This window comes from Arachis ipaensis, chromosome B6, assembly GCF_059453495.1.
Source record: "Arachis ipaensis isolate K30076 ecotype BB chromosome B6, ASM5945349v1, whole genome shotgun sequence".
Classification (NCBI taxonomy): domain Eukaryota; kingdom Viridiplantae; phylum Streptophyta; class Magnoliopsida; order Fabales; family Fabaceae; genus Arachis; species Arachis ipaensis.
The window spans coordinates 20,249,841-20,308,671 of NC_142441.1; the positions used below are offsets into that span (position 1 = coordinate 20,249,841).

Below are 58,831 nucleotides of genomic sequence, written 5' to 3' on the forward strand. Positions count from 1 at the left end.
AAAGAAGAGAATATACTATAAATTCCAAACTATCAATGAAACATAGCTTCAATCATATGAGCGGGACTTATAGCTTTTTGCCTCTTGAATAGTTTTGGCATCTCACTTTATCCATTGAGGTTCAGAATGATTGGCATCTATAGGAACTCAGAGTTCAGATAGTGTTATTGACTCTCCTAGTTCAGTATGATGATTCTTGAACACAGCTTCTTTATGAGTCTTGGCCGTGGCCCTAAGCACTTTGTTTTCCAGTATTACCACCGGATACATAAATGCCACAGACACATAATTGGGTGAACCTTTTCAGATTGTGACTCAGCTTTGCTAAAGTCCCCAATTAGAGGTGTCCAGGGTTCTTAAGCACACTCTTCTTTTACTTTGGACCTTGACTTTAACCGCTCAGTCTCAAGTTTTCACTTGACACCTACACGCCACAAGCACATGGTTAGGGACAGCTTGGTTTAGCCGCTTAGACCAGGATTTTATTCCTTTAGGCCCTCCTATCCACTGATGCTCAAAGCCTTGGGATCCTTTTTATTTGCCCTTGCCTTTTGGTTTTAAGGGTTATTGGCTTTTTCTGCTTGCTTTTTCTTTTTCTTTTTTTTTTTGCCTATTTTTTTCTTTTTTTTTTCTTTTTTTTTTTCTGCAAGCTTTGTTCTTTGCTGCTTTTTCTTGCTTCAAGAATCATTTTTATGATTTTTCAGATTATCAAATAACATGTCTCCTAGTCATCATTCTTTCAAGAGCCAACATATTTAACATTCTTAAACAACAACTTCAAAAGACATATGCACTGTTCAAGCATACATTCAGAAAACAAGAAGCATTGTCACCACATCAATATAATTAAGCTAAGTTCAAGGATAAATTCGAAACTCATGTACTTCTTGTTCTTTTGAATTAAAACATTTTTCATTTAAGAGAGGTGATGGATTCATAGGACATTCATATCTTTAAGACAAAGTTACTAACTACTAATGATCATGTAGTGAAGACACAAACATAGATAGGCACATAACATAGAAAACGAAAAACAGAAGAAAGAAGAACAAGGAATGAATCCACCTTAGTGATGGTGGCGTTTCCTTCTTGAGGAACCAATGATGTCCTTGAGCTCTTCTATGTCTCTTCCTTGTCTTTGTTGCTCCTCCCTCATTGCTTTTTGATCTTCTCTTATTTCATGAAGCATGATGGAGTGCTCTTGATGTTCCACCCTTAGTTGTCCCATATTGGAACTCAATTCTCCTAGGGAGGTGTTGATTTGCTCCCAATAATTTTGTGGAGGAAAGTGCATTTGAGGCATCTCAGGGATCTCATGGAAATGAGCTTCTTGCGCCTCTTGAGCTCCATGACTGGGCTCTCTTGCTTGCTCCATCTTTTTCTTAGTGATGGGCTTGTCCTCTTTGATGAGGATATCTTCCTCTATGTCAATCCCAGCCGAATTGCATAGGTGGCAAATGAGGTGAGGGAAGGCTAACCTTGCCATGGTGGAGGACTTGTCAGCCACCTTATAGAGTTCTTGACGTGTAATCTCATGAACTTCCACCTCTTCTCCAATCATGATGCTATGGATCATGATGGCTCGGTCTATAGTAACTTCAGACCGGTTGCTAGTGGGAATGATTGAGCATTGAATAAACTCCAACCATCCTCTAGCAATAGGCTTGAGGTCCAATCTTCTTAGTTGAACCGGCTTGCCTTTGGAGTCAATCTTCCATTTCCTTCTACACATATGTCCATAAGGACTTGGTCCAACCTTTGATCAAAGTTGACTCTCCTTGTGTAGGGGCGTGCGTTCTCTTCCATGTATGGCAAGTTAAATGCCAACCTCACATTCTCCGGACTAAAATCTAAGTATTTCCCCCGAACCATTGTAACATAGTTCTTTGGATCCGGGTTCTTACTTTGATCATGGTTCTTGGTGATCCATGCATTGGCATAGAACTCTTGAACCATTAGGATGCCGACTTGTTGGATGGGATTTGTTAGAACTTCCCAACCTCTTCTTTGAATTTCATGTCGGATCTCCGGATACTCATTTCTTTTGAGTTTAAAAGGGACCTCAGGGATCACCTTTTTCTTGGCCACAACATCATAGAAGTGGTCTTGATGGGCTTTGGAGATGAACCTTTCCATCTTCCATGACTCGGATGTGGAAGCTTTTGTCTTCCCTTTCCCTCTTCTAGAGGATTCTCCGGTCTTAGATGCCATCAATGGTAATGGAAAAACAAAAAAGCTATGCTTTTACCACACCAAACTTAGAATATTGCTCGCCCTCGAGCAATAAACAAAAGAATAGAAGAAGAAGAAGAAGAACTAAGGAGAGGGAGAGGGAGATGTGGTTTCGGCTAAGGAGAGTGTAGAGGGGTGTGTTGTGTGAATTTGGTGAAGAATGGAGGTCTTTATATAGGGAAGGGAGGGGGGGGTTAAGGTTCGGCCATATGGGTGGGTTTGGGTGGGAAATTGGTTTTGAATTTTGAAGGTAGGTGGAGTTTATGAGGTAGGTTTATGGGGAAGAGTGGATGGATGTGAGTGGTGAAGAGGTGATGGGGAAGAGAGTTTGAGGTGATTGGTGAGGGGTTTTTAGGGAAGAGTGTTTATGGGGTTGTGTGAAAGAGAGTGGTGAGAAGAAGTGAGTGGAGGTAGGTGGGGATCCTGTGGGGTCCACAGATCCTGAGTGGATCCTGTGGGGTCCACAGATCCTAAGATGATCCTGTGGGGTCCACAGATCCTGAGGTGTTCAAGGATTTACATCCCTGCACCCATTAGGCATGTAAAAATGCCTTTGTACCCAACTCTGGGCGTTCAGCGCCAGGTTGGTGGCCATTTTGGGCGTTCAACGCCCATTTGTGTGCCATTTCTGGCGTTGAACGCCAGAACCATGCCTGTTCTGGCGTTCAGCGCCCAGAAGCTGCCCATTTTGGGCGTTCAGCGCCAGAACCATGCTTTGTTCTGGCGCTGAACGCCAGACAGATGCTCCTCCAGGGTGTAATTTTTCTTCTGCTGTTTTTGATTCCGTTTTCAATTTTTATATTTATTTTGTGACTCCACATGATCATGAACCTAAGAAAACATGAAAAACAATAAAAATAAGAATTAGATAAACATTGGGTTGCCTCCCAACAAGCGCTTCTTTAATGTCAATAGCTTGACAGTGGGCTCTCATGGAGCCTCACAGATGTGCAGAGCTTTGTTGAGACTCTCCAACACCAAACTTAGAGTTTGGATATGGGAGTTCAACACCAAACTTAGAGTTTGGTTGTGGCCTCCCAACACCAAACTTAGAGTTTGACTGTGGGGGCTCTGGTTGACTCTGCTTTGAGAGAAGCTTTTCAAGCTTCCTCTCCATGGTTGCAGAGGGAGATCCTTGAGTTTTGAATACAAGGGAGTTCTCATTCCATTGAAGGACTATTTCACCTCTGTCAACATCAATCACAGCTCTTGCTGTGGCCAGGAAAGGTCTTCCTAGGATGATGGATTCATCCTCTTCCTTTCCAGTATCTAGGACTATGAAATCAGCAGGGATGTAAAGGCCCTCAACCTTTACTAAAACGTCCTCTACTTGTCCATATGCCTATTTTCTTGAGCTGTCTGCCATCTCTAATGAGATTTTAGCAGCTTGCACCCCATAGATTCCCAGTTTCTCTATTACAGAGAGGGGCATGAGGTTTATTCCTGAACCAAGGTCACACAGAGCCTTAAAGATCATGGTGCCTATGGTGCAGGGTATTATGAACTTTCCAGGATCCTGTCTCTTCTGAGGCAATGTCAGTTGATCCAGATCACTTAGTTCATTGATGAACAAGGGAGGTTCAACTTCCCAAGTATCAATGCCAAATAATTTGGCATTCAGCTTCATGATTGCACCAAGAAACTTGGCAGTTTGCTCTTCAGTGACATCCTCATTCCCTTCAGAAGAGGAATACTCATCAGAGCTCATGAAGGGCATAAGGAGGTTCAATGGAATCTCTATGGTCTCTAGATGAGCCTCAGAGTCCTTTGGTTCCTCAGAGGGAAGCTCCTTATTGGTCACTGGACGTCCCAGGAGGTCTTCCTCCTTGGGATTCACGTCCTCTCCTCTCCTCACAGGTTCGGCCATGGCACTTATGTCAATGGCCTTGCACTCTCCTTTTGGGTTCTCTTCTGTATTGCTTGGGAGAGTACTAGGAGGGATTTCAGTGATCCTTTTACTCAGCTGGCCCACTTGTGCTTCCAGATTTCTAATGGAAGACCTTGTTTCATTCATGAAACTTACAGTGGCCTTAGATAGATCAGAGACTAGATTTGCTAAATTAGAAGCATTTTGTACAGAGTTCTCTGTCTGTTGCTGAGTGGATGATGGAAAAGGTTTATTATTGTTAAACCTGTTTCTTCCACCATTATTAAAGCCTTGTTGGGGCTTTTGATCCTTCCATGAGAAATTTGGATGATTTCTCCATGTTGAGTTATAGGTGTTTCCATAAGGTTCACCTAAGTAATTTACCTCTGCTATTGCAGGGTTCTCAGGATCATAGGCTTCTTCTTCAGAAGAAGCTTCTTGAGTACTGTTGGATGCAGCTTGCATTCCATGCAGACTCTGAGAAATCATATTGACTTGCTGAGTCAATATTTTATTCTGAGCCAATATGGCATTCAGAGTATCAACTTCAAGAACTCCCTTCTTCATAGGCGTCCCATTACTCACAGGATTCCTTTCAGAAGTGTACATGAACTGGTTATTAGCAACCATGTCAATGAGTTCTTGAGCTTCTGCAGGCGTTTTCTTTAGGTGAATGGATCCACCTGCAGAAGTGTCCAGTGACATCTTTGATAGCTCAGATAAACCATCATAGAATATATCCAGGATGGTCCATTCTGAGAGCATGTCAGAAGGACACTTTTTGGTCAACTGTTTGTATCTTTCCCAAGCTTCATAGAGGGATTCACCTTCTTTCTGTCTGAAGGTTTGAACATCAGCTCTAAGCTTGCTCAGCTTTTGAGGAGGAAAGTACTTGGCTAAGAAAGCCGTGACCAGCTTATCCCAAGAGTTCAGGCTGTCTTTAGGTTGAGAATCCAACCATAATCTAGCTCTGTCTCTTACAGCAAAAGGGAAAAGCATGAGCCTGTAGACTTCAGGATCTACTCCATTAGTCTTAACAGTATCACATATCTACAAGAATTCAGTTAAGAACTGAAAAGGATCTTCAGATGGAAGTCCATGAAACTTGCAGTTCTGCTGCATCAGAGAAACTAATTGAGGTTTCAGCTCAAAGTTGTTTGCTCCAATGGCAGGAATGGAGATGCTTCTTCCATGTAAATTGGAATTAGGTGCAGTAAAGTCACCAAGCATCCTCCTTGCATTATTATTATTTTCGGCTGCCATCTCCTCTGCCTGTTCGAAAATTTCTGAAAGGTTATCTCTGGATTGTTGTATTTTAGCTTCTCTTAATTTTTTCTTCAGAGTCCTTTCAGGTTCTGGATCTGCTTCCACAAGAATGTTCTTATCCTTGCTCCTGCTCATATGACAAGGAAGAATGGCCAGAAAAATGATAATAATAATAATAGAGATCCTTTATACCACAGTATAGGGATCCCTTTGTGAGTGGAAGAGAAGTGGGAGACAAAGAATGTGAAGTAAAGGAAGAAATGCAACTGTACGAATGGAAGAGATGTGAGATGAGATGTTAGGATATGAATGAATAAATAGAATAGGATGGGGGAGGGATAATTTTCGAAAATTATTTTGAAAAAGAGTTAGTGATTTTTGAAAATAGTTTTTTTTTTTTCGAAAAATTTTTTGAAATCAAAAATAAAAATTAAAAATAATTAGTTAATTAAAAAGAAATTTTGAAAAAGGGGAAAGATATTTTCGAAAATAGAGAGAGAGAGAGTTAGTTAGGTAGTTTTGAAAAAGTTAAGAAACAAACAAAAAGTTAGTTAGTTAGTTGAAACAAATTTTGAAAAAGATAAGAAGTTAGGAAGTTAGAAAAGATATTTTGAAAAGATATTTTTGAAAAAAGATAAGATAAGAAGATATTTTTGAAAAGATATGATTGAAGTTAGTTTTGAAAAAGATTTGATTTTTAAAATCTCAATTAATGACTTGATTCATAAGAAATCACAAGATATGATTCTAGAACTTAAAGTTTGAATCTTTCTTAACAAGCAAGTAACAAACTTCAAATTTTTGAATCAAAACATTAATTGATTATGTTATTTTCGAAAATTTGTGATAAAAATAAGAAAAAGATTTTTGAAAAATATTTTTTTGGAATTTTCGAAAATAACTAATAATTTTGAAAAAGATTTGATTTTTGAAAAAGATTTTGAAAAAGATAAGATTTTCAAATTGAAAATTTGATTTGACTCATAAGAAACAACTTGATTTTAAAAATTTTTGAAAAAGTCAATCCAAATTTTCGAATTTGAGGAGAGAAAAAGGGAAAGATATTTTTTTTTATTTTTGAATTTTTATGAAAAACATGAAAATTATGCAATGCATGAAATTTTTTAGATCAAAACAATGAATGCATGCAAGAATGCTATGAATGTCAAGATGAACACCAAGAACACTTTAAATGTCATGATGAACATCAAGACACAATTTTGAAAAATCTTTAATGCAAAGAAAACATGCAAGACACCAAACTTAGAATTCTTTAATGCTTAGACACTAAGAATTCAAGAATGCATATGATAAACATGAAAAGACACAAAACAAAAAATCATTAAGATCAAACAAGAAGACTTACCAAGAACAACTTGAAGATCATGAAGAACACTATGAATGCATGCAATTTTCGAAAAATGCAAGATGCATATGCAATTGACACCAAACTTATAATATGACTCAAGACTCAAACAAGAAACAGAAAATATTTTTGATTTTTATGATTTTCTAATTTTTTTTGGATTTTTTCGAAAATTATTATGAAAAAGAAAAATAAGGATTCCAAAAATTTTAATATGAATTCCAGGAATCTTGCCATGTTAGTCTAAAGCTTCAGTCCAGGAATTAGACATGGCTCACTAGCCAGCCAAGCTTTCAATGAAAGCTCCAGTCCAAAACACTAGACATGGCCAATGGCCAGCCAAGCTTCAGCAGGTGATCAGAAACAGTAGCAGGTGGATTAACTCCAACTAGCTTGCTCTTGATAACAAATTGCTGCCTCAGTCCAAATGAATTTAGACATGGCTTTACAGCCAGCCAGGCTGCAACATATAATTACATGGGGTGGAGTGATTAGTTGAATACCAATCCCAAAGTAGTTTGGGTATGGCTTTACAGCCAGATATGATTCAACATATTTCATGAAACACTAGAATTCATTCTTAAAATTTTGAAGCCATAGAATAATTTATTTTTGAAAACATTTTTATTTTTTTTTTCGAAAACAGATGAGAAAATTTTAGAAATTTTTTTTGAAAAATTTTTGAAAATAAAATAAAAAGAAAATTACCTAATCTGAGCAACAAGATGAACCGTCAGTTGTCCAAACTCAAACAATCCCCGGCAACGGCGCCAAAAACTTGGTGCACGAAATTGTGATCTCCAGGCTCGAACAAATCCTGGTAATGGATCCAAAGCTTGATGCTCTGATCTTAATTCATAATTTGTCACAACTTCGATACAACTAACCAGCAAGTGCACTGGGTCGTCCAAGTAATACCTTACGTGAGTAAGGGTCGAATCCCACGGAGATTGTTGGTATGAAGCAAGCTATGGTCACCTTGCAAATCTCAGTCAGGTAGATATAAAGTGATAAGGGTGTTTTCGAATAATAAATAAAAGAAGGGATAGAAATACTTATGTAATTCATTGATAGGAATTTCAGATAAGCGAATGGAGATGCTTTTCGTTCCTCTGAACCTCTGCTTTCCTGCTATCTTCATCCAATCAGTCTCACTCCTTTCCATGGCTGGCTTTATGTGATACATCACCACTGTCAATGGCTACTTTCGGTCATCTCACGGGAAAATGATCCAATGCCCTGTCACGGCACGGCTAATCGTCTGGAGGCATCACCCTTGCCAATGGCTTCATCTTATCCTCTCAGTGAATAATATGCTCACGCACCCTGTCACGGCACGGCTATTCATCTGTCGGTTCTCGATCATGCTGGAATAGGATTTACTATCCTTTTGCGTCTGTCACTAACGCCCTACAATCGCGAGTTAGGAGCTCGTCACAGTCATTCAATCATTGAATCCTACTCGGAATACCACGGACAAGGTTTAGACTTTCCGGATTCTCTTGAATGCCGCCATCATTCTAGCTTACGCTACGAAGATTCTGGTTAGGAGATCTAAGAGATATTCATTCTAGCTTAATTCATGTAGAACAGAAGTGTTTGTCAGGCACGCGTTCATAGGGGAGAAGGATGATGAGCGTCACACATAATCATCACCTTCATCACGTTCTTGGGTGCGAATGGATATCTTAGAAGAGAAATAAGAAGAATTGAATAGAAAACAGTAGTACTTTGCATTAATCTTTGAGGAACAGCAGAGCTCCACACCTTAATCTATGGAGTGTAGAAACTCTACCGTTGAAAATACATAAGTAAAGGTCCAGGCATGGCCGTGTGGCCAGCCCCTATGGTCTAAGAACAATGCGTTCAAAGATGCCTAATACAATAGTAAGAGGTCCTATTTATAATAAACTAGTCACTAGGGTTTACATGAGTAAGTAATTGATGCATAAATCCACTTCCTGGGCCCACTTGGTGTGTGTTTGGGCTGAGCCTGAGTGTTGCACGTGCAGAGGCCATTTGTGGAGTTGAACGCCAGTTTCTGTGCCAGTTTGGGCGTTCAACTCTGGTTTTGGATCCTTTTCTGGCGCTGGACGCCAGATTTGGGCAGAAGGCTGGCGTTGAACGCCAGTTTACATCGTCAATTCTTGGCCAAAGTATGGACTATTATATATTGCTGGAAATCCCTGGATGTCTACTTTCTAACGCAATTGGAAGCGCGCCATTTCGAGTTCTGTAGCTCCAGAAAATCCACTTTGAGTGCAGGGAGGTCAGAATCCAACAGCATCAGCAGTCCTTTTTCAACCTCTGAATCTGATTTCTGCTCAAGTCCCTCAATTTCAGCCAGAAAATACCTGAAATCACAGAAAAACACACAAACTCATAGTAAAGTCCAAAAATGTGAATTTAACATAAAAACTAATGAAAACATCCCTAAAAGTAACTAGATTCTACTAAAAACATACTAAAAACAATGCCAAAAAGCGTATAAATTATCCGCTCATCAGCCACGTGGTGAGTAAGCAGGGAATAGCAGTAGATCCTGCTAAAGTTGAAGCAATGATGAATTGGGAGCGACCAACTTCAGTGACAGAGATCAGGAGTTTCGTAGGTTTGGCGGGTTATTATCGGAGGTTCATTAAAGGGTTTTCACAGCTCGCTTTGCCTTTAACCAAGCTGACTAGGAAGGACGTACCTTTTGTGTGGACTCCTGAGTGCGAGGAGAGTTTTCTTGCATTGAAGCAGAGATTGACTACCGCACCCATGTTGGTGTTGCCTGAGCCGAGTGAACCATTCGAAGTATACTGCAATGTATCACTGAAGGGTTTATAGTGCGTGCTGATGCAGCACCGTAAGGTCGTAGCATATACCTCACGTCAGTTAAAGCCACATGAAATGAATTATCCAACTCACGACTTGGAGCTTGCTGCCATTGTTTTTGCTTTGAAGATTTGGAGGCATTATCTCTATGGTGTCAGGTTTCAAGTTTTCTCATACCATAAGAGTTTGAAGTACCTCTTTGAGCAGAAAGAGTTGAATATGCGTCAGAGAAGATGGATAGAGCTTCTGAAAGACTATGACTTTGAGTTGAACTACCATCCTGGAAAGGCGAATGTTGTGGCGGATGCCTTGAGTCGGAAGTCTCTATGCGCTGCTTGGATGATGCTGCGAGAGGAAGAGTTACTAAAAGCACTCCAAGGGTTGAAACTGGGAATCAGAGAAGAGTTTGGGACTCTGTGCTTAAGTCAGCTACAGATTTCAAGTGATTTCAAAGCTGAACTTCTAAAGGTTCATCAGAATGACAAAGAATTGTATAAGATTTTACCGGCGATTGAGCAAGACAAACGGTGGAGAGTGTCAGAAGATAAGAATAGTTTATGGAGGTTCAAGGACCGGATTATTGTACCAGATGTTGGGGATTTGCGACAAAGCATATTGAAGGAAGCTCATAAGAGCGGAATCTCAATCCATCCGAGAAGCACCAAGATGTATCAAGATCTGAAGACGATGTTCTAGTGGCCAGGAATGAAAAATGATGTGGCGTCGCACGTTTCCAAGTGTCTAACTTGGCAGAAAGTTAAAATTGAATATCAGAGACCATCAAGAATCCTTCAACCTTTGGAGATTCCACAGTGGAAATGGGAGAGCATTGCAATGGACTTCATGTTGGGTTTACCTAGAACTCGAACAGGTTGTGATGCCATTTGGGTAGTTGTGGATCAACTGACTAAGCCGTCTCACTTTCTTCCCATTCGGATAAGTTGCACAATGGAGGAGTTAGCGCGGCTATACATTAAGGAAATTGTGAGGCTACAAGGTGTACCTTTCACCATTGTATCCGACAGAGATCCTCGATTCACCTCAAGGTTCTGGGAAGTCTTTCAGCGAGCATTTAGCACTCAATTGAGCCTAAGTACTGCATATAACCCTCAGACGGATGGCTAATCAGAAAGAACAATCCAGACTTTGGAAGACACGCTGAAAGCTTGTGTTTTGGACCAACTGGCGAGTTAGGATTGGTATATGCCCCTAGTGGAGTTTGCTTATAACAACAGTTACCATGCAAGCATTGGAATGGCTCCGTATGAAGCTTTGTACGGTAGAAAATGTCAATCTCCACTATGCTGGTATGAAGCGGGAGAAAGAAGTTTGCTAGGGTCTGAAATGATAGCTGAAACCACTGAGTAGATAAAGAAGATCCGTGGCCGAATGCTTATAACTCAAAGCCGTCAGAAGAGCTCTGCTGATCAAAGGTGGAAGCCTTTGGAGTTTGAAGAAGGAGAACACGTCTTCCAGAAAGTTACTCCAACCACCAGAATAGGAAGATCCATTAAGACTAAAAAGCTAAATCCCCGTTACATTGGACCGTTTGAGATCCTGAAGAGAATTGGACCAGTGGCGTATAGGATCGCTTTACAACCACATCTTTCGAACTTGCATGACGTATTTCATGTATCGCAGCTTCGTAAATACACTTTTGATCCAAGTCATGTCCTGGAACCAGAATCAGTTCAAGTAAGGGAAGATCTGACGCTTCTAGTAACTCCAGTCAGGATTGATGACACCAGCATCAAACGTTTATGCGGAAAAGAAGTTTTTTTGGTGAAAGTAGCTTGGAGTCGGGCTGGTATCGAAGAGCATACCTGGGAGCTTGAATCAGATATGCAGAAGGACTACCCACACCTCTTTTTAGGTAACTAACTCTGAATTTTGAGGACAAAATTCTTAATTGAGTGGGTAGGATGTAAACCCCGCTAAAATTAGTAAATAATTCATTAATAAATTGAATTTTAATTAGAAAAATTAAAAATGTAAATCTAATATTAAAATAGGATAGAGCTCTTCAAAACGAGAATTTTGACACTAATTTCGAAGAATTTGGCCTAAGATTGGGCTGACCGGTTGAACCGGGCCCAAATTAGGCCCGTGGGCCCAACCAGACCCAACACTTAAATGAGTTCAGCTCATCACTTCCCTTCCATTCCTCATTTCATTCCAGCAGCCATGGGAGGAGGAAGGTGAAGGCCAAAAACCTAACTTCCACTTTCATCCACCATAACTTCTTTTTCCGAGCTCCAATCGCCGCATCGTTTGCGGCTACGCGTCCAGCGCGTCGAGCTCTACAATTCTATTAGAACAATTTTTTTGGTAAGTCACTCTAACACTCCAGCCTCTCCTTTCCCCCAATTTTTGAAAAATTATGTAGTGGTGTTGAATTTCTTTACTTTTTGATGTATTAGGATCCAATTAGCTTAAGAAAAATGTTCACTCTTTCTTATACAAAGCTTGGGTAAGGTGAGAAAACCATAACTCTATCTAATTTTTGAATTTGTGCAATAGATATTGAGTTTGGGTATATATGTGTTGTATATTTGTATTAGGTAGTGTGTATGTAATTGAAACTTGAAATTGTGGACATTGGAGGCCTTGGATTGGTGTCAATTCTTGGTGATTTTGTGAATTGTGGAGCTGTTTGTGTGTGCCTTAAATGTTGCCTTGAACCAAATGTGGAAATCGGCTAAGGTATGGTTTAGGTTTTGTGTATTTAATATATAATGCTCTGTGAAAACTTAGGCTAGACGACCCTAGGATAAGTTGAAATGTGTAAATATGTTAAAGTTTAGTAACTTTGATGGAATTATTAAATGATATTGAGAATGAGTAGTGATTGATGATTTTGTTGAAAGTGTGGTGTTGGTGTTAGATGATGAATTCAATTGAGTTTGATGGAAGGTTAATTAGTGTACTTGATATAAATTAGCAATTCTTAATGTAAATGTTGAGCCATTCATGACAGTGGGGTGAAGTATTTATTGTTGGTGATTGTTGAATAAAAGGATTAAATGTATATGTTAGTATGTGTGACATGGGAACTATATATATATGAGTATAATTGTCATTGATTTTGGTTGAGGATTTATGAAAATGTATGTGTATATGCAGATAGTTATTGAATAGTTGAGTGTATTGGGTGTGGTGTGTTGTAAAATGAATGGGAGATGTGGAGTTAAGTTTTGGTAATGCTTGGTTGTGAAATGTTTAGTATGAAATGAGGTTTTGGTAAAAATAGGGGTTTGGTGATCTTTGGAAAAAACTAATTTTTTATGAACTTCGGTGATTCTTAACTCGAATCTCAAATTTTGGATGAACATGAGATTCGTTTCAAATCAAAGAGGGTTTTATAAGCTTGAGAATAGTATAAATTTTGTGGAAAACCTAATTCTGTAGAGAAAGTTATGGACGTCAAAAATCTTGTGCAAAAAACTGAAATTTTTTTAAGTATAGCAGAATCAAGATTTCTGGTGTGTGCATACGCACACTGATGTGCGTACGTACCCAGCAGTAGCAACAATTTCATTTGTGCGTACGCACGACTTTGTGCGCACAAACACACAAGGGTATGCATACTGTTGGTAGTGCTCGCACATGTGAGGCGCACGCACACTAAATAGTTCCTGGCCGGTGTGCACACACACACATTAGTGCGTACGCACACACTCTGCTTTTCACAAATTGTGCGCATGCACACTTATGTGCGTCCGCACACACTCTATTTTTCTGCACCTGTATTTTGTGAATTAAGCATGGTTTTGAACCGTTAAAACCTCTATTTTTATCCTTTTAACCCTAGATGTTATTAGTAAGCTTAGTAACTAGTTGAAGCTAGGAAATTGAAGTAACTTGGGGATGAAGAAAAGGGTAAACATGGTGAATTATAAGAGAATGATGTGAAAGCTAAATGAATACATGTTGTTATGGCTAAGATGAATGATTATATGATGAATGTGAATGGTTTGAATATTATGCGGCTTATGAATTTAATGATATCTGAGATACAAGTTTTCCTGGGTAACAGAACCGTGGCTTGCCACCGCGTGTTCCAAGTTGAAACTTGATACTCTGTTGACCTTACGTCGTAAGGGTGATCAGGAATCTATAAATTCACGGGAATGCATATCCCCCATTGAGTGAGATATAAATGAATGAATGAATATATGAATTACGAATGAATGAGAAAATCTATGCATAGACTCATGGGGATGCGCGACGATGGACAGTCTAAGGGTTTTGGACTTGTCGAGTTGGCTGGATAACCGACAGATGAGCCTCATCAGCCATAGGACAGGCATACATCATGTGCATTCTGTTTGTCTTGTCTGCTATGCATTACTTGGGATTACCTAACTGAACATATACTCTGCTAATTGCTGTATTTGCTACCTGCACTACCTATTTTCTACTTGTGCTTGAAAGTGTTTGGTTGTTTGTCTTTGCTAAATCATTGGTGATGGAGGAGCGGAGGAAGGATGGGACAGGTTGGTGATAACGTTAGGTTTAAGTAAGTAAGTTTGGAATTCCTTAGAATACCTACCCTTGTTATGGCTTCTGCTTAGAGTTTAAGTTTTATGATTGAGTGTTGGCGTTTTAGGATTGCCTCTGGCATTCGCAGGACCTTATATATTATATGGGTGGCACCTTTACCATGCTGAGAACCTCCGGTTCTTACCCCATACTGTGTTGTTATTTTCAGATGCAGGTCGAGAGGCTCCTCGCTAGGTGTCTGGATTCTTAAAGAGGAGCGGTCCCTGGGTTCTTTTGATTATCAATTTATGTACATATATGCTTAGCTTTCTCTCCAAGAAACTTATTTATTTTGTCCCTCTTAGAGGTTTAAGGAGAGTTAAGGCTTTATTTCTGTATTTTGGGTATTTTGGGATACTTGTATATGTATGTAAATATTCTCCAGCCAGCCTTGGCTTCGCAGGCTGAGTCAGGAGCTAGTTATGCTGTATTCTTGGCTATCTATCCACTCTTTCGCTTATTCATATCTATGATATTTAGGTTTCTTAGCACGCAAGTAATTCTGTTTCTTGAGCATTGCGCTTTTTATTTTGCGATTTTGCTTTACCTATTTTTCAAGGCTCCTAGTATATTATATTTTTTCGCTATTATACGTATGTATTTTATGATTAGTGGTCCGTAACACCACACTACCTCTGTTCTACGGCTTAAGCGTAAAGCTCTGATGATATTTCTTCTTTTAGTTTTCAATCTTGCATATGTGATTGACTCAAAGACTACCAATTGCCGATGCCACCGAAAATTCCATACCGAAAGAGAAAGAAAAGATTGTTCAATTGAATATGAAACGTGATGAAGATACTTTTGCATGTCGATGTCATATTCTCAATACTTTATCCGACCGACTCTATGATCTCTATATGTCAATTCAATCACCATTGGAGATTTGGAAATCTTTGAAAGAAAAGTAAAATATTAAACGACAAGGGACAGTAAGTTTATTATGATAAAATATTTTGAATTTATTATGAATGATACTATGCTTGTTATCGATCAAATTTATGAATTAAAAATCTTTGTAAGTAGATTTTGTGATCTACAAGTAGTGATTCCTAAATCATTATAAGTTGCAGTAATTATTTCAAAATTGCCTTTATCATGGAATAGTTATAAAAAAAAGTTTTACATCTTGGTGAGGACTTCACAATTGAGAAATTACTAAGGCATATACATATAGAGGAGGAAACTCGAAAACGTGATGCTGTGTATCTCTCTGAAAGTTCTAAAGTGAATCATATTGGTGAAAACAAAACCAATAAGAAGAAAAGAAAGTTCTCAAAAGATTCAAATCAAGACAAGAAGAGATAAAGAGAGTGTTATCATTGTCACAAGAAAGGACATTACATCAAAGAATGTAGACTTCTGAAAAAGGAAGTTTCAAAGACCAACTTAGTGGAAGAGAAGGATCTAATAGCTATGGTTGTAGAAAAAGTACAAAATATGCATATTGCCATGGTTACAGAACTCAACATGGCAACACAAGGAAAATCACTTGAGTGGTGGTTAGATTCTGGAGCTACTGTTCACGTTTGTAATGATCGCAATCAATTCAAAACATATGAAGAAGTGAATAATAGAGAAGTCTTGATGGGCAATGACAACTCAGCCAAAGTTTGTGGTCAAAGAATTGTGCAATTGAATTTTATATCTGAAAAGAAATTAAATTTAACAAATGTACTTCATATTCCGGATTTGAAAAAAAAATTAGTTTCTACTAGTCTCTTGTGTAAGAAAGGATTTAAAGTTGTAATGGAATCTGATAAAATGATCTTGCTTAAGAATGATGAATTCATAAAAAAATGATATTGTACTGAAGGCATATTTAAACTTAATATTAATAAAGTGAATATTTTTTTGTGTGTTGTTGATTCTTGTGATTTATGGCATATTAGATTAGCACACTTAAATTACAAATCAATTGAATATATGCATAAAAATAACTATATTGATCTTAATAATAAGAATTTTAATAGAAAATGTGATATTTGCATACAATCCAAAATTACTAAGAAAATTTTTTCCTAAAGTTAAAAGGAATACAGATTTATTAGAATTGATTCATAGTGATATTTGTGAATTAAATGACAATATTACTAGAAGAGAAAAAATATATTTTATAACTTTTATTGATGATTGTTCTAGATTTACTTATGTATATTTATTTAGAAATAAAGATGAAACTTTTAAAATGTTTAAGAAATATAAATAGAAGTAAAAAATATGCATGATAAGAAAATAAAAGTCATTCGTAGTGATCGAGGTGGAGAATATTTTTTTTAATGAATTTGATAACTTTTGTGAATTACATGGTATTGTGCATGAATCTTCCTCTCCATGTACTCTGCAACAAAATGGTTTGGCAAAAAAAAAAAATCGTACTTTAGTGGATATGGTTAATTCAATGTTACTAAATGGAAAATTGCCTTACAATTTGTGGGGTGAATCATTATTGACATCATGTCATATCCATAATAGGATACCATCAACATATAGAAAAGTTTCTCCTTATAAAATTTGGAAAGGAAGAAAACCTAATTTGATCTATTTAAAAGTGTGAGGGTGTTTAACCTTTTATCGAGTTCCTGATCAAAAGAGAACCAAATTGGGGCCAAGAACCATAAAAGACACTTTCATAAGATATGCTCAAAATTCTAAAGCATATAGAATATTAGACTTAGTGTCTAATGAAGTTGTTGAATAAGAGAGGTATAATTTATTAAAAATAAATTTATCAATGATTCAACTTCTAGTTCAGAATATCCCCAAAATAATACTAACATTTCACAAGAAATAAATAATCAAAATAATAAACGTCTAGTGACAAAGAATTGATTGAACCAAGGAAGAGTTTGAGAGTGAGAAAAGAAAAGGACTTGAATTTAGATTTTATTTATTCTCAAACTATCACTTTTTTGGTAGAAGGAACTAAGAATTCTGTGACATACAAGATTCCTATTGTGATGAATATAGAGGGTGATACTCAAACGTTTAAAGAGGCTATGCCTTCAAGGGATTTCACTACCTTTTGGAAAGAAGTAACAAATGATGAAATTGACTCAATATTATCAAATAATAATTGGGTCTTGGTTGATTTACCTCAAATATCAAAGCCTATAGGATATAAGTAGGTATTTAGAAGAAAGTATAATACTGATGGTTCATTACAAACCTTTAAAATAAGGTTAGTGGCCAAGGAATTTAGACAATAAGAAGGTCTAGACTATTTTGATATCTATACACCTGTGGCAAGAATGACTTCTATTAGGACTCTTATGGCATTAGCATTCATTCATAAGCTTCATATACATCAAATAGATGTTAAAACGGTTTTTTTTTTTAAATGGAGATCTTAATGAAAAAATTTATATGGAGCAACCGGAAGGCTATGTGCTACTTGAAAATGAAAAGAAAGTTTACAAATTAATTAAGTCTTTGTATGGCCTAAAACAAGCGCCTAAACAATGGCATGAGAAGTTTGATTCAATGGTGTTATCAAATAGCTTCTCAAATAATAGTGCGGATAAATGTATTTACTCAAAATTTACTAAAAATTATGGAGTAATCATTTGTCTATATGTTGATGATATGTTAATCATCGAAACAAATTTAGAAGGAATTCGTATAACAAAGGAGTATCTAACTTCTAAATTCAAGATGAAGGTTTTGAATGAAACTGATACAATATTAAGCATAAAAGTGCATAAGAATGAAGTTGGCTTTATTTTAACTCAATCTCATTATATCAAAAGATATTAGAAAACTTTATCATCTCACAATTAAAGAATCCAATACACCCTATGATCATAATCTTAAATTAGAAGAAAACATGTGAAGACCTATAACACAATTAGAATATGCTAGTGCTATAAGAAGTTTAATATATGCAATGCATTGTACTATACCTGATATAGCATTTGCTGTGTGCAAATTATCAAGTTTCACATGAAAACCTAGAATCAACATTGAAAAGCTATAACAAGAGTTCTTGGTTACCTCAAGAAAACCATAAACTTTAGATTACATTATAGTGATTATCCCGCAATTTTAGAAGGTTATTTCGACATAAATTGGATTACAAATATTAGTGATAACAAATCCACTTCAAGATGGATTTTCACCATAGGTGGTGGAGTAATAAGTTGGGCCTCAAAAAACCAAATCTGTATTACACATTCTATTATGAAGGTTGAGTTGGTAGCGTTATCAGCTGCAGGTAAAGAAGCGAAATAGTTAAAAATTTTGTTATATGATATAAAGCTGTGGCCACAGCAGATGATAGCCATTTCAATCTTCTATGATAGTGAATCAACCATGTCTCGAGCATATAATAAAGTTTATAATGAAAAGTCTAGACATATAAGTTTGAGACATGAGTTTGTGAGGCAACTAATAGATGATAGTGTAATTACCATCACTTATGTAAGATTTCAAAGAAATTTAGCAGACTATTTGACTAAAGATTTGTCAAGGGATAAAATCAAAGAGACTACTGCTAAAATGGAATTAAAACCTATTATTGTTAAATGATGGGAACCCAACCTTATTCTAGTAGACTACTAGTTTCAAGGTTTAATGGATAATAACAAGTTATTTAGCAATTGAAGCACTAAGGTATATGATTTAGTGCTATTTATAATAAATTAGAAGTGTGAGTTAAAACTCTTAATGGAATGATAATATTATTTATCAAAAGATTCCACCTATATGAATATAGGAGTGGTGCCGCTCTAATCGAGAATTTTAGAGGTTTTATTCTCGTAAATATTCATAAAATCAGGATGAGCACAAGACCATATACGTGTTTAAAATTATCAACTCTTGAACTTGGAGGGTATAAGTAATGTGTGTAATTTTTGGTACTAGCATATGAAGTATGAGTTTAATCGATTAGACACCTATTACTTCGTTAGAACTTTAAAATTTACACTAAAAGAATGTTTAATCTTAATGACACATTTTTTATGCATATACTTGTATGGTATTTAAATTTTATAAACAGTGGAGAATTGAAAGGTATTTACAAATTTGATCAATTAATATTATTAATGTTATTGATATTATTATTAATATTAATAAACGGTTACTAATAGTTTAGTACCATTTGTCTAAAAAGACACAACCTTTTAAGAATTGTGTATGTTCAAAACATTATATTTATTGGCTAAAAGAACACAACTCTTTAAGAATTGGATATGTTCAAAATATTGTGTCTATTGGCAATTGCTACATGCAGTATGTATAAATAAGTTCTTATCCACTATTTTAAAAATAGAAGTACTAAGTGTATATTTTACTTAACTATTAAGAGATTTTTTTGTTCAAGAGAGTTGAGAATTTCTTACTATTGCTAATTAAAAAATTCTTAAATTTTATTGTATCTTGAAAGAGTATTGTCATTAACCCTATTAGAAATTAAATATAAAGATAAATATCTCTCTAAAAAAGATATAATCATGATTTGAAACCATCTCATATACCCAACCGTAATAAAATAACACGTAGGTTGTTCTATTATTAAAAGAGTAGAAAAATATGTCTTTTTTCTAATGTTTGAGATTAATTTTAATTTTGCAAAAGTTTTTATTTATTAAATTTTGTACCTAACGTTTCCATATCAATTTCATCTTTCCATCAAAAAATTAAATATGAATCATAATACTAATCAAGAAATGTTGAATTACCTTTATTTAGCCGACCAGTTGAATTTGTAGGTGGTTTAATTTATTTTTAATGTGTATTTATATTTTAATATATATTTTATATTAATGACTAATTTTAGTAACTAATTTTAATATACATATAGTATAATTGTTTAATTAAACTCACATCTATGTCACTTGAAAAGGAAAAATGAATTTTAATTTTTAAATAGGAGTAATCATAGGTATTTTGTTATTTAAATAAAATAAATAAATAATTTATTTAATTAAATATATTTAAAATAATAAAATTTTAAAAAATTATTTAAATAAATAATAATTAATTTATTTTATTTAAATAAAAAAGATAGTAACCATAATATAATAGTTTTTTTAAAAAAAAAGGCAAATGCATTTTTTTTTTGGTGACAAATGCATTTAATGCATTAGAATTTCCATAATTTTTATATGAAAAAGTATAGGTAAATAATTTTTAATTAATCAATTTTAAATAATTATAATTAATAATAATTAATTTTATATTTAAAAAAATAAAATTTAAATAATCACTAATTATTGATAATTAGATAATATAAAATGTAGTTTAAAAATCTTATTACCTTATTATTGATTAGATTTTTATTAGTTATCTAACGAAAATTACTTTCATATTCATAACAACTATATTAGATGTATATTAAAATTAACTACTAAATTAATTATTAATATAAAATATATATTAAAAATAAATTAAATTATCCATATATCTGCACAAAAATATATAATTGATTGATTTTAGTGTAAAAATAATATTTTTTATATTCTTACGTGGCTCTGTGCAGAGGGTGACAAACAGGGAAGCTCGCCCCTGTCTCGCTAAAAGTCTGCTATCTGGAGAGCTCGTCCGTCCCATCCTGCCTATACTGAGGCAATCCTGAATTCCTTTCTTGTCCCGCCTAACAGCAGACTGACAGGTTGACGGACCAAATCCGTCAAACTTTTTTTTATAAACCATTAAATATTAAATAATATATATAATTTTATAATTATTTTAATAAATTTATACTTTTAAAGACATAAAAAAATTATAATTTCTAAATTTATAAACATTAAAGTCTTTATATTATAAATATATAATAAACATAAGCATAAATCAAATTTTTTTAAACAAAATACTAAAATTAACATTGTCCAAAATAAAATAAACATTGACCAAAATATATAATTAAACATCTTTAAATTTATAATCAATCAAATATAAAACATAATCCAAAATATAATTTAAAATATATTCAATTATCATTTTTATCCTCTTATAGATTAATAAGATAAAAAAATTTATAAAAAAACAACCATAACAAAAAACACTTGATCCACCTGGAAAGCTTGTCTCCCTTTGATAAACTCCATCAAAATCTACGGATAAGGCTTGGTTTGGTATAATTTTTTGAAGAGGTATTTGTACTATTTAAAAACTCAAACTTTTTATTTTGTGTTTGGTAAATAAAAAAGATCATATGCTTGTGATTGTAGCTTTTAAAAGATCGGGGTACTTTTGAAAGTACCTAAGATAGATTTTTTCAAAGTTAGCTTGTGCTTTTCAAAATTTAAAAATCTAATATAACTTCATATGTTAATTAATTTTTAAATTTAATGTTTATATTTATGTCTATTATAATATTTTTAAATTTTAAAAATTATTTTATTAAATGCAATTATTGTTACATGTGATTATTAAAAATAATTTTTAATTTAATTTATCAAATATAAATGTTACAACTTTTAAAAAATTGTCTTTTAAAAATTAACTTTTATATGTTACTTTTGAAAAGTAAAAATTTTACTAAACTAAGCCTAAATCACACGAATGAGGTGGACTTTTTAAGTTTGACGGTTTTAATTAGCGGGTTATACTGACCGGTCCGACCCGTTTGCCTGTCCTAGCTCTGTGTCTTGTTGCTTAATTAATCAATAAACAAAGTCTCGGATGCTGTATTTGTTCCCGAAATCCAATGAATCATACATGCAAACAATGAAATGGAATAAAGCAAAACCAAGAGCGAGCTTTGATGGAAGCATAGAAACTCGTAATTGAATTGTAATTTGAGATTTACAATATATATATAGGTTTGAATTGATCATCATCCTTGAACACATTCAATTTCAGTTCAGAGGGCAAAAGAGGGTGTTTGCCGCACCTTCTTGGCAATCCCTAACAACTCTTCAGATGACACCAACACCACCTGAGTTCCACAAAGCTCCTCGTAGATCCTCTCGAACTCTTTTAAAACTTCTCCCAAAATTCCCAATTTGCCCTTCTTCATCAGCATCCTCAACAACGCAACCACGTGCCTCTGAAACTTTCCTTGCTTGCCCACCTCCTTCATCATCATCATGGTAGCCGCTGCTTCTCCCTTATCGTTATTATTGCTTGATTGGAGAAACCTCAGAAGCCTCTGAACATCCATGTGAACGGCGTGAAGGGACTTGGTGCTTTGAGCCACCTCTATTATGGCTGCTGCGTACCCAGTGGATGGCTTTGCATGGAAGATTGGAGAAGAAGAACGTGGTTGGAGAGGTGGTGACGATGAGGAAGCAGAGACTGGTAGAAAAGTAGAGGCAGCAGCCTTCTTGCTGGTTCTGGGAATAATGGAAGCAGTGGAAGAAGAAACACAGGGTTGACAGTTGTGAGTGTTAGTTCTTATCAAGTGATGATAGAATAATTCACGATGATGATGAGTTTGTGTGGGTACTGATGGAATCTTGAGGGTTGAAACTGTGCTTGATAATGTATCCATGGAATGATGCAAGACAGAGCATAAAGAAGATGGCAGTTTTGGGGGAAATGGATTTTAGTTGAGAAGCAGCAGCTAAAAGACTAGAAGAGGCCTAATGAGATGTGAGGATAAGTTTTTGCCACATAGGCCATGGCTGTAGCGGGTTACCGTGAAGGTGAAACCAACCTTGTCATTTTTGTGGGATCCATCATTCAACTTTTTTTTGGACTTGATCATTGAACTTAAATTAAGGGATGCAAATCGTCAAGCACTGTTGGTCACACTTCTAGAATATTTTCTAGGGCTTTAAGAGCTCTTGTTTCCCATTACCAAAAATCATAAAAGAATTGTTGTTTCGTAAACGGGCTCATTGTACTTAAATGAGAGCTCCAAGAGGGCTAGAACATTAAAAATATAAAGCAAAAATAAGTAGCCCAACACAAAAGGGAGCGAGAGTGGACCAAGTCTCTTCTCACCGATGAAGATTAAGCTTGCATCTAATGAACCTTAGTTCAAGTGACATATGTTCTCCTTTCTTACTAAAAGGTCTCAGATTCGAATTTCATCTAATATAAACTTGACCAAGAAAAGGAGGATATTATGTGTGTGTGGGTGTGGTATGTGTGAGTGTGTAACTTAGAATTGAGGATTGTTATCCAATCCGTCTGATAAAAAAATAAATAAATAAATAAAATAAAAACTTGCATCCTGAGGCCCGCAAGGCCTAGTTTAACAGCAATTATGTTTGTCTGATTAAAAGATGCATTTTTTTTAGTCAAATGAATTGGACAGTTCTAAACATTATATCTATTTATCACACAACCACACAACACACTCCCAACTCTAGACATTATATCTATCTATCATACAACCACACAACACACTTACACATTATATGGGTATACACTATAGATTCTAAAACACCTTAGTTAGGACTTGAATTCAAATATAACTTACAAAAGGCATATAAATATGTCATCTGTGCTAGGTTTCAGTTGCACCAAGTACATCTTTAAATCTTAATTATGACTAGAAAGTTGATTATGAAACTCAAAAAAACCAAAAAGAGTGTGTATAAATGTGTAACTTGACAAAAAAAAAAAAGCTGCATCCCAAGAGAAAAAAAAAAAAAGAGAGAGAATTAAACTGCATTGATTACAAACAAAAAAAGTTATTGTTATACTTATAAAGACTACTCCACATAAAAATAACATTATAAACAAAAGAGGTTTACAAAATATATTATAAAAAGTGTTAAATGACTATTAAAATTTAATATTTTTTATCAGCTATTAGTTAGTAATATTTAAAAGTGTAAACTAAAAATATGATATTAAATTATTAAACTAAAAGAATGGAATTAATTATTAAAAGTACTGACAAAAAATAATACATTTTATTAGATTTCGAATTTTTCTTGTATCTTATATTTTGGTCCAAACTATATAAAATTGTTTTTTTTTTTTTAATTTACAGCTTTGCTGTGCTGTACATGTCATTAATCATGTAGGGCGTACCTTTTTCCAATTTTTTTCCCTGAATTATAGTGGAAGAAGTAATAAGTAATAAAAAGTAAATCATTCTTAGGAATATAGATTATATAAGTTGAAGGTTCAAAGAAAAGAATAAGAAATCACTAAAATACAGGTAGAGATTTTATCAAATATATTCAACTATCAATTCGTAGAGCATGGGTTGCAATAACTAATGATTCAGAAGGTCGTAAATTTCCTAGCAGTCTAGCACCCCAAGCTGCATGTGTCGGTGCAGGAAATCACTATTCACTGCAATTGCCAATTGATTTAAAGAATGTTTTTCTTTTATCAGCGTATGGTCACGGCATTGCGCCCCAATGGACCAATGAGGGACACAAACAAAATTCTGCTATGCTCCTTTCAAGTGTAGCTGGAAAATATTGGTAGGCCATGCTCCTGCGTGTTACACGCCTAAACATATATACTCTTAATTTAATTAAATGACCGAAAAAGATTAAGAAATGATGCATATGCATAGTAAAGAAAGAATACAATAATAATCTTTGAGAAGAGTTCAACCATTTTTAGAATTTATTATTTTTTACGCATCATCGTCATAACGTACTTCAATTCCATGATATGTGCTATGCTGATACATTAGAGAGAAGAGAGAAGAAAAGAGGGGGGGGGGGGGTGTTAATGAGGTGTTAAACCTTGTTATTTTTTAGGTGGAGTTTAATTTGAAGTTTCTGTGTGTGTCGATTCTTCCGTATCTAAATAATTGAGGCCCACTTGCGCCGATTCACCTTGGTAAAATCGTATCATAAAAGCAACTAAAAATCTCCATACCTACATCATTATATTGGAAGAAAATCACGCATGAGTGGCAGGCACCAATGCATAGCTTATAAGGCTTGAGCTGTTTTTGGTACTGTCTGCATGAAAAGTAAAGAAAAGAATTTAACAAAACCCTTAACCTAAGAGCTAAGGCAAATTAAACCATCACAGCATTCAGCAAACTTTATAAGATTTTGATTAATTATACATATTTTTTTTGGCAGCAGAAAGGCCAATAATTGCCAAGAATAAGGGCCATATAAAACATAGGCAAATTCCGTATATAATTGGGGGTGGTACACTGATATTGGTAAAGCATTAAAGTGAGACAAGGAGTGGGCCACATTGTTCCATATTGCCTATTTCTTATGGCACTATTGATTCAACACTGGTCTTGTCTGTCTCTCTTTTTCAACTTTCCTCTACTTTCTCCTACTTACCTCCACAATACTAAGACCAATTATTAGTATCTTTTGGTTTTCTAAACACTAGTAAACAAGTTTGGGCAAGAAAATAGAAGCATCACCTCAGCTTTTATTATTGCATTGAAGTTGAGAAGCTAAGAAAATGAACCAGGAAATGAATGGGATTGAGGGTGAGAGAGCAAGGGAGAATAATGATAACAATAATGTGAATGTGCCAGAGAGAATAGATTATGTGTTCAAGGTGGTTGTGATTGGAGACTCAGCAGTGGGGAAGACTCAAATACTGTCTAGGTTTGCAAAGAATGAGTTCTGCTTTGACTCAAAGTCCACCATCGGCGTTGAGTTCCAGACCAGGACTGTCACCATTGGTGGCAAACTCATCAAGGCACAGATCTGGGACACTGCTGGCCAAGAAAGGTTCATTCTATTCACTTCATTCCTTCCTCTCTCTATTCTTTCCAACTTCCAATGAAGATTGCTATTTTTTACCATTACAATGTTATGCCAATTAAGCACATGACATAGATGTTAGAATTTTCTGCAGTGTGGTGGTGAGCTTTTATTGATTGTCCATTTAGATTTTTGTCAAGGTGGATTGAATGTTTAAAGTTTTTTATTTTTTAAAGCAAGCTCAACACAATAACGTAGAACTTGTTACAAGAAATAAAACAACAAAAATGCTGAAAACTAGTACTCATACATGCTCCACAAGTACTCTATGTTATTTCTACATCTTTTTGTTATATGTATTCACTTCAAAGTTGTATATGTATTGACCCATTTTGCTTACACATATAGGTACAGGGCAGTGACAAGTGCGTACTACAGAGGAGCATTAGGGGCAATGGTGGTGTACGACATAACAAAGAGGCAGACATTTGATCACGTGGCGAGGTGGATAGAGGAGCTGAGGGCGCATGCAGACACTTCCATAGTCATAATGCTAATTGGGAACAAGGGTGACCTTGTGGAGAAGAGAGCAGTGCGGACGGAGGATGCGGTGGAGTTTGCGGAGGAACAGGGGCTCTTCTTCTCGGAGACTTCAGCTCTCAGCGGTGAGAATGTGGAGAGTGCCTTCTTCAAGTTGCTTCAACACATCCATTTCGTGGTCTCTAAGAAGTCCTTGCAATCTGCCAACAATGCCATTAATAATGCTGTCACTCTTAAGGGATCAAAGATTGATGTAATCTCTGGTAATGACTTAGAGTCAGAGATTACTGAGATTAAGAAAGTCTCTTCATGCTCTTGTTGATTATTCTTCTTATTAAGTTTATTTTACAAAACTGAATACTACACGTATATAGTGGCAATGTGGTGGGTAAGGATGATTGATTTCTTCAGATCTTGGCTTTTAATTCAACTGCACCTATTTGTTCACTTTAATTAGACACTTCAATTCTTTAATGTAGAGTTTGTTTGAGATATTGAAACAGAGACTAAGAGACTGAGATTCAGTATCATGTTTATTGGTTCAGAGACTGGTATTAAAATTTCTGTCTCTGTCCCAAAAATTTTAGTATTTCAGTACCTCTAAAAAGTGAGGACACAGGAGACTAATATTTTTAGAGATAAAAACTGAAATTTTAATAATATTTTATACTTAAAATACCGGGTCTTTTTTTTTTTATATGGATTAAAGCTTGGTGATATTCAACGTAATGGATGCATGGAGAAAATTTTCCCTGCTATGATGACAGGCGTAAAACGTAAGATGCGTTTTACTTTTGGCCTTTTTTTTTTTTTGTGCAGGAAAGGGAAGAAACGTGGCCTTCGTTTTGGTTGGTGCAGGATTTTCAAAATTTTTTTAAAATAGTTTTAATCCAAACGTGGCATGCGTTTTGTGTTGGGCTAAATAATTTTTTTTTTGTAATAACAAAGCGCAATCTGCGTTTTGTGCTGAGGGCTAGCTTTTTTTTTGGAAAACGCAAAACGTAGGTAGCATTTTTTCGCGTTGTCAGATTGCTTTTTGAAAAGCGCAGGTTGCGTTTGTTGAAAAAAAAATATTTTCCTGAAGAGGCCTGCCTATAAATACGAAGCACTCCTCAGCGCAACGGCCTCACTCCCATTCTACTCATCATTCTCCTCTTTCAAATACATATGTTGTAGTTGTTAGTTTTTTTTGGCAGTTAGCTGTGTCCAAAAAATCGGAGTACGTGAGGTTGAAATTATGGAAAATATTACAAATTTGCGAGTATATTATAACGGTGAAGTTATACCAAACACACATGAAGGAGTGACTTTTGTTTGTGAATGTCCGTTGTCATTTGCTATTCCATGTACCATGAGCTTTGTTGATTTGCAAAATGGGCTTTGTAATAACATTCAAAGCCACATTTTGAAAAGGGTCAGCAACCTTTTATACAGAAGTCCTATGCAAGTATTTGGTGGGCTAATACAGTTTCAATTAATGCCCATTACTGACGATGCCAGTATGCAGCAGATGTTCTGTATTTATCAACAAACCCGATTTCATGTGCCGATGATGGAGTTGTACGTTGAGTTTGAGCAGCAGTCAGGGTCGGGCACGGTCGGCGAGGGGGTCAATATTGATGAGCTCGGTGATATAGATTGGGAAGAAGAAAATAATGACAGTGAAGAGGAGTTCGAAGCTAACTATGAAGTCGATGACGAGAACGATGACGGAGACTTGGCAGGCAATCCGGAGGTGCCAAGTGAAGCGAATGCGATTATAAGCCAACACCCGTTTGGTGTTCCATCTTTTATGCGGACTCTAGATATGGAAGCCATGCATGACCTAGAATTTTCTGAGTATGCGAATACGGGTATGTTATGATTATTAACTCAAGTTTCCTATAGTGTTTATTTTATATGCCTCGTCTGACTGATGGTGGTGCGCATGTCGTAGGTGAAGGCAATGCTGCGGCGGAAGATGGCGAGTTTAGTGTTGGAATGGAATTTGGATCGAGAGAGTCGGTGATATCTGCAATCAAAAGCTACACTATCTCTAGAGGGGTTGATTACACTGTGTATGAGTCTGAGCCGCAAACATTCTATGCGAAATGCAAGGGGTATGGTGCAGGGTGCGATTGGCTAATCCGGGCTAGCTTGATTCGAAAGAAAGCTTGTTAGGAGATCATGAGATACAATGGCAAGCACACGTGCACCGTGGGAACGATATCACAAGATCATGCCAAGTTGGACTCGGACACAATTGCAGATGTCATTAGGCCGTTGGTCGAATCAGACCCCTCGATAAAGGTGAAGTCTGTAATTGCAGAAGTTCAATCCAGGTTCAACTACACTGTCAGTTACCGCAAGGCTTGGTTGGCAAAGCAGAAAGCTGTTGCCAAGGTTTTCGGTGATTGGAAAGTTTCTTACCAGACCCTGCCAGTATGGTTGAAAGCAATGACGGTTAAAATGCCAAGGTCTCGTGTTCAAATCAAAACGCTCCCCGTTTACCGTGAGACTGAGGAGGTTCAAGGTGTAAGAGTTCTGCATCACATTTTTTGGAGCTTCTATCTGTGTATTGTAGCATTTAGACACTGCAAGCCGCTGGTGCAAGTTGATGGCATGCACCTGTATGGAAAATATAAAGGTGCACTTCTGGTAGCGGTTGCACAAGACGGGAATCAAAACATTGTGCCTATTGCTTTTGCCATAGTTGAGGGTGAGACGACAGATGCATGGGAGTTTTTCCTAACGAATTTGCGGAGATATGTTGTTACCATTGATGGGGTGGGTATTATTTCTGACCGCCATACCTCTATCGACGCTGCAATAGCTCGCAGTAACGGTGCATGGTCACCACCAAGGGCGTGGCACATGTACTGCATTAGGCACATCGGCTCCAACTTCTTAAGGAGGTTCAAGGCTCCATATTTGCATAAACTCGTGGTGAACACATGTATATCAACTCGCTATTATGGTTCTATTCATAGTAAATTTGTGACATCTGCTTATGACTAAATGGTTTGTTCAACAGGCTATTCTAGAACGGAGTAGGAGTACAACAAAAACTACCAAAGGCTTAAAGGGCAGGGTGAGGCATATACTCAATGGTGCGATGAGATCGGTGTTGAGAGATGGTTGTTGGCATTCGATGGTGGTCATCGTTGGGGACATATGACGACAAACTTGGTAGAGTGCATAAATTCTGTCCTGAAGGGGGCACGCAACCTTCCTGTGACTGCCCTGATCCGGTTAACTTTCTATCGGCTGAATGAGTTATTCACTCGGAAGAGTACCGAGGCTCATGAGCGTCTCCGCAACGGATTTACGTATTCAGAGTTCGCAACGAAGAGAGTTGAAGAAAGCTTCCGACATGCAGGAAACGTTGTGGTCAACCGGTTCGATAGGCGCATGAGATGTTTGAGGTTCGCGAAATGCAAGATGGTACCATTTACACGGTCAACCTTGCGCAACGACACTGCGACTGTGGCCATTTCCAGGTCGAGCGACTTCCATGTCGCCACGTGCTTGCATGTTGCGCCAACCAGCGTCTCGATTGGCAAGTGTACGTGCACGATGTGTACAAGATGTCTGAAATTTGTAAGGTTTACAGAGGCGAGTTTGTTCCGATGGGTGACCCATCTACATGGGATAGATACGAAGGAGCGAAGGTGATCGCCAACTGGACATTGAGGCGCGCGACGAAAGGAAGACCGAAGTCCACCCGCTACTTGAATGAGATGGATTCACGTGGGATGCGTGGTCCTCGCCGGTGCACTATATGTGGACGCGAGGGACATAGTCGTAGCCGATGTCCTCAGCGCGCAGGTCCAAGCTCCGCTGGAGGTCATTAGTGGTTAAGCTTTTCAATGTAACTTTGTTATGACCTACTTCACAATTATATGTTACTTTTTATGTAATATCGTCATGTATTTTAACCTAGTTAACAATTTATAATAAATAAAGTTTTTAATCTCGTTATGATAAATAAAATTTTCAACCTAGTTAACATTTTTTAGAGTTACATGGAACAAAGCTAAATATGTCATAATAATAATAATTACTGAACAGAATCATCTAAATATGTCATAATAATAATACTGAATACAAATGTCGAATACAACTATGAATACAACCCTGAATCACCCATCAACTACAATAGACTACTTCCTCGGCGCCTTCTTCGAATACAAGGATGGGGTGTATTTGTCCGGAGGCGCAGTCTGTGTCCGTAAGTTATACGGATGACCCTGAGACACACCGGCGTCCAGCCCGCTGCTGACGTCAGGACCACTGCCTAAATCTGTCATGCTCACAGCACCAGTGTCATACAAACCGCTGCCAATTTCTTCGCCTGGAACTCTATCTGACAGCCGCAGGTGAATCCCATACTGCTGTGTGTACCAGTCGTAGTACACTGGGAGAGGATGGAAGTCAATAATCTCCTCGCCTAGCTGCAATGTGTTATAGCGGTCAAATGTCCATCTGTTAACCCATTGACTGTAAATTTGTCCCCAGTCATGGTTCTGTGCTCCTGTCAGCCGCTTGCAGTGATCACGACCAAGGTTGAACATGGGGCCTGGTGGTAGCTGCTGCATCCCGAACTGTCGTCTGACCCGATCTGTCGCGTGCCATTCTATGCACTCGAATGACACTAGAGGCGACTGGGTGGAGCACATAATCATATGGGGAGCGAGGCCATCCGAAATCCCCACTCCCATATATGGCCGCCATATAAACTGCATAATAGTTACCAAGAGGTCGATTAGAAAAACTATTCTTCTGAATAAAAACATTGGACATTAATGGTACAACTTACGTCGTCAACTCCCATGTCGTCGAGACCTCGCCTAAAATGCGCAATAGGCCGCCGTATATATCTTGTATGTCGGCGCCAATGACTCCACCTAACGAAAACATAATAACATTATTAATAAGAAGAACAAAATAATAATAATAATAATAATAATAACAATATGAATAAGCTTAATAATAATAATAACAATAACAACAACGCTAAAAGCCAATACCGTCGCGCTAGTGGAACACCAATATTGCCGAGTTGATCGCGGGGTATAGGTGCCAGGAACGGCATACGCTCCCACGCCCAAACAAAAAGCGGCATCAGTGGGCCATCCATTTCCTTGCAGTTGTATCGTGAGGCACGACACAACGATCTGTATAGGTGTGCCAGACTGGCTGCTCCCCAACTATACCCTGAAATCCGGTGGAAATCCCTAAGTAGCGGTAGAAACTTCGAGTTCAGTGAAACGGTCGACTTATCCGGAAACACAATTGTACCGAGCACACAGAAAATGTGCGCTCAGACGTACCGCTCGAGAGACTCCTGAGTATCACACGGCTCGGTGTCTCTGCACCGCCGGACCCAAGCAATATTAACCTTTCCCAACACGTGATCGTCCGGACCGGGCTCCCAACCAAAACACGCAATGCAGTTCTCAACCAAAAACTGGTGGCTGCTATCTGATCTACCCGTAACAAGCTCCCCATTAACTGGAAAACCAAGAATATAGCTCACATCTTCCAGCGTCACCGTCACTTCACCGACCGGAAGATGAAACGTGTGAGTCTCCGGCCTCCAGCGTTCCACCAAAGCACTCAGTAGTGCAGAATGACCTCTCATTTCGCCTACTCGCGAAACGTGTTGAAAACCAGTCAATGCCAATGTCGCTACAACTACCTCATTCAACGTATCTGGCGGATCCAATTTTCTGGGCAACAAATTTCTGATAGCCTGCAAAAAAAAATGATAATTATTAAATTCTAAATAATACCGGTTAAAACATAATAATAATAAATTGTTAAAAAATCACGAATATTTATCTATTATTTATTAAACAGTATTATTAATTATTAAAAATTAATAAAAACTTATTCTCATTATCATAATCAGTATTATAAAATAATCATAATAACACTCTAATTATAATAATAGTTATTCGAATATAACAATAATAACAATAATAATAACCATTTATTATAATAACTATAACCTACACGGTTTGTTATTAACATACAGTATTAATTATTATTACAAAATATTACTGAAAAAAATCATTTATTATAATATCTATAATAATATTTTTTTTGTACGTAAACATTATTAACAAAACCGTTTACTGTTGATATTATTATTATTATTATTATTATTATTATTATTATTATTATAAAAAATAATAATAAATCACTAAAAAATAATAATAAATTATTACACATTATTCTTATTAAAAATTATTAATAGATTATTTTCATTAACAGATCCACTATAACTATAATAATAATAATAATAATAATAATAATAATAATAATAATAATAATAATGAGATTAATTTGCCTATTAATATTAATAATAATAATAATATAATATAATAACAGTATTAAAAAATTTAAAACGTAACGCAAAATTAATAATAACATAATATTAATTATAATAATATTAATAACCTCAATACTACTGATTACAACACAAATAAATAAAATTTAAATAAATTTATATTTATTGTTAAATATTAAAAAAATTTACTTACAAACTGGGAATGATCCAAATAGTCAATAATATGATCTTCTAGTTTGGTATAGTCATGCACCATTTTTTTTCCCTATACCATGTAGTTCTTCTTCTTCACCAAACTCTTTCACAGCTTTTTCACTCTCCCTCAACTATTTCTTCAGTAACTAGTTTTGCTTCAGTAACTATGCTTCTACTTCAATCTGCGTTTCTCACTTATAAGGACCCAGCTAAACCCCCTCCCAGAACACGTGGCACGCATGCAGGTAGGGAGTCTGCAAAACGCAACCTTCACTGACAAACGCATTCTGCGTTTTACTCAGTTCGAAGTTAGTCAAGCCTTGGTCCTGTCGGCATGCAGGGCACGTTTCAATTTCTTGTTCCATTCCCTCGCCAATCGCAGCCTGCGTTTTGCAGGGTCTGCAATTTTTTGTTTCCAACGCCTGCAAAACGTTACCTGCGTTTTGCAGGTCTCTGATCTTCACAGGTCCACATTTATGGACATCACACCATGCATCCATTTATCTGCACTTCACCATTGTGTTATCCATTTAGAAATTAATTTCTGTAAAATACCTTCATTCCAATTAATTAATTTCAATTTTATCTTTTGTATAAATTAAATTAGAATTTCATTTATATTTCAATTTCTGTCTCCCACTTTACACTAAACAGAATACTGTGATTTATTTCAATTTCTGTCTCTTAGTCTCATCTCGCAGTCTCAGTCTTTCCGTCTCTGTCTCTCTACCAAAAGCTACCTAAGAATGTGTTTCAAGGAGAGGCTAAACCGTTATAACTTGTTTTATTTAATATTTATTAATTGTCATAACAATTAATTAATATTAAATAAAATAAATTATGATTATTTTTGGTTAATTTTTTTTATTACTAAAATATTTTCGCTAAGATAAATATACCACTAATAATAGAGTTAAAATTAAAAAAATTAAATGAGATTATTTTTAAAAAAAATGTTATTTAATTTTCAGTTTTTATTCTAAAAACTTTAATTTCCTTATGTCTCTATTTTTAGAAATATTGAAAAAACTGATTTTATATTCCAGGATTAAAATTTGAAATTCAATCTTTAGTCACAATATAATACTCAGCTCAATTTTAGTGTAAAGAAACAAAGGCAGCTTAAGAGACCAATTTGTTTGTCATTTTTTATGGAAAATAAATATGTTGAGAGTATAGAAGTCTAGATCTAACGTTAGAGTAAAGTAGTAAGTAGTAAATAGAGTTTCGGCCTTAATTTAGTTTTTCTTTTCTGTTTTGTCCAAAACACTATATTCGTTTATCAGGCCCATAATCTAGAACTCTCTACATGGACCCATCTTTCGGGAGGAACTTGTGCCAATATTTAAAAATTTGGGCTCAACAATCAAAGCCTATACCTTGAACTTCATAAAAAACACTTTGAATACCAAAAATATTTCCCAAATTAAAAATACGTAAAAACGGTTGGACAATTAAAATTTTGCTGCATGTCCAAGAAAAAAAAACATATTTGCTGACTTATATTTTCAGAATGAAATAGTTAAACACTTTTTATCCAGTAAAGCGTGCTGTTGTTTTTGTTAATTAAATAAATATTACTTTTTATTTACTAGATTACTGATTTAATTTAAAATTTAGAATCAAAATATTTTATTTTTTATTTTAAATATCAAATTAATTTTAAAAAAATACTGCACTCCTTTACCTGTTTAAAGCACATTAGCATTGCATAATTTTGGACATATATGTGTGTTTTGCCACTTTATAATTGAACCGTCATCGTAGGAGTGGCAATTGATAGGGTAGGGTAGGGTTTGAATCCAACCCTAACTTTATCCGCTTAAATTATTAAATTAATGATATTCTTTTAGTGACTAAGGATTTTTTACATTTAGTGAGAGGTTTTTGATTCAACATCCACTTAAAACATATTTTTATATAAGTATATAATATAAACATATATAGAGTGCGGGTTGGTCGGGTAGGATTGAAGCTCAACCCGCACCCTACCCGACCCGCACAAAAACTCTATCCGCACCCTACCCTATCCGCTGCGGATCGGGTTGGCAACCCTACCCAAATAGGTGGGATCGGGTTGGGTACCCGCGGTAGAGTACATATTGCCACCCCTACGTCATCGTAGTTGCCGAAATAAATTCTGATTGCCCTTTTCTTGGGTTACTTTGTGTTTTATCGATTTTTAATAAATATAAGTGGTTTGATATTTAATGATTTGGGAGTGAAATTTATTTTTGTGAATATTAGTTTTTAAAAATGTATCAAAAGTTTTTTTAATTGAACAAAATAATAAAAAAAAATCTGAAAAAAATCAATTTAAAAATAAAATGACTAGAATGAAAAAGAATAACATTAAATTTAAAGAAAGCAGTAAACTAGAATTTTAAAGTCAAATACAAAATCCTGAATCTTCAAAAAAAAAAACAGAAAAAGTAAATTTGCTCGGAAAATAAATTTGCATGAAAATAAAGACTACGAGAAATTTAAATGAAATTTAAAAGATATGAAAGGAATTTTATAGAAAAAAAAGTTCTTTGCAGACTCAGAAAATCGCTAGGGATATCAGTGTGCGAGAGTGTTTTTTGAAAACGAATTTCAACCATTTTTTCTTCGAACCTTCACTTATTTATAAGAGTTTTCGACCAATCAAATTCAAATATAACTCCCACGTGCATTAATCTTTGAGTTATCGTTCCCACTCTTTTGCACGATATGGGCAACTGTCATTAATTAGCTTCACTTATCAACTTTTTCATTTCTTCAATTATTTCATTCTTCCTCACGAGTCCTTATCAATCGAAATTCACTCCCTTGTTGATATGCCATCCTCGATAAGCCCTATGAAGCAACATTCTACTTCGAAGCTCAGAACTTATTTATTTTTTACTAACAAATTGCCCCCTTAGAATTGATGCGTCTATGAGATGCTCAATCCTATTTTCTCTTAAGAATTTTAAGACCCATAACTAAATAATTAATTTAGATACGTCTCATTACCTATTCATATTTCCATTATTTCAAAAGTAACACCTACAATGGCCCGCTTTTCCATTAATTATTATTCTCTCTATCTTCTTTAATCGTGACTTCTCAAAGAAGTTTTTTTATTTTTAAAATTTGAAAATTTTATAAAAAAATCCCTTTATAAACCCTTGTCTCCATATTTTCATTTTTTCTTTTTAAATTTATCTTCTTCCAATAGCTACACCAATCTTTTTCTCAATTTTTTTGTGCACCCTTCTTCATCCGAAACCAAATCAATACTCATTTCTTTTTCTTTCCAATATTAATGGCTTCTTCTAAAACTCCAAAAACTTCAACAGCCAAAAACAAAGGTAAACAAGTTATGACTGAAATTTTTGAGCAGTCTAACTTAAAAATATCGTCTCGATTCAATGACACTTTTATTGAAGACTCCGAGGACATTACAAATGACAAAAAAAAATCCTCTTCCTTTTTACTGTCGAATATGATACTTGCTATTTTGTCAATCCTTTACAAACCTTAGAACAAGCCAAGAAAAACGTCCATCACTTTTTCAGTGTCGAAGGAGAAGATTTGCTTATTAAACGGAACTTTTTCATAGCACCCTTTATTGATGGCAAAAAACATTTCCAAAACGATCCCAAAGTCTCCTTCAAGACTGCTGATTTTCTCATTTGGTACCAAAGACTCGAACCTGTAAAAGGCGAAGCTTGGAGAGCACAATGTATACATGAATTTCTTTGTTTTTCTCATTTTACACCAACTACTCATCATTGGATGATTGGCGATGCGCTTTGTTTCTTGAATAAAATTACAAACAATTTTCACCTCCCTGTGGAATGGTTGGTCCTACACTCTTCGATGTAGCTGCCATCACTAGACTTTCGATGGGCAGCCCTGTAGCTACATTCGATATAAAACCCACCAAATCCTATAACATTATCCAGAAGAACTCTTATGAAGAGTTTATTAAACACAATATGGCTAAAGAAGGAAGTACTATTACGAACGATGAAAGCGTAGCCTTTTTGTACTATTGGCTAAATGCTATTGTCTTCTGCTCAAGAAGTATCTCAATGCAAAAACTATTTACCCACTGATCGCCTTACTTTATGAAGGGCACATGTTCAATCTGGCTAAATTGCTCTTAGAAAATTTATATGATGAATTGGGACAATTAGTCGATGGTCTTTGAAAGAAGTCCTAGATTAGTGGAGGAGGTCCCCTTTGGCTTCTACAACTTTGACTAAATGCCATTTTTGAAAAACACATGACACAAGGAGGAATTACAACTTCAGAAAAGTAAAGCATTGAGGGTTTTTGAATACTTACCCGTCAACCAAATTTCAAAGATGCACACTCGGCTGAAGAGCTCTTCTGGAAAGCATTCTCGAAGTTCCATTCATGCAAAAAATTTTGAACTGAGGAATTAATGCTTGCCCCCTTTTCAAATCGAAGATGTTGCCCATCTTGGTTTCAACGCCTCCTTTTCTCCAATGATGATAATAACATTTTGAACAACACTATTTGGGCCAATTTTCTTGCTCTTCAGGTTTTCCCGACGGGAATCCCTTAATACAAAAGAAAAAGAGTTCAAAGTGACCCTTCATACCCCCCATTATGTTGTTAGACAAATGGATTTTTCACAAGCTCTTCTAGATCCTTTTCCTCAGAAAGATAAAGCTCTCTGCCATATAGAATTCAAATCGAAGGAGAATGTTAAGGAGTGTCTTGATATCAGCGACAAAAATTGAAGCTGTTACTTTTCTCTATCTTTTGTTTACAGTGACTTCGTCACTAAATCTTTTGTTGAATAGTGGAATAATTATTATTCTCGATACAACCGCTCACTAGATGAAATAAAGAAAGGCTCGATTAAGAATCCTCCAAGTGTTTCTGAGGCATCCTCAGGGCTCAAAAAAGAAAGACTGAAGCTACTGAAACCTCGAAACAACAAAAACAAACGGTACAAAAAACTTCCACCAAGATTACCAAAACAACAAAGGTAAAAACTTAATTAAATTTCTCTTTCGTTTATTCTTCTAAAGTTCTTACATTAAACTCTTATTATCTTTATTTCAAAAGCAATCATCCAGCGAAAGTTCCTCTGATGAAAGCCCTCAACCTTAAAAAAAGAAAACTCCTTCCCATTCGAAAGATTCCTCATCTTTTTCTAATGATTCCGATTTGAATGATTCATCGGAAAATTCTTCTCAATTTCCACACCTCAAACCCAGAAGGTCTATCAAGGTATATTTATTAACTAATTCAATATTAACTTTATTGATTTCAACTTTGTTTCACTCATTACTACTTTTATCATAACAAGGGCTGGAGAAACCATTCGACCAACTCCTTCTGCATCAATGGTACAAGTCAATCCAGAAAAGAAGGAAAATCATCATTCAAGTTCATCTTCTTTTAGTGGAAATATAATCTCTTAGTATTTGGCATAAACTCAAAGAGCTCAATCACCTGCTCAGTCAACGACTATTTCCGTCGTCTCTCCTGTCCAAGTTATCGATCCATTAGACATTAAAGAACAAAATCTGATGGACTCAATTAAAGAAAAATCCCTTCGTTTTAAGCTGTAAGTAATTCTTCTCCTTCTTCTCCCATTAATGTTAACCTTATCATCAATCCCCCTCTTTCATAAACAATTGACTTTCCTGTTCAAGACACTGGAAAGAAAATGTCTCATCCTCAAGCTATTCCAGAGTTTCAAATTTCTTCAGATCCAACTGATCAATCCAGGCCGTCTCCTCAACAAGATCCAAAACTTATAGAAGGGCCTTTAGCCACTGTCTCCAGCCCTCTTGATACTGAGTTGGCTGAACTCTTAGCTGTGATATCCAGAATTACTCACAAGACGAAGATGCCGACTTCAATTCCGACTATGGAGGAATCGTCAAAACAAAATCTTCTAGAAGATCTAACCCGGCAGACTTTCAAACAATTAAATTCCATTCTTAGGCTCTTAACTCATACTGTCGATAAGTGGGTTAAACAAGATGATTTGAATGACATCTTATATGACATTTTGAGTGCCTCCCTTGAATTCCAGGTTCCACTTCGATTTTCCAAGGTGGTGAAGAAATTTGAAAAGGTTTCTAATAACCTTTTCATTTCTCAAGACAAAATAAATATAGTAAAGAAAGAAATGACCAAAATCAAAGCAGAATCTGTAGGCATTGATGTGGCCTACCAATCGACACAAAAAACATTCAAAGAGTTCAAGATTAATGTTGCCCATGATGCCAGCACTCGAGCTCGCTTAGCAAAGCATAGGGAAGAACTTAAAAGAGCTTACTTTAGTTCGAAAAGAAGAAACTGCATTGAAAGAACCTTATGTTAAAGCACAAATAAAAAAAACAAAATCTGTTTAGAAGCCTTTGTGAAATGGAGAACAAACAGCCTGAGATTAAAAGGAAGTATGACAGGATGCAAGTCAAAGAAAACGATAAAATCATGGTTTACTCTTCCTATAATGAAGAAAGAGTTCGATTTCGCTTTGAGTTGGAGGAATTATGAGAGCCTTATTTTCCAAGGACTTAAAATATTCTTCTATATAGAAACTTCCTTTCTGTTACTTGTACTTCTCTTTTATATACTAAACATTACTTTCCCATCATTGATATCGTTTTAGATATTCCCATTTATTGACTTAACTTCCTCAACCGAATCGATATTCTTAATGCGATATGCATTCTCGAAGTATAAATTGATTACCTGGAAAGGGCCTTCCCAATTATGGGACCACTTACCATAAAGTTTTGATTTTCTTTCCATCGGTAATATAACTTTGAGAAATAATTTACCTAGTTGGAAACATTTTTCTTTTACTCGTCGATTATAAATATGAACAATTCTTTCTTTTTGATGAATAAGATTTTCAAGCGCTAAAATACGTTCATTATCAAACTCATTTAATTCATCGAACATTGCATTCCAATAATCTTCAATTGGCAACTCATCTTACCTCATTACTCTTAGGGTATTGAGGTTAATTTCTAAAGGTAATACTGCATCATGACCCTAAACTAATTTATAAGGAGACTTATTCGTCGATCCTCTAAATGAATTTCGATAAGCGCATAATACTTGACTTAAAGTCTCATGCCAAGTTCGAGATTTTTGGCAATTTGATTTTTAATAAAATTGATTAAAATTTTATTTGCTGCTTCAACTTGGCCATTTGTTTGTGCGTAATATGGGGTCAAAGTTACCATAGTTATGTTTCTCGATGCTGCAAAATTTCTAATAAATTGGTGATAAACCCCATTTTTAGGGTTTATCCTGTACTTAATCTAGTAGATTTTATCCATTATTCTCACACTTATTCATATAATTCGCATGTTTTACGTTTTCCTTTCTGATTTTGTGTTATGATTGAAAACATGCTTCTTTGGCCTTATATCTGCTAATATTAATCCTCTCTTATTACTATTTGATGCCGTGATATGTGTGTTAAGTGTTTTCAGAGATTATAGGGCAGGAATGGCTTAGAAGATGGAAAGGAAGCATGCAAAAGTGGAAGGAAGACAATAAACTGAAGGAACTGCTAAAGCTGTCCAGCCTGATCTCTTGGTACTAAATCGACCATAACTTGAGCTACAGAGGTCCAAATGACGCAGTTCTAGTTGCTTTGGAAAGCTAACATCCGAGGCTTCTCAACGATATATAATTTGCCATAGCTACCCCAAAGCCAGGTGACGCGCATGCGTGGATCACGCAGACGCGTGACCTGGCAAAAACGCAATCGACGCTAACGCGTGGACGACGCTTTCGCGTGACTTTGAAGCGACCTGTACGTACCAGAAATTACTGGGGGTGATTTTTTGGCTATTTTTGATCCAGTTTTTAGCCCAGAAAACAAAGATTAGAGGCTATAAAGTGGGGGAATCAATCCATTCATTGATACAACATATACAACATTCATATTCACAATTTTAGGATTTAGATGTAGTTTTCTAGAGAGAGAGGCTCTCTCCTCTCTCTTAGGATTTAGGATTTAGATTTAGATTTTTAAGATTAGGATTCCTCTCAGTTTATGGTTATTTTCTTCATTCCAGGTTCAATGTTCCTTTAATTTATTTTCTACTTTTATTTATTCTATTACTTTAATTGATATTTATCTTTTCAATTTGGTTTATGAACTCCATGTTAGGATTGATTTTCTTAATTAATACATATTGAGGTATTTCAGATTTATAATTGTTTTATTTAGTTATTAATGCTTTCAATTTAATTTAGATTTATTTCCCCCTTTTGGCTTTGGTTAAGTAATTGGTGACACTTGAGTTATCAAACTTAGCACTTGGTTGGAAATTGGGATTGCTGATTGATTTGGATCCCTCTAAAGCTAGTCTTTCCATAGGAGTTGACTAGGACTTGAGGAATCAAGTTAATTAGTCCACTTGACTTTCCTTTATTTAGTAAGGGTTAACTAAGTGGGAACAAAATCCAATTCTCATCACACCTGATAAGGATAACTAGGATAGGATTTCCAGTTCTCATACCTTGACAAGAGATTCTTTATAATTATTAATTTATTTTTCTTACCATTTAAATTACTTGTTCCTTATTTCAAAAACCCAAAAATACACAATTTCCATAACCAATAATAAATCATACTTCCATGCAATTCCTTGAGAAGACGACCCGAGGTTTGAATACTTCGGTTATAAATTTTATTGGGTTTTGTTACTTGTGATAACCAAAATTTTTGTACGAAAGGATTTTCTGTTGGTTTAGAAACTATACTTACAACGTGATAATTCTTATAAAATTCTTTACTGGTAGAGAATCAAATTGTTCAATTGGTCAGTAAATATAGTACCCTGATTGGTGCTCAACGTTTGAGGAATTCCAAATCGATGAAGTATGTATTCTTTTATGAAATTAATAATTTTATTTTGACATGCATCTACCAAAGGGACAGCTTCAACCCATTTTGTGAAATAATCAATGGCTACTAAAATAAATTTATGATTCTTCGATGAAGGGGGATAAATCATTCCAATCAAATCCAAAACCTATCCTCTAAATGGCAAAGGTTTTATAATAGAATGTAATTCAAAAGCAGGGATTTGTTGTATTACTCCATGCTTCTGACATTCTTGGCATGCCTTGGCATAATCAATATTGTCTTTAACTATAGATGGCCAATATACTCTATCATGTCGAAGTACCCATTTTATTTTTTTCCAACTTGATGGGCGCCACATATGCCCTTGTAGACTTCACCAAGAGCAATATCTTTTTTAGATTGACTTAAACACCTCAAAAGACTTTCTTCAATACCCTTTTTATGTAACTCATCACCCATCGGCACAAAATTCATTGCTTTTAACTTAATTTTTCGATCGACTTGAGTATTAGGATTTTTCAAATATTTCGCAATTGGTTTTTTTCAATCGTCATCATCCCAATCATCTACAACTAAAACTTTCCTTTCTTCAATAGGTACCAAAATTTGTCAAATTTTTGTCAATTTTTTTAAAGTTTCAGGAAGTATTCTATATTTTGATACAATTTAAGCTAATTCATTGGCAATCTTATTTCAAATTCTTGGAATATGAACCAAAGATACTGTTCCGTGGGTTACCTGAAACTGTAGGTCGATCTCGGATGAGATCTGCGGTGGTGGCCGGAGCTGTCGTGTCTGACTTGTTGGACCTGGTGGAACTGGAGATGCTGCTGATCCTTGGTCACCGGAGGGTGGTGGTACCTGCAAGAGACTCCGATGCTTAAGTTAGCATAGGCTTTAAGTAGGTTTTTAGTAGAATCAGAGTATGAGTTATACCTGGGTGCTCCAGTGTATTTATAGTAGTATAGGCTGACCTTTCTAGATAAGATAAGTTAGTTATCTTATCTTTTATCTTTAAGTGAGGTCATCTTATCTTCTGGAGAACCGCCCTTATCTTTCTAGGCTTTAACTGCCTTTAGATTGGGCCGTGTCCTTTCATTTGGGCCTGTCTGGGCCCTTCTGGCGATTTGGCCGAACTCTTTAAGAAGAGGTCGGGGAATCCAGACCTGAAGAGGTCGATCGACTTGTCTTTACTCAGCCCGGGTCGTACAGCTCGACCCAGGGAACTCGAATTTAAGGGAGAGTTCGATTTGGGTTCCTTGGTTGCTTTCTATTATCATACCTGCACCACTTCCGGTTTTGTTTGAATAGCCGTCTACATAGAGATTCCATTTTGTAGGGGTTCCCAGGGTGTCAGTGTACTCAGCAATGAAATCGGCCAAATACTGAGACTTGATGGCCGTCCGAGCTTCATATTGAAGATCAAACTCAGATAGCTCGACTGCCCACTGTAGAATTCTTCCAGCTAAGTTTGTCTTCTGTAGAATGCCTTTCATGGGTTGGTTAGTCCGAACCTTGATAGTGTGAGCTTGAAAATATGGCAAAGTCGTCGAGAAGTTAGTATGAGAGCGTAGGCGAACTTTTCTACCTTTTGATAGTTCAGTTCGGCCCCTTGTAGGGCTTTGCTGATGAAGTAGATGAGTTGTTGCCCACTTTCGTCTTCTCTAACTAGTGCTGAGGCTATTGCCCGACTTCCTACTACGAGGTATAATATGAGTGCTTCTCCTTCCCGTGGTCGAGTAAGAATGGGTAGTTGTCCCAGGAATTTTTTGAAATCCTGGAAGGCTTGCTCGCACTCTGTGGTCCATTTAAACCTCTTTCCCTTCCTTAGTGTGGCGTAAAAGGGGAGAGATCTTATGGCCGATCCGGCTAGAAATCTGGACAAGGCTGCCAGTCTTCCGTTGAGTTGTTGTACTTCTTTGACACAGGTCGGACTTTTCATGTTGAGTATAGCTCGGCATTTATCTGGGTTCGCCTCGATTCCTCGTTGTGTTTGCATGAAATCCAGGAATTTACCGGCTTCTACTGCAAATGTACACTTTGCGAAATTAAGTCGCATGCCATGCTTTCTGATGGTATCGAATACTTTGGTGAGGTTGGACAGTAACGATTCCTCACTTTGTATTTTTACCAACATGTCATCTATATATACCTTCATGAGTTTCCCGATGTGGTCTGCGAAGACCTTATTCATTAATCTTTGGTAGGTAGCTCCTGCGTTTTTGAGTCCGAATGGCATCACGACATAACAGTAATTTGCTTTTGGGGTTAGGAATGAGGTCTTTTCTTGATCAGGTGGGTACATTGGGATTTGATTATATCCTGAATAAGCATCCATGAAAGAAAGGTACTTGTATCCAGAGGAGGCATCCACTAGAGTGTCTATGCTTGGGAGTGGATAGGGGTCTTTTGGGCAGGCTTTATTCAGATCGGTGTAATCAGTGCACATCCGCCATTTCCCATTTGACTTTTTCACCAATACAACATTGGCTAGCCATAGTGGGTACTTGAATTCTCTTATGAATCCTGTATCTAGTAGAGCTCGTACCTGTTCTTCCACATCTTGGGATCTCTCTGGTCTGAGCTTCCGACGCTTCTGTTGTACTGGCCGAGATCCTGGGTATACTGCCAGTTTGTGGCACATTAGTTTGGGATCTATGCTCGGCATGTCTGTGGCCTTCCATGCAAAGAGGTCGGCATTATCTCTTAGGAACTGTATCAGAGACTCCTTTATGTCTTTTCTCAAAGTCGCCCCAATATTTGTTGTTTTATCTGGGATATCTCCGATCTGGACTTCCTCGATCTCGCCCTCCGGTTGTGGACGAAGTTTTTCCTGGCCTCGAACTCCTTTGAGTTCGATACTGTTCATTTCTTCTCATTTGCCTCTAAGGTTCAGACTTTCGTTGTAACAGCGTCGCTGATAAACCACTATTTTATGGTTTATCTTGTGCTCAATTGAGTGGTTTTTATCAACTCTTTACCCACTTATTCATACTATTTGCATGGTTTTAAATTTGCCTTCCTAATTATGTGCTTTGATTGAAAACATGCTTCTTTGGCCTTATATTTGCTAATATTAATCCTCTCTTATTACCATTAGATGCCTTGATATGTGTGTTAAGTGTTTTCAGAGATTAGTCGTGCAATTTTTTGGTCTCCTTTTATCGTGGCTATCCCTTCTGGGGTTGGAAACTTCATGGATAGATGTGGAGTCGAAACTACTGCGGCAAGCTGATTTAGCGTTGTCCGACCTATCAGGCATTGTAGGCTGAGTTCACGTCTACTACGATGTAGTCTATGTTGAGTGTCCTTGATCGGGTTCCCTTTCCAAAGGTTGTGTGTAGTGATATATATCCAAGGAGTTGGATTGGAGTGTCTCCTAGTCCAAACAAGCTGTTTGGATATGCTCTGAGCTCTTTTTCTTGTAGGCCGAGTTTGTCGAAGGCGGATTTAAACAAGATATCTGCCGAGCTTCCTTAGTCCACTAGTGTGCGGTGGAGATTGGCATTGGCCAATATGATAGTAATGACCATGGAATCATCATGTCCTGGGATAATGCCTGCCGCATCTTCCTGGGTAAAAGTAATAGTAGGGAGGTCGGGTGATCCTTCTTCTCCTCCAACGTGATATACTTCTTTAAGGTGCCTTTTGCGAGATGATTTGGAGATCCCTCCTCCTGCAAACCCTCCATTTATCATGTGAACGTGCCTCTCCAGGGTACGGGGTGGTCGTTCAGCTCGTCCGACTTCTTCATCCCTTCTTCTTTTTCTAAGTTCGTCTGTTTTGTTGGCTAAGTACCGATCTAGTCGCCCCCTCTTATCAATTTTTCTATGACATTCTTTAAGTTGAAGCACTCGTTTGTAGGATATCCATAGATTCGGTGGTATTCACAGTATTCTGTCCAATTTCCCCCTCCTTTTTTGCTTTTGATTGGACGAGGTGGTGGAATCTTCTCAGTGTGGCATACTTCTTGGAAAACGTCCACAAGAGACACCCGAAGAGGGGTGTAATTGTGGTATTTTTTAGGCTTCTCTCCATGTTGATCTTCTTTTTTGCTGAACTCTTTATCCTTATCCCAGGAGGAGTAGGAGAATTCGGATTTCGAGGCCTCTCCTAACCGCGAATTTTCTTCCATGTTGATATGCTTCATAGCCCGTTCTTGTACTTCATTTAAAGATGTTAGGTGTTTCTTTAATATAGAGTGACTAAAGGGTCCTTCTCGCAGGCCATTGATGAGACACATGATGGCTGTATGTCCAGGCATGCTTTATTGAATCTTTCCATGTAAGATCGAAGACTCTCCCGATATCCTTGTTTGATTCCTAATAGACTTGGGGCGTGCTTGGCTTTGTCCTTCTGAATGGAAAATCTAGCAAGAAACTTTTTGGCTAAGTCATCAAAACTTGTGATGGATCTGGGAGGCAGACTGTCGAACCATTTAATAGCTGTCTTTGTTAGGGTTGTCGGGAAGGCTTTGCAACGAATAGCGTCCGAGGCATCAGTGAGTGATGAGCGGATATTTTATACGCTTTTGGGGGTATTTTCATATAGTTTTTAGTAGGATTTAGCTACTTTTTAGTATAGTTTTATTAGTTTTTATGCAAAAATCACATTTATGGACTTTACTATGAGTTTGTGTGTTTTTCTGTGATTTCAGGTATTTTCTGGCTGGAATTGAGGGACCTGAGCAAAAATATAATTCAGAGGCTGAAAAAGGACTGCAAATGCTGTTGGATTCTGACCTCCCTGCACTCGAAATGAATTTTCTGGAGCTATAGAAATCCAATTGGTGCGCTCTTAATTGCATTGAAAAGTAGACATCCAGGGCTTTCTAGCAATATATAATAGTCCATACTCTGCCCGAGTTTTGATGACACAAACTGGCGTTGAAACGCCAACTTCCTACCCTATTTTGAAGTTGAACGCCAGAAACAGGTTACAAACCAGAGTTAAACGCCACAAACAAGCTGCAACGTGGCGTTTAACTTCAAGAGAAGCCTCTACACGTGTAAAGCTCAATGCTCAGCCCAAGCACACACCAAGTGGGTCCCGAAAGCGGATTTCTGCACTATCTATCTTAGTTTACTCATTTTCTGTAAACTTATGTCACTAGTTTAGTATAAAAACTACTTTTAGAGACTTACTATGTACCTCATGACATTTTACATTTGAATTTGTATCTTCTACGGCATGAATCTCTAAACTCCATGGTTGGGGGTGAGGAGCTCTGCTGTGTTTCGATGAATTAATGCAATTACTACTGTTTTTCATTCAATCACGCGTGTTTCTATTCCAAGATATTCACTCACACTTCAACATGATGAATGTGATGATCCGTGACACTCATCACCATTCTCAACCTATGAACACATGCCTGACAACCACCTCCGTTCTACCTTAGATTGAGTGTGTATCTCTTGGGTTCCTGGCTCATACGTTTAATTGCATCTCCTGACAACAGAGCATTCAAATCTGTGAGATCAAAGTCTTCGTGGTATAAGCTAGAATCAATTGGCAGCATTCCTGAGATCCGGAAAGTCTAAACCTTGTTTGTGGTATTCCGAGTAGGATCCGAAAAGGGATGACTGTGACGAGCTTCAAACTCATGAATGCTGGGCGCAGTGACAGTGTGCAAAAGGATCAATGGATCCTATTCCAACATTAGTGAGAACCGACAGATGATTAGCCATGTACATGGACACTTTTCACTGATAGGACGGCTGGTAGCCATTGACAACGGTGATCCACCAACATACAGCTTGCCATGGAAGGAGATCTGTGTGCGTGAAGAAGAAGACAGTAGGAAAGCAGAGATTCAAAAGACAGAGTATCTCCAGAACCTCAACCTGTTCTCCATTACTGCATAACAAGTATTATTTATTTTATGTTAATTACTCTTCATAAACCTAACCATTTTTATTATTAATTTCCTGACTAAGAATTACAAAATAACCATAGCTTGCCTCAAGCCGACAATCTCCATGGGATCGACCCTTACTCACGTAAGGTATTACTTGGACGACCCAGTGCACTTGCTGGTTAGTGGTACGAGTTGTTAAAAGTGTGATTTATAATTTGTGCACCAGTGAGATACATTATGCTTCTGAAATTGCTGAGATGATGGCTTGGATTGGAGGTATCGTCGTATGGGGTCATGTCTGGAGCTTTAAAATCCTTCGGAACTTTAGCTTTCATGATTTCTTTGGTGAATGGATCTTGATCTTTGGGGGAGTTGTCCTCGTGACCAGGTTGAATGGTTTTGATTTTTAGGTCAGCTTCGAGTTTTAGGAGCTTGTCCTCTAACTCTCGGCGTCGCCTAGTTTCTCTTCAGAGGTTTCTTTCGGCTTCACGCTGGAATTTGGCCTCCTGCTCGAGCTGTTTAAGCCGATTTTGTTGTTCTCGAATGGCTTCTAAAATTTCTGTATTTAGAGAATTCTTTTCTCCATTTTGCTGAGATGTATCTTTGGGTGTGGTGTCCGCGTTCTTGTGCGGCGTCCGGTTTTCCAAATAAGAATTGTGATCGTTGGTGATGTCGTCCGCCATGATAATGGGATGACTTCCAGGTTCCCCGGCAACGGTGCCAATGTTCCGTGGGTTACCTGAAACTGTAGGTCGATCTCGGATGAGATCTGCGGTGGTGGCCGGAGCTGTCGTGTCCGACTTGTTGGATCTGGTGGAACTGGAGATGCTGCTGATCCTTGGTCACCGGAGGGTGGTGGTACCTGCAAGAGACTCCAATGTTTAAGTTAGCATGGGCTTTAAGCATGTTTTTACTAGAATCAGAGTATGAGTTATACCTGGGTGCTCTAGTGTATTTATAGTAGTGTAGGCTGACCTTTCTAGATAAGATAAGTTAGTTATCTTATCTTTTATCTTTATGTGAGGTCATCTTATCTTCTGGGGAACCGCCCTTATCTTTCTAGGCTTTAACTGCCTTTAGATTGGGCCGTGTTCTTTCATTTGGGCCTGTCTGGGCCCTTCTGGCGATTTGGCCGAACTCTTTAAGAAGAGGTCGAGGAATCCAGACCTGAAGAGGTCGGTCGACTTGTCTTTACTCAGCCCGGGTCGTACAGCTCAACCCAGGGCATGAACAGATACTTTTCAAAAAGATACCAATAACCCACATGCTGTCGACAAATACTTTTGTAATTTTTCATTATTACATTTAAATTCTTTCGACAATTGCTTTAAAACCAACTAAGAATCTCCTAAAATCTGAACATCCAGTGCCCCTTTATTGATTAAAATCTCCAATGCCAAAATTAACGCCTCATACTAACACTGATACTTTAGTTCGAACAAGAATTCTGATGGGACACCTTCCGAAAAAGTGATTAAAATTCCAACTCAGCATCATCTTTATGCTTTGAACCATCGAAATACAGCTTCCAACAATCAAAATATACTTCGATAATATTTGCCCCCTAGTCATTAGAATTATTCGGTCTATCAACTAGAAAATTTGCGATGACCTGACCTTTAACGACCTTAGTCAGAACATATTGCAAATCGAATTCTATTAAAGCAAGTATCCATTTGCCCAATCGACCTCTTAACATAGGAGAGGATAACATGTACTTTATCAAATCCGTTTGAGCAACCACTTTGATAGTCTTTGCAACTATATAACATTTCAATTTCATGCAAGCATAATAAAGGGACAAAAATAGTTTTTTAATCGGAGAATATCTTGACTCAATATTAGAGATCACTATACTCATGTAATAAATGGCCCTTTCATGAACTTCTTCATCATCTTGAGCCAACATACACCTGATAGTATTTGTTGAGGCTGCAATGTGGTGTGCAAAATTAGAACTCGCACAACTTAACTGGCAAGTGCACCGGGTCATCCAAGTAATACCTCAGGTAAGTGAGGGTCGATTCCACGAGGATTGTCTTACTGAGCAAGTAATGGTTGTCCAATTGGACTTAGTCAGGCGAATAGAAAAAGGTTGTTTGTTGGTGTAAAACGCATAAAGCAATAAACAAGAGAAATAAAGAAAGCAATAAATAGTTTGGTGCAAAAACAATGTGAGACAACAGTTAAGGTCTTGGAGATGTTTACTTTTCCGGATTAAAACGTCTTACCGACTATTTTAACAATGAATGATTTATTCTATGGTAAACCATGAGTGATTAAACCTTAATCTCTTAGTGATTTAATCTCCCTTAATCATCATCAAACGCCACTCTCGTGGTCACTCAATTCAGATCAGAGGGTGAAGTTCAGAAAACTAGTTTAATGCCACAAAAACCCTAATTACCCAAAGCTAACAGGATTATATATCATAGATCCCAATTAGTTCATGTAATTAGTAATTTAGGAGGAGTGCTTTCAAGCTATAGTTTAAGCGAGATAACTCTCTCGAGAATAACAATAACTCATATAGAAAAGGGTCATACTCTCGTTCCACCCAGTTCATAAGATTAAGAACGAAAATACCACCTTAGAATTGAATAAAAAATATATCAAAATATAAGAATAATAGTTCTAGTCCATAGAAATAAATATAGCTCCTAACCTTAAACAGGAGGTTTAGTTGCTCATAACTTACAGAGAAAATAGGGTTCTGAAAAGTGCAGCAGGAAGAAGATTATTTCCGAACCCCTTACTAGGGTTAATCTTTTCCTTTAAATACTAACCTAATAATAAATGATAGACCTAAAAGATATTATTTAATAAATAAAAATTACAAAAAGAAAATAAAATAAAACTACTAAGTGCTAAATCCACTTGGAGGCCCAAAGAGGTGTGAAACGGGCTGCTGCTAGCGTTCAACTTCAGGAATGGGCGTTGAACACCAAGGGGAGAAGTATGACATTTTTGGCATGTGCCCGCTTGCAGGTTGGCACCAAACGCCAGGTGGGCGTTCAGCGCCCAGGGAGGGTGCTGCCAGCGTTTTCCTTTCTTGCTCCAAGCTTCTCCAAATTGCTTCGAATTTCACCTAAAACCATAAAAATACAAGTAAAACTCAAAGTAACACCCAAAGGTAATTTTTGCACTAAAATCAAGTAAAAGTAAAAAAAATCTAACTCAAAACAATATAAAACTAGTTAGAAAAAGGGTATAAGATGCTCACGCATTACAATGTATAACTTTAATGGCTTATGAGGAAGTACGATTGTCATTATTGGTGCTTTAGATAAATAAAATTTAATCAGTCAAACGCTTTCTGATGTTCCACCATTGATGAGCGGATAATTTATACGCTTTTTGGCATCTGTTCCGAGGGTTACCTGAAACTGTAGGCCGATCTCGGATGATATCTTCTGTACTGGTCGGAGATGACGTGTCCGGCTGGCTAGTGGCGGTCGGAGCTGTTGTGTCTGACTTGTTAGACTGGCTTCACTTCTGATCCTTGGTCACCGGAGGGTGGGGGGTACCTGCAAGAGACTCCGATGCTTAAGTTAGCACGAGTATTAAGCAGGTTTATTGTAGAATCAGAGTATGAGTTATACCTGGGTGCTCCAGTGTATTTATAATGGTTGTAGAGTGATCTTTCTAGATAAGATAAGTTAGGATAACTCATACTCTACAAGGTCACTCTACAACCATTATAAATATACTGGAGCACCCAGGTATAACTCATACTCTGATTCTACAATAAACCTGCTTAATACCCGTGCTAACTTAAGCATCAGAGTCTCTTGCAGGTACCCCCACCCTCTGGTGACTAAGGATCAGAAGTGAAGCCAGTTTAACAAGTCGGACACAACAGCTCCGGCCGCCACCAGCCAGCCGGACACGTCATCTCCGACCAGTACAGAAGATCTCATCCGAGATCGGCCTACAGTTTCAGGTAACCCTCGGAACATTGGCGCCGTTGCCGGGGAGCCTGGAAGTCATCCCATCACCATGGCGGACGACCATGACAATGACCACAACTCAGATCTAGAGGACAGAACGCCGCACAAAAAGACGGATGCCGCACCAAAGAATACTCCAGAATCTAACGGAGACAAAAACTCATCACATCCGGGAGTAATAGAAGCGCTTCAAGATCGCGTAAAGCAACTCAAAAAAGAAAGCCAGTACCAGCAAGAAGTTGGCAAGGATCTACAAAGAGAGGTAAGGCGACGTCGAGAATTTGAAGATAAACTCCTACAACTTGAAGCCGATCTCAAAGCAAAGGCTACCCGGACCACCCCTGAGGACAACTCTCGCAAGGATCAAGATCCATTCACTTGGGAAATCATGAAGACTAAAATCCCTAAAGACTTCAAACTTCCGGATGTGACTTTGTATGATGGCACCACAGACTCCAACCATCATCTCAGCAACTTCAGAAGCAGAATGTACCTCACCGACGCTTCAGATGCCGTTCGCTGCAAAGCTTTTCCAACGACTCTCACAAAGACAGCAATTAGATGGTTCGACAACCTACCTCCGAAGTCCGTCTCAAACTTCGACAACCTGGCCAAAAAGTTCCTGACCAGATTCTCCATCCAAAAAGACAAGGCTAAGCACGCTCCCAGTCTACTGGGTATCAAACAAGGAGATCGGGAAAGTCTTCGCAACTACATGGAAAGATTCAACAATACATGCCTAGACATACAAAGCTTGCCAACAGAGGCTGCCGTTATGGGCCTCATCAACGGCCTACGAGAGGGACCCTTCAGCCAATCTATATCAAAGAAATACCCCACATATCTAGACGAGGTACAAGAGCGGGCAGAGAAGTACATCAACATGGAAGAAAATTCCCGACTTGGAGAAGCCTCGAAATCCGGTTTCACCTACCGAGATAAAGAATCCAAGAAGAAGGAAGATCGAACGGGCAAAAAAATAAAAAAGTATCATAATTACACCCCTCTTCGAGTGTCCCTTGTGGATATTTATAAAGAAGTCTGTGACACAGAAAAGATACCCCCAGCTCGACCACTCAAAGGCAAAAGAGGAGGAGGAAATCAGAACGAATACTGTGAATATCATCGGGTCCGAGGGCATTCTACCAACGAATGCTTCGACTTAAAAAACATCATAGAAAAATTAGTAAGAGAAGGAAAACTAAATCGGTATCTGGCCACCCGAGATGATGAGCAAAGAAAAAGACAAAGAGATGTAGATGTCGGGCGAGCTGAGCGATCACCTCGTACGCCAGAAAGACATGTCCATATGATACATGGAGGATTCGCAGGAGGTGGAATCTCCAAATCATCCCGCAAAAGATACCTCAAAGAAGTATATCATGTCGAAGGAAAGGAGGAAGCACCCGACATCCCTGCGATCACGTTCACCAAAGAAGACGCATCCGGTATCATCTCAGGACACGACGATCCCATGGTCATCACCATCATACTAGCAAACGCCAATCTCCACCGCACATTAATAGACCAAGGGAGCTCTACCGACATCTTATTCAAAACAGCCTTCGACAAACTCGGCTTAGAAGAAAAGGAGCTTAGAGCATACCTGAACAGCCTATTCGGACTGGGAGATACCCCAGTACAACCACTGGGATACGTGTCACTACATACAACCTTCGAAAAAGGGAACCAATCCAAAACACTCAAGATAGACTACATTGTGGTCAACGTGAGTTCAGCCTACAATGCCCTAATAGGTCGGACAACACTAAATCAACTCGGCACAATAGTCTCAACTCCACATCTATGCATGAAATTCCCAACTACAGAGGGGATAGCCACAATAAAAGCAGATCAAAAGATGGCACGCTGCTGTTATAACGAAAGTCTAAACCTCAGAGGCAGAGGAGAAGAGTTCCATACAATTGATCTTGGTGGAGTCCAGAGACAAGAAGAACTCCGTCCACAGCCCGAAGGTGAAATAGAGAAAGTTCAGATCAGAGACACCTCGGACAAAACGACTAATATTGGCACGATCCTGAAAGGAGATGGAAAGGAATTACTAGTATAGTTCTTGCGAGATAATGTCGATCTCTTTGCATGGAAAGCTACAGACATGCCAGGCATAGACCCCAAGCTAATGTGTCACAAGTTGGCGGTCTATCCAGGATCTCGGCCGGTACAGCAGAGACGAAGAAAACTTAGGCCAGAGCGATCCCAAGCTGTGGAAGAACAGGTACAAGCACTACTGGAGGCAAGATTCATAAGAGAAGTCAAGTACCCACTATGGCTAGCTAACGTCGTCTTGGTGAAAAAATCAAATGGGAAGTGGCAAATGTGCACCGACTACACCGACCTCAACAAAGCCTGCCCAAAAGATCCTTACCCACTCCCAAGTATCGACGCTCTGGTAGATGCTTCCTCCGGATATAGATACCTCTCGTTTATGGATGCATATTCCGGATACAACCAAATCCCCATGTATCCACCAGATCAAGAAAAGACCTCGTTTTTTATGCCAAAATCAAATTACTGCTACATTGGATGCCTTTCGGTCTCAAGAATGCGGGAGCTACTTATCAAAGGCTAATGAATAAAGTCTTCTCAGATCACATTGGAAAAAACATGGAAGTCTATGTGGACGACATGTTGATAAAGACATAAAGCGAAGAGACATTATTGTCCGACCTGGCTCAAGTGTTCGACACTATAAGGAAGCACGACATGCGACTCAATCCCGCAAAATGCACCTTTGCAGTAGAAGCGGGCAAATTCTTAGGTTTCATGCTCACATAAAGAGGAATTGAAGCGAATCCAGACAAATTCCAGGCCATACTCAACATGAAGAGCCCAACTTGTGTCAGAGAGGTACAACAACTCAACGGGAGATTGGCAGCCTTATCCAGATTCTTAGCGGGATTAGCGATAAGATCTCTCCCCTTCTACGCCACTTTAAGGAAAGGAAAAAATTTAGAATGGACAAAGGAATGAGAGCAAGCCTTCCAGGATTTCAAAAACTTCCTAGGACAACCACCTATTCTAACTCGACCACGAAAGGAAGAACCACTCACATTGTACCTTGCGGTAGGAAGTTGGGCAGTAGCCTCAGCACTGGTTCAGGAGGACGACAAAGGGTAACAACCTGTATACTTCATTAGTAAAGCACTGCAGGGATCCGAGCTAAACTACCAAAAAATAGAAAAGTTTGCCTACACTCTCATACTGACATCTCGATGACTTCGCCCGTACTTCCAGGCTCACACCATTAAGGTTCGAACCGACTAGCCCATAAAAGGGATATTGCAGAAAACAGATTTAGCAGGCAGAATTTTACAATGGGCAGTCGAGTTGTCTGAGTTCGACCTCCAATATGAAGCTCGGACAGCCATCAAATCACAGTACTTGGCCGACTTCATTGCGGAATTCACAAATACCCTGGAAACCCCCATAGAATGGAATCTCTACGTGGACAGTTCCTCGAATAAGACCGGAAGCAGCGCATGTGTGATAATAGAAAGCTACCAAGGAATCTAAGTTGAGCTTTCCCTCAAATTTGGGTTCCCGGTCTCAAACAACCAAGTGGAATATGAGGCGTTACTAGCTGGTTTGAAGCTGGCTAAGGAGGTTGGAGCTCAAAAACTCAACATCTTCAGCGATTCACAAGTAATCACCTCACAAATAACAGGGAGCTACCAAGCCAAAGATCCCACCATGAAAAAGTATTTGGATAAAACCAAGGAACAGCTCGGACAACTCGGGGAATATAAGATCTGTCACATACCTCGCGAACAAAATGCCCGAGCTGACGCACTCTCGAAACTAGCTAGCACCAAACCAGGGGGCAACAATAGAAGCCTCATCCAGGAAATGCTACAGAACCCGTCAATCTCGGAAGAGGAAAAAGTCCTAGCCATAACAAGTCAGGACCAAGGATGGATGACCCCCATAATTAACTACCTCAAAGCAGAAACACTCCCCACAGATGAAAAGGAGGCAAAGAGGTTAAAGCGGGAGGCTCAGTATTACACTATCATAAACAACACCCTATATAAGAGAGGGATCTCAATACCGTTGTTAAAATGTGTGCCGACTTCTAACACAAGGGAAGTTTTAGAGGAAGTACACAACGGCATTTGTGGTAATCATCTCGGAGCACAAGCTCTCACCAAAAAGGTACTCCGGGCGGGATTTTACTGGCCAACTCTACAAAAAGAAGCTACAGAGTTTGTAAAGACATGTCCCCCATGCCAGAAACATGCCAACTTCCACTTTGCCCCGCCAGAAGAACTCATCAGCGTAACTTCACCTCGGCTATTCGCAAAATGGGGACTCGACCTTCTCGGACCCTTTCCTCAGGGATCGGGACAAGTCAAATTTCTCATAGTTGGGATAAACTATTTTACAAAGTGGATCGAGGCAGAGCCCCTAGCCAATGCCACTGCTCAAAGAAGTCGGAAATTCTTATATAAAAATATTGTCACAAGGTTTGGAGTCCCACACTCCATCACCACAGACAATGGCACTCAATTCACAGATGCAGGTTTCAGAAAACTAGCTGCCGACTTGAACATAAAACACCAGTTCACCTCCGTCGAACATCCTCAAGCCAATGGACAGGCCGAAGCTGCTAACAAAGTCATATTGGCTGGACTGAAGCGGAGACTGTAAGAAGCAAAGGGAGCTTGGACCGAAGAGCTCCCACAAGTCCTATGGGCATATCGAACAACACCACATTCTACCACAAACGAATCACCATTTCGATTAGCGTACGGAGTGGAGGCAATGATCCAAGTAGAGGTCGAGGAAGAGTCCCCTAGAGTGGTCCACTACAATGAACAAGCCAACTCTCAACTTCAAAGAGAAGAGCTCGACTTACTTCCAGAAGTCCAAGAAAGAGCTCGGATCAGGGAAGAAGCGCTAAAACGCCGAATGGCTTCAAGATATAATCAAAGGGTAGTGCCAAGAAGTTTTGCTGAGAATGATCTCATCCTAATCCGAAATGATATTGGAACAACTCGACCTAGAGAAGGAAAGCTGGCAGCAAACTGGAAAGGACCCTACCAAGTTACAGAAGTACTTGGAAAGGGCTACTACAGACTGTCCGAACTCGATGGACGAGAGCTTTCCAGATCATGGCACGCATGCAACCTAAGAAGGTACTATAGCTAGAAGATCTTGTCATAGGGTGCACTCTTTTTCCTGAAAAGGTTTTTTAATGAGGCACCAAGTTGAGATCCAGAAATTATTCGACTGAAAGGGATGAAAAACTCCCGCATGTATATATTTGCATTTCCTTTTGAATAAAATATATTTTAGATATTCTACAAATTCTCAAGACGCATTAATCTGAAGCATTCATCGCCCGATTATAAAGCAATAGATCGGCAGAAAGTGAAAAACAGATTCACTGCACGATCACGATGGAAGACCAATAAAGATGAAAACGCGATTTATCTAAAGGTCGACCAAACAAAGACAGAAACCACCTTCTACAAATCGGAAAAGATGAACACAGAATAATGTAAGAAGTTATTGAAAGTGATCCGAAAAAGAACCTGACGAAGTCTTATGGATTGCTAAATAATAACTTAAAGACTGGCCGACGTTAAGAAGTCGGACCAAGTCAACCCAAGTTATCAGCAAATCCCTGGAAAGAGGTATGGCCAACCCTATAAAAGAGGAATTTCTATAACTTAGAAGAGATCGACCTAACGAAGTCGGTCTCCTACAAACAAGTTATAAAAGTAATCCCTGAAAGAGACCTGACAAAGGTCCAAGAAAGAGGATTACAAAAATAACTTAGAAGAGATCGACCTAACGAAGTCGGTCCCCTACAAACAAGTTATAAAAGTAATCCCTGAAAGAGACCTGACAAAGGTCCAAGAAAGAGGATTACAAAAATAACTTAGAAGAGATCGACCTAACGAAGTCGGTCCCCTACAAACAAGTTATAAAAGTAATCCCTGAAAGAGACCTGACAAAGGTCCAAGAAAGAGGATTACAAAAATAACTTAGAAGAGATCGACCTAACGAAGTCGGTCCCCTACAAACAAGTTATAAAAGTAATCCCTGAAAGAAACCTGACAAAGGTCCAAAAAAGAGGATTACAAAAATAACTTGGAAAAGGACGACATAAAGAAGTCGACCTCCTACAAAAAGAGTTATAAAGTAGTCTCTGAAAAAGACCTAACAAAGGTCCAAGACAGAGGACTGCAAAAGTAACTGGAAAGAGGACCAACGTAAAGAAATCGGCTATGGATCGATAGAGATACAAGCAAGAAGCAAGAAAACCAAGAAACAAGTTGGAACCACCCCTTCACGACCACAAAGGATCCAGCCCAATTCAAAGAGGCCGAAGGCTCCGACATTTTCAAAAAATGCTAAGACAAACAAGCATAATATGAAATACAATATTATAAAGCTTCGGGGTCAGGATCAAAAGCATAAAAGCTACTTGTTGTTTTTTCAAGATAGAAGTTGCTAAACAAGCAACCAAAAGGAATATCAACAGTCAGCAAAATATTCAAACTACAAATAAAGAGTTTCAAAGCCCACAAGCCAGGCCAACTACACAAATATCCAAAGAGAAATCAGCAAAGATCGGGAGCCTTCCCGGCAGCATCAGTACGGGGAGAAGGAGGCCGAGTCTGAATGGGGACAGCATCCACGGTTCCATCATCCTGGTTCAGAATCTGGCAATCCGGGTTAGACACAACTGGAGGAACTGAAGAGGCTGACACTTTGACAGAAGACACAGGGGGAGGTTCAACATCATCATCATCATCCTGGTCATCAGGGACAATCTTACCATCCCTCACAATATTATCCAGGCTGAAAAGAGTAAGGTCAGCCTCGGGAGCAATAATCCGAACCTGCTCCCTCAAGCTCTCATAGGCAGCAGTTAAGCTGCCAACAAGATGGCCTTGGAGCTCGGAGTAATCAGCTCGCGCATTCTCCAACTCCTCCCTCAGGCGCACCACCTCCCGATAAGATGTCACATAACTGTCCTTATGCCTCAATGCCGTGTCCTCGGGCAACCGCACAGAAGCTGCCAGAGCAAGGGAACTCGCCTTTTCGTTCTCCAGATCCTTCTCCAACTTGGCTACCTTTACCTGAAGCTCTTCCTTCAGGCCCTTCATTCGGCCGAACTCCTGTTTAGCCTCCTCCATAAACTCCTTGGTAGCATGGAGAGGAAGATTCTGAGCAGTTCGGTACAGGGCAGCCCCCATATATGCCATTTTAACACTGTTTCGGGTCATAAAATCCAGATGGCGAAGGATTGACACATCATCCATGGGGAGGGTACCGTAGGGACCGATTTGCTGACCTACGAATTCGATTGCATTAAAATCAGGGGCGTCAAGGTTAAAGGCCTCAATTGTTTTCTGTTTCTTGTTGGGAGGAGCACCAGAAGCAATGGCAGAAGTCTGTGGAAGATCAGTCAGGCGAACTCGAGGAGTGG

At 37.7% G+C, this 58,831-nt stretch overlaps 5 protein-coding genes and 1 non-coding gene across 6 annotated transcripts; 5 read left to right on the forward strand and 1 right to left on the reverse strand.

Moving 5' to 3' along the window:
* The first annotated feature begins 4,862 nt into the window (after positions 1 to 4,862).
* Positions 4,863 to 4,966, forward strand: LOC148554814 (small nucleolar RNA R71). The gene has a single exon (XR_015887673.1). It is a non-coding gene; the product is annotated as a small nucleolar RNA R71 (small nucleolar RNA).
* Positions 4,967 to 10,791: 5,825 nt separating this feature from the next.
* LOC107646619 (uncharacterized) lies at positions 10,792 to 11,432 on the forward strand. The gene is made up of 2 exons (XM_016350794.1): positions 10,792 to 10,878; positions 10,920 to 11,432. The coding sequence occupies exons 1-2, from the start codon at positions 10,792 to 10,794 to the stop codon at positions 11,430 to 11,432; spliced, it is 600 nt and encodes a 199-aa protein (XP_016206280.1).
* A 10,365-nt stretch (positions 11,433 to 21,797) lies between these two features.
* LOC107646102 (ATPase, F1 complex, OSCP/delta subunit protein) lies at positions 21,798 to 22,616 on the reverse strand. The gene has a single exon (XM_016350297.3). The coding sequence runs from the start codon at positions 22,528 to 22,530 to the stop codon at positions 21,901 to 21,903; it is 630 nt and encodes a 209-aa protein (XP_016205783.1). The 5' UTR covers positions 22,531 to 22,616; the 3' UTR covers positions 21,798 to 21,900.
* Positions 22,617 to 25,248: 2,632 nt separating this feature from the next.
* On the forward strand, positions 25,249 to 26,629 carry LOC107646101 (ras-related protein RABA3). The gene is made up of 2 exons (XM_016350296.3): positions 25,249 to 25,663; positions 26,045 to 26,629. The coding sequence occupies exons 1-2, from the start codon at positions 25,389 to 25,391 to the stop codon at positions 26,496 to 26,498; spliced, it is 729 nt and encodes a 242-aa protein (XP_016205782.1). The 5' UTR covers positions 25,249 to 25,388; the 3' UTR covers positions 26,499 to 26,629.
* Positions 26,630 to 28,612: 1,983 nt separating this feature from the next.
* On the forward strand, positions 28,613 to 29,173 carry LOC107646620 (uncharacterized). The gene has a single exon (XM_016350796.2). The coding sequence runs from the start codon at positions 28,613 to 28,615 to the stop codon at positions 29,171 to 29,173; it is 561 nt and encodes a 186-aa protein (XP_016206282.2).
* Positions 29,174 to 29,329: 156 nt separating this feature from the next.
* Positions 29,330 to 30,009, forward strand: LOC148554815 (uncharacterized). The gene is made up of 2 exons (XM_088490511.1): positions 29,330 to 29,599; positions 29,656 to 30,009. The coding sequence occupies exons 1-2, from the start codon at positions 29,330 to 29,332 to the stop codon at positions 30,007 to 30,009; spliced, it is 624 nt and encodes a 207-aa protein (XP_088346637.1).
* The last annotated feature ends 28,822 nt before the right edge of the window (positions 30,010 to 58,831 follow it).

Coding starts and splice junctions, on each gene's coding strand:
- LOC107646619 (XM_016350794.1), top strand. CDS start 10,792: ATGCAAGCATTGGAATGGCTCCGTATGAAGCTTTGTACGGTAGAAAAT. Junction 10,879..10,919: donor GTATGAAGCGGGAGAAAGAA/GTTTGCTAGGGT, acceptor ACCACTGAGTAG/ATAAAGAAGATCCGTGGCCG.
- LOC107646102 (XM_016350297.3), bottom strand. CDS start 22,530: ATGGATACATTATCAAGCACAGTTTCAACCCTCAAGATTCCATCAGTA.
- LOC107646101 (XM_016350296.3), top strand. CDS start 25,389: ATGAACCAGGAAATGAATGGGATTGAGGGTGAGAGAGCAAGGGAGAAT. Junction 25,664..26,044: donor GACACTGCTGGCCAAGAAAG/GTTCATTCTATT, acceptor TTACACATATAG/GTACAGGGCAGTGACAAGTG.
- LOC107646620 (XM_016350796.2), top strand. CDS start 28,613: ATGACGGTTAAAATGCCAAGGTCTCGTGTTCAAATCAAAACGCTCCCC.
- LOC148554815 (XM_088490511.1), top strand. CDS start 29,330: ATGACGACAAACTTGGTAGAGTGCATAAATTCTGTCCTGAAGGGGGCA. Junction 29,600..29,655: donor GGTTCGCGAAATGCAAGATG/GTACCATTTACA, acceptor GGCCATTTCCAG/GTCGAGCGACTTCCATGTCG.